Here is a 72,089-nt window from a genome sequence, read left to right as displayed (position 1 = left end):
CACTAACCATCACCCAACCCCTCACCCTATTCCTAAACCTAACCCTCACATTCACGCTAAATCTCACCCCAAAACTTACCATCATCCTAACCCTCACCCTAACCCAAACCCTAAGCCTAACTCTAAGTCTCACCCTCACGCTAAAGCTAACTCTCACCCAAACATCCCCCTAACGCTAACCCTAACACTAAGCCTAACCCTGACCGTCACCCTAACCCTAATCATAACATTAACCCTAAACCTCAAACTAAACCTAAACCTAACCCTAACCCTCAACCAAATCATCACCCTAACCATAACCCTTACCCTCATCCTAACACTAACCCTAACCATAACCCTCACCCACACCTTAAACCTAACCCTAAACCTAACCCAATCACTCACCCTAACCTTCACCCTATGCCTAAACCTAACACTTACCCTCACACTATCGCTAACCGTAACCCTAACATTCAACCTCACACTAACCCTCACCGTCACCCTAACACTCACCCTAACCCTAACCATCACCAACATCCTAACCCTCACCCTCACACAAACCCCACCCTAACCCTAACCCTCACACTAACCTTAACCCTCACCCTAACCCTAACCCTTACCCTCACCGTAAACCTAATATTAACCCTAACCCTAAAACTCACACTAAAAGCAATCCTCACATTCACCCTAACCCTACCCCTCAGCCTAACCCTCAACCTAAGATTAACCCTCACCTTAAACCTAACCATAACCCTAACCCTCACCCTCATTCTAAACCTCACCCTAACCCTTACCCTCAACCTAACCCTAAATCGAACCCTAACCCTAACCCCAACAATAACCCTAACACTCACCCCAACGCTAACCCTTACTCTCACCATAACCCTAACAATAAACCTAACCCTAAACCTCGCACTAATCCTAACCCTCACCCTAACCCTAACCCTAACACTAACCCTAACCCTCACCATAACCCTAACACTAAACCTCAACCAACCCCACACCTTAAACCTAACCCTAACCCACACCCTCACCTTAACCCTCACCCTAAACCTTACCCTCACACTAACCCTCAGCCTAACTTTAACCTAAACTCTAAACCTAAGCCTCACCCTCAACCTAACCCTAACCCTAACCCTAAACCTCACGCTCATTCTAACCCTCACACTAACAATCAACCTCACCTTAAACCTAACCCTAACCCTCATCCTCACCCTAAACCTCACCCTCTCCATTACACACAAACTCACCCTAACCCTAACCCTAACCCTAACCCTCACCCTAACCCTAACTCTAACCCCCAACCTCACCCTAACCCTTAACCTAACCCTAAACCTAACCCTCAACCTAACACTAACGCTAACACTAACCCTCACCCTACCCCTTAAACCCACCCTAAACCTAACCCTCTCACTAAACCTAACCCAACCCCACACCCTAACCCTCACCCTAACCCAAACGCTAACCCTAACAATCACACTCACCCTAACTCTTATGCTAACCTTTAACCTCACCCTAAACGTAACCCTAACCCTAACCCTCACCCTAACCCTAACCCAACCCCAAACCATAACCCTCACCCGATCCCTAACCCTAAACCTAACCCTCAACCTAACCCTAAACGTAACCCTATCACTCACCCTCACCCAAACCCTCACTGTCACCCTAACACTCACCCTAACCCTAAGCCTCACCCACACACTAACCCTCACCCTCACCAGAATCCTCAATCTCATGCAAACCCTCATCCTCACGCTATACATCAACCTAACCCTAACCCTCACCCTAAACCTAAACCTAACCCTCACCTTAACCCTAAAACTCACCCTAACCCTCAGCCTCACCCTAATCCTCACCCTAAACCTGACCCTCACGTTAAACTTCGCCCTAACTTTAATCCTAACCATAATACTCACCCTAACAATAACCCAAAACCTCACCCTGACCCTCACTCTAAAACTTACCCTAACCCTAAGCCTCACCCTAAATTTAACCCTAACCCTAACCCTCACCAAACCCTTCACCAGAATCCTAACCCTAACCCTGAGCCTAATCCTCACCATCACCCTAACCCTCACCATAACATTAACCCTAACCCTAAACATAATCCCTCACCCTAAACATCACCCTCACCCTAATCCTCATGCTAACCCAAACCTTAACCATTACCGAACCGAAACCCTCACAGTAATTCTCACCATAAACCTAACCCTACCCCTCAGCCTAACCTCAACCTAACCCTAAACCTCACCCTCACCCTATTCCTAACCCTAACCCCAACCCTTACACTAAACCTCATCTTCACCCGAAACCTCACCCTAAACGTTACACTCACCCTAACCCTAACATTAACCCTAACCGTAACACTCACACTAACCCTAACCGTTAACCTAACCCTAACCCTAACACAAATCCTAACCATCACCCTAACATTAAACCTAAACCTAACCCTCACTGTACACCTCACCCTAAACCTAACGCTAACCTTCACCCTCACCCTAAACCTCACCCTAAATCTTACCCTCACCCTAACCCTCATCCTAACCCTTACCCTAACCCTTACCCTAACCCTCACACTAACCCTAACCCTGACCCTAACCCTAAAAATAACTCTAACCCTAACACTCACACTAAACCTAACAACCACCATAACCCTAACACTAATAATAAGCCTAACCCTCACAATAACCCTAAATCTAACCCTCACCCTAACCCTCACAATAAACGTTACCCTAACACTCACCCTAAGCCTCACCCTAACCATAAGCCTCACCCTAACCCTAACCCTAACCCTCACCCAACTCTTCACCCTAACCCTAACACTAACACTAAGTGTAACCCTGACCGTCACCCTAACCCTCAACCTAACTCTAACCCTAACATTAACCCTAACCCTCAACCTAACCCTCACCCTAAACCTAATCCTAACCCTAACCCTAACCCTTACCCTCAGCCTAACCCTCATCTTAACCCTAATGCTAACCCTAAATGTCACCCTCACACTCACCTCAACCTAACCCTCAGAGTAAACCTTACCCTCACGTAACACTCACCCTAAACCTAAGCCTAACGCTAACACTTACCCTAAACCTCACCCTAACCCTAACACTCACCCACACCCTCACCATAACCATTACCCTCACCCTCACCCTCACCCCTACCCTAACCCTAACACTCACTCACACCCTCACCCTAACCCTCACCATAACCATTAGCCTCACCATCACCCTAACCCTAACCCTAACCCTAACTCTCACCCTAAAACTAACCCTAACCCTCACACTCACACTCACCCTAACCCTCACTCTAACCCTTACCCTCACCTAACCCTCACCGTAAACCTAAGCCTAACACTAACCCTAACCCTCACCGTCACCCTAACACTCACCCTAACACTAACACTGACATTAACCCTAACCCTCAACCTAAACCTCACCCTAAACCTAATCCTAAACCTAACCCTCACCCTAAACGTCACCATAAACCTAACCCTAACCCTCACCCTAACCCTAAACTTAACAGTAAGTGTAACCCTGACCATCACCCTAACCCTCAACCTAACTCTAACCCTAACATTAAACCTAACCCTCAACCTAACCCTCACCCTAAACCTAATCCTAACCCCAACCCTCAACCTAAACATCACCCTCACCCTAATCGTCACCCTAACCCTAACCCTAACCCTAACACTGACATTAACCCTAACCCTCAACCTAACCCTCACCCTAAACCTAATCCTAACCCTAACCCACACCCTAACCCTAACCCTAACACTAAGTGTAACCCTGACCATCACCCTAACCCTCAACCTAACTCTAACCCTAACATTAACCCTAACCCTCAACCTAACCCTCACGCTAAACCTAATCCTAAACCTAACCTTCAACCTAACCGTCACCTTCACCCTAACACTAACCATCACCCTCACCTTAACCCTCACCCTAATCATTACCCTCACCCTCACCCTAACACTAACCCTAATCCTAACCCTAATCCACACGCTCACCCTCACCCTAACCCGAACCCTAACCCTTACCCTCACCTTAAACCTCATCCTAACCCTAATGTTAACCCTAACCCTCATCCTAACCCTAACCCTCACCCTAACATTAACCCTAACCCTCACCCTACCACTCACAATAAACCTATCCCTCACCCTAAACCTAATCCTAACCCTCAGCCTAACCCTCACCCTGACCATAACCCTAACCCTAATCCTCACCCTATCCCTAACCCTCACCCTAAATCTCCCCCTAAACCTAACCCTAACCCTAAACTTCACCCTCCCACTCAGCCTAAACCTAACCCTAAACCTAATCCTAACCCTAACCGTCAGTCTAACACTTAACCTCACTTAACACTCACCCTAAACCTTAGCCTAACCCTAACCCTTACCCTAACCCTCAGCCTAACCCTAACACTCACCCACACCCTCACCCTAACCCTCACCATAACCATCAGCCCCACCCTCACCCTAACCCTAACCCTAACCCTAACTCTCACCCTAACCCTAACCCTAACCCTCACACTCACACTCACCCTAACCCTCACTCTAACCCTTACCCTCACCTAACCCTCACCCTAAAGTAAGCCTAACCCTAACCGTCACCGTCACCCTAAACCTCACTCTAACCCTAAAACTGACATTAACCCTAACCCTCAACCTAACCCTCACCCTAAACCTAACCCTAACCCTTATCCTCACCCTATCCCTAACCCTCACCCTAAATCTCCCCCTAAACCTAACCCTAACCCTAAACTTCACCCTCCCACTCAGCCTAACCCTAACCCTAACCCTAATCCTAACCCTAACCATCAGTCTAACACTTACCCTCACTTAACACTCACCCTAAACCTAAGCCTAACCCTAACCCTTACCCTAACCCTCAGCCTAACCCTAACACTCATCCACACCCTCACCCTAACCCTCACCATAACCATCAGCCTCACCCTCACCCTAACCCTAACCCTAACCGTAACTCTCACCCTAACCCTATTCCTAACCCTCACACTCACACTCACCCTAACCCTCACTCTAACCCTTACCCTCACCTAACCCTCACCCTAAAGTAAGCCTAACCCTAACCGTCACCGTCACCCTAAACCTCACCCTAACCCTAAAACTGACATTAACCCTAACCCTCAACCTAACCCTCACCCTAAACCTAACCCTAACCATAAGCCTCACCCTAATCCTCACCATAACCCTAACCCTAACCCTCACACTCACCCTCACCCTTAACATAACCCTAAACAACCCTCACCCTTAACCTCACCCTAATACTTACTCTAACCCTAACCCTCACCCTTACACTAACCCTCATCCTAAACCTTGACCTCAACCTAACCCTAACCCTAACCCTCACACTAACCCTAACCCTCACCTTAAAACCCAAAACCTCACCCTAACTATCACACTATCCCTAAACCTAACCCTAACCGCACCCTAACCCTAACTGTAACCATAACACGCACACTCACCCTAACCCTCACCATCACCCTAACACTCACCCTAACCCTAACTCTCACACAAACCCTCACCCTCACCCTATACATCAACCTAAGCCTAACCCTCACCCTAAACCTAACCCTCATACTCATCTTCATATTAACCCTAAACCTTACCCCAACCCTCAGCCTAACCCTCAACCTAACCCTCAACCTCAACCTAACCCAATAACCAACAAAAAACCTACCTCTTACCCTAAACCTCAACCTCACAAGAACCCGAACCCTAACCCTTACCCGCACCCTAACCCTAACATTAATCCAAACCCTAACCCTCACACAAACCCTAACCCTCACCCTAACCTTAACCCTAATCCTAAACCCTCACCAAACCCCTCAACCGAACACTAACCCTAAACCTCACACTAAAACTTAAACTCACCCTGACCGTGAAACTAACCCTAACCCTAACCCTCACCCTAAACCTAAGCCTAATGCTAACGCTTACCATAACCCTCACCCTAACCCTAACACTCACCCACAACCTCACCCTAACCCTCACCATAAGCACTACCCTCACCTCAACCTCACCCTCACACTTGCTCTAACACTCACCCACACCCTCATCATAACCCTCACCATAACCATTACCCTCACCCTCACCCTAACCTTAACCCTAACCCTAACTTTCACTCTAACCCTAACCCTAACCCTCACACTCACACTCACACTAACCCTCACTCTAACCCTTACCCTCACCTAACCCTCAACCTAAACCTAAGCCTAAACCTAACCCTAACCCTAACCCTCACCGTCACCCTAACCACACCCTAACACTTACACTGACATTAACCCTAAACCTCAACCTAACCCACACCCTAAACCTAACCCACACACTAACCCTCACCCTCACCAGAATCCTCACCCTCACCATAACCCTAACACTAACCCTCATCCAACCCTTCACCCTAATTCAAAACCTAACCCTCGCTCTCACACTAATCCTCACCCTAAACTTTACCCTCAGCCTAACCCTCACTCTAACCCTAACCTCACACTCCCACTCACGCTAACCCTCCCTCTAACACTTACCCTCACCTAACCCTCACCCTAAACCTAACCCTAATCCTAACCCTAACCCTCACCCTCACCTTCACCCTAACACTAACCTTAACCAACCCTAACCCTCACCCTAATCCTATCCCTAACCCTAAACTTTACTCTAACCCTCATTCTCACACTAACCCAAAATTTTCCACCTAACACTCACCCTATCCCTAAACCTAACCCAAACACTCACCCGATCTCTAACCATAATCCTAAACCTCACGCTCACCCTAACCCCCACCATCACCCTAAACATCACCCTAAACATAACCCTCAACCTCACCATAAAACTCACCCTCAACCAAACCCTCACCCTGACCCGAAACATCAACCTAAACAAAACCCTCACCGTAACCCTAACACTAACCCTCACCGTACAACTAACCCTCACCTCACCCTCACCCTCTTCCTAAGCCTAACGCTCACCGTAACCCTAACCCTAACCCTAACCCTCACCCTCATCCTAACCATAACCCTAACACTCAACCTCACACTAACCCTCACCCTAACCCTAAACCTAACACTCAACCTCACCCTCACCCTCACCCTAACCCTAACCCTACTCTCACCGTCACCCTAACACTTACCATCACCCTAACCCTGAACATAACCCTAAACCTCACCCTAAACATAAACTTCACCCTCACCCTCAACCTCACCCTAAGCCTAACCCTCACCGTAAACCTAACCGTAACCCTAAAATTCACCCTAACCCTAACCCTAACCCTAACACTCAACCTAATCCTACCCTCACCCTAACCCTAACCCTAACCCTCAACCTCACCATCAGAATCACCCTAAACCTAACACTCACCTTAACTCTCATCCTCACCCTAACCCTATCCCTCACCCTCACCCTCACCCTAACCCAAAACCTAACCTTTAACCTCACCCTAAGCCTAACCTTAAGTCTAACCCTAAACCTCACCCTCACCCTAAGCATAACCCTGAATCTCTCTCTCACCCTTACCCTCAGCTTAACACAAACCCTAACACTAAACCTCACCCTCAGCCTCACCCTAAACCTAACCCTAAACCTAAGCCTCACCCGAACTCTCCTCATAACCCTAACCCTAAAACTAACCCTCACCCTCACCCTAACCCTCTCTCTAACCCTAACCCTAAATCTCAGCCTCACCCTAACCCTAACCCTCACCCTAACAATTACACTAAACCTCACACTGACCCTATGACTCACCCTCAATGTAACCATCACCCTAAACCTCACCCTCATCCTAAACCTCACGCTAAAACTTAACCTCACCGAAACCCTAACCTTAACCCTAACCTTAACCCTCACACTAATCCTAACCCTCACCCTCACCCTAACCCTAACCCCCACCCTATCCCTCAACCTAACCCTCAACCTAAACCTAACCCTAACCCTAACCCCCACCAGAACACTAGCACTAACCCTCAATCTCACCCTCATCCTCACCCTAACCCTAACCATACTCCTCACCCTAACCCTAATCCTAACCCTAACACTCACCCTAACACTAACCCAAACCCTAAACCTCACCCTCAACCTAACCCAAACCCTAACCCTAATCCTAAACCTAAACTTCACCCTCACCCTAATTCTAACCTTAATCCTAAACCTAAACCTCACCCTAACCCTAACACTCACCCTAAACTTCACCCTCACCATAATCCTCACCCTAACCCTAACACTAATGCTTAGTCTAACCCTCACCAGCACCCTCAGTCTAACCCTAACCCTAACCCTAATCCTAACCCTAAACCTCACCCTCAACTTCACCGTAACTCTAAACCTAACCCAAACCTAACCCTCACCCTAATCCTATCCCTAACCCTACATTTTACCCTAACCCTCATTCTCACCTGAAACCTAAACCTAAACCTAACCCTCACCCTAACCCTCACCCTAACACTAAGGCTAACCCTATAGCTCACCCTCACCCTAAACCTCACCCTAGACCTTATCCTCACCCTAACCCTGACCCTAACCCTAACCCTAACCTTTACACTAATGCTACCCCTAACCCTAACCCTAACTCTAAATTTCACCCTAACCCTTACCCTAACCCTAAACATAACCCAAACCCTCACCCTAACTCTAACCCTATCCCTAACCCTCACCGTCACCCTAACCCTCACCCTATGCCTCACCCTAACCCTAAACCTAACCCTCACCCTCACCCCAATACTTAACCTAACGCTCTGCCTCACCCTCAACCTCAGCCTTACACCAACAACAACCCTAGCCCTCACCCCCACCATCACCCTCACCCTAACCCTAAAAATCACCCTAACCCTCACCCTCACCCTCACCCTAACCCTAACCCTAAACCTAAAACTCACACCATGCCTAACCCTAAACCTAGTCCTCACCCTAACAATAATGTTAACCCGAACCCTAACCCTCACACTAACCCTAAACCTCACCCTAACCCTAACCCTCACCCTCTCCCTATCCCTAAACCTAAACCTAAAACTCACACCAGCCCTAACCCTAACACTTACCCACACCCTAACTTTACTCTAACCCTAACCCTAACCCTCACACTGAAGCTAATCATCACCCTAACCTTAACCCTAAGCCTAACCTTAACACTAACCCCCACCCTCAACCTTACCCTCAGCCTAACCCTAACCCTAATCCTAATCCTAACCCTAACCCTCACCCTCATGCTCACCCTAAACCTAACCCTAACACTATCCCTCACATAACTCTAAAGATAACAATAACCCTACCCCTAACCCTAATCCTAAATCTCACTCAAACCCTAACCATAACCCTCACACGAACCTTAACCCTAAAACTAAACCTCTCCCTAATCCAACCCTAATCTTCACCCTCACCCTAACCCTAACCCAAACCCTCACACTAAACCTATCCCTCACCCTAACCCTAATCCTCACCCTAAAACTTACCCTCACCCTTACCCTTACCCTCACACTAACCCTAACCCTCAACCTAACCCTAAACCCAACCCTCAACATCAACCTCACCCTCAGCCTAAGCCTAACCCTCACTTTAATCCTAACCCTAACCCTCACCCTCACCCTCACCCTAACCCTCAACCTCACACTCACCCTCACCATAACACTAACCCTACCCCTACCCCTCACCCTAACCCTAACGCTCACCCTAAAAACCCTAACCCTCACCCTCACCCTCACCCTCAACCTAAAACTAATCTTAACCATAACCCTCACCCTAACCCTCACCGTAACCCTAATAATAACGCTAACACTCACCCTCACCCTAACCCTCACCCGAACCCTTAACCTCACCCTAACCCTAAGCCTAACCATAACCCTTACACTAAACCTACCCCTCACCCTAACACAAAATCGAACCCTACCCCTAACCCTCACACTAAACCTCAACCTCAGGCTAACCCTAACCCTACCCCTGAGCCTAACACTCACACTAACCCTAACCCTAATCCTACACCTCACCCTATCCCTAATGCTAACCCAAAAACTCACCCTCACCCTAACCCTCAACCGAACACTTACCCTTACCCTAACCCTAACCCTAAACCTCACACTGAACCTAACCCTCACCCTAACCATAATTCTACCACTCAGCCTAACCCTCACCCTCACCCTAACCCTAACTCTAATCCTCACCCTATCCCTAACTCTAACCCTGACTCTAACCCTCACCCTAACCCTTACCTGACCCTATCCCTCACCCTAACCCTAACCCTAACCCTAACTCACACCCTCAACCTAACGCTACCCCTCACGCTAACCCTCAACCTATTCCTAAACCTAACCCTAACCCTAACCCTAACCCTCACCCTAACCCTAAACCTAACCCTAACCCTCACCCTAACCCTAACCCTAACCCTAAACTTAACCCTCACCCTCACCCTCACCCTAATCCTCACCCTCAAGCTAATCCTCTGGCTAACCCTAAACCTAACCCTTACTTAACTGAAACCCTCACACTCACCCTCACCCTGACCCTAACCCTGACCCGAACCCTACCCCTCAGCCTAACCCTCACCCTAATCCTAACCCTCAACCTCAACCTGACCTTAAACCTTAGCCTAAAACTCATCCTTACCCTAAACCTCACCCTAACCCTTACCCTCACCCTAACCCTTACCCTAACACTAAACCTTACCCTAACACTAAACCTACCCCTCACCCAAAGCCTAACGCTAACCCTAACCCTCACCCTAACCCTAACCCTAACCCTCATCCTCACCCTAACCCTTACCCTCACCCAAACCATCACCCTCACGCTAATCCTCACTCTCACCCAAAACATCTCGCTAAAGCTAACCCTCACCCTAACCCTAACCCTCCCTCTAACCCTCAAACTCAACCTAATCCTCCCCATAACCATAACCCTAACCCTTATCTATCCCAAACCCTCACCCTCACCCTAACCCTCCCACTCAACATAGCCCTCACCCTAACCCTAACCCTAACCCTAACCCTAACGCTGACCCTCATACTCAACCTCACTCTCAGCCTACACCTAACCCTAAACTTGAACCTAAACCTAAACTTCACTGTCACCCTCACCTTCACCCTAACCCTAACCATAACCCTAACCCTCACCCTAACCCTAACCAGCACCCTAAACCTAATCCTAACCCTAACCCTAACCCTAACCCTCACCCTACCCCTCAACCTAACCTTAAGCCTAACCCTAATCTTCACCCTAAAATTAACCTCACCCCGACACTTACCCTAATCCTAACCGTAACCCTAAACCTAACCCTCACACTAACCCTAAGCCTCACCCTAAACCTAACCTTACCACTAACCCTACCCCTCATACTAAACCTTACCTTAACCCTAATACTCACCCTAACCCTCAACCTAACCATAACCCTCACACTCAAAGTAACCCTCACCGTCATGGTAACCCTCACCCTAACCTTAACCCTCACCCTCAGCCTAACCATCACCCTCACCCTAGCCCTCACCCTTATCCTAACCATTACTCTAACCCTAAATCTCACCCTAACCCTCACCCTCAACCTAAACCTTACCCTCACCCTAACCCTAACCCTAACCCTAACTTTTAACATCACCCTAACAATCACCCTAACCCTAACCCTTACCTTCATCCTAACCCTCCACCTAACCCTTACCCTCTAGCTAACCCTAACCCTAACCCTAACCCTCACCCTCACCCTAAACCTTACCGTCACCCTAACCCTAACCCTACCCTTCACCTTAACACTCATCCTATCCCTACTGCTCAGCCTAACACTCACCCTAACCCTATTCTTCACCCTCAAACTCACCCTAAACCTTACCCTAAACCTTACCCTAACCCTCACCCTAAAACTTATCCTCACTATAACCCTTACCCTCACACTAACCCTAAACCTAAACCTCACCGTACACCTCACTCAAACCCTAAACCTAAACCTAACCTGCACCCTAACCTTCACCCACACCCTTACCCTCAACCTCACCCACATCTTAATTCGAACCCAGAAGCTAACACTAACCCTGATGCTCACCCTCACCCTTACTGTAACTCTCAACCTAATCCTAACCCTCACCCTAAACATAACCTTGACCCTCACCCTCACCCTAACTCTAAACCTCACCCTAAACCTCAACCTAACCCTAAGTCTAACCCTAACCTTCAACCTCACCCGAACCCTAACCTTAACCCTCAACATAACCCTAAAGCCAACCCTCACCCACAACCTAACCCTCGCCCTCACCATCACCCTAAAGATCACCCTAACTCTAACCCTCACTCTAATCCTAAACCTAAACCTCACCCTAACCCTAAACCTCACACTAAACTTCAGCCTCACCCTAATCCTCACCCTGACCCTAACCCTAACTCTCATCCTAACCCTCACCCTCAGCCTAACCCTAACCCTAAACCTAAATCTAACCCTAACCCTCACCCTCACCCTCACCCTAACCCTAACCCTAACTGTTACCCTAACCCTCACCCTCACCCTCACCCTAACACTTACCCTAGCCATAAACTTAACCCTCAAACTAACCCTAACCTTAACCCTCACCCTGACGCTCATCCTGAACCTAACATTAACCCTAATATTCACCCTAACCGTTACCCTAACCATAACCCTCACCCTCACCCTAACCCTCACCCTCAGGGTAAACCTCACCCTAACCCTCACACTCACCCTAACCCTCACCCTCACCCTAGCCCTCACCCTAAACCTAACCCTAACCCTAACTCTAAAACTCACCCTAACCCTCACCCTTAAACTAACACTTACCCTCATCCTAAACCTCAACCTAACCCTAATCCTAACCCTAACCCTAATCTTAAACATCACCCTAACCCTCACCCTAACCCTAACCCTTACCCTCGTCCTAAACCTGACCCTAACCCTTAACCTCACGCTAACCTTAACCCTAACCCTAACCCTCACCCTCACCCTAACCTTTACCCTCACCCTAACCCTAACCCTAACCCTCACCCTAACTCTCATCCTACACCTACTGCTCAGCCTAACCCTCACCCTAACCCTATTCCTCACCCTCAAACTCACCCTAAACCTTACTCTAACCCTTACCCTAAAACTTATCCTCACCCTAACCTTTACACTCACACTAACCCTAAACCTAAACTTCACACTACACCTCAATCAAACCCTAACCCTAACATTAACACCCACCCTCAACTTCACCCCCACCCTTACCATCAACCTAACCCTCACCCTAACACTAACCCTAACCCTAACACTCACCCTAATCCTCACCATCACCCTTATCCTAACCCTAACATTAAACATATCTCTAACCCTCACCCGAACCCTAACTATAATCCTAACTCTATTCCTCAACCTCACCCTCACATTAATTCGAACCCAGAAGCTAACCCTAACCCTCATATTCACCCTAACCTTAACTCTAACTCTCACACTAAACCTAACCTTCACCCTAAACCTAAACCTAACCCTCACACTCACCCTAACTCTAAACCTCACCCTAACCCTCAACCTAACCCTAACTCTAACCCTAACCCTCAACCTCACCCTAACCCTGTCCCTAACCCTCACCATAACCCTAAACCTAACCCTCACCCACAACCTAACCCTCACCTTCACCCTCACCCTACACATCACCCTAACTCTAACCCTCACCCTAATCCTAAACCTAAACCTCACCCTAACCCTAAACCTCAGACTAACCCTAACCCTCACCCCAAACCTAATCCTCACCATAACCCTAACTCTACCCCTCACCCTAACCCTAACCTAACCCTAACGCTAAGCCTCACCCTAACCCTCACCCTTACCCTCATTCTCACCCTAACCCTCACCCGAACCCTCACATTAACCCTTACCCTCACCCTAACCCTCACACTAACCCTAAACCTGACTCTCACCCTCACCCTCACACTTATCCTAAACCTAACCCTAACCCTCACCCTCACAATCACCCTAAACCTAACCCCAACTCTAACCCTCACCCTCACCCTCACCCTCCCCCTAACACTATCCCTCATACTCACTCTCACCCTAATCCTAACCCTAACCGTAACCCTCACACTAAGCCTAACCCTAACCTTAACCCTAAACCTAACACTCACCCTACCCCTCACCCTAACCCTAACCCTAACCCTAATCTTCACCCTAAACCTTACTCTCAACCCAAACCTTACCCTCACCCTAACAGTAACCCTAAACCTAATACTCACACTAACCCTAACCCTTACCCTAAACTAACCCTTCAACTCACCCTAACCCTCATCCTAACCCTAACCTTAACACTAATACTCACCCTAACCCTAAACCTAACCATAACCCTCAAACTCATCGTCACACTAACCCTAACCCTCACCCTAACCCTAACCCTCACCCTCACGCTAACCTCACCTTCACCCTAGCTATCACCCTAACCCTCACCCTAACCCTAATCCTCACCCTAACCCACATCCTACCCCTTCTGCTCAACCTAACCTTCACCCTTACCCTATTCCTCACCCACAAACTCACCCTAAACCTTACCCTAACCCTAACCCTAACCGTTACACTAAGCCTAACCCTCACTGTCACCCTATCCTAAGCCTAACCCTCTCCCTCACCCTCACCCTCACCCTTACACTAATCGTAACGCTAAACCTAACCCTCACCCGCACCTTCAACCTAACCCTAAACGTCACCCTAATCCTCACCCTCACCCTAACCCTAACCCTAACGTTCACACTATCCATAACCCTAATCCTTATCCTCTCCCTAACCCTAACGCTAAACCAAAGCCTAACCCTCACACGGACCCTAACCCTCACCCTATCCCTAATTCTAACCCTCACCCTAACCCACACCCTAACCCTTACCCACACCCAAACCATAATTCTAACCCTAACCCTCACACTAACCCTAACACTCACACAAACCCTAACCCTCACACTCCCCCTAACCCACACCCTGACCCTTAGCAACATCTTAAACATAACTCTAACCCTAACCTTAACCCTCACACGAACCCTAACCCTCAACCTAATCCTAAACCTAACCCTTACCATCATCCACACACTCAGCCTAACCCTATACCTAACACGAATCCTAACCTTATCTCTCAAACTCACGCTCACCCTAACTCTCAACCTCACACTCACCCTCACTCTAACACTAACCCTAACCCTAACCCTCAACCTAACCCTCACCCTAAACATAACCCCAACCCTCAACCTCACCCTAACTCTAAACCTCACCCTAAACCTCAACATAACCCTAACTCTAACCCTAACCCTCAACCTCACCCTAACCCTATCCCTAACCCTCACCCTACACATCACCCTAACTCTAACCCTCACCCTAATCTTAAACCTAAAACTTACACTAACCCTAAACCTCACCCTAAACTTCACCCTCACCCTAATCCTCACCCTAACACTAACCCTAATCCTAACTCTCATCCTCACACTCACCCTAAGCCTAAACCTAACCCTAACCCAAATTCTTACCCTAACCCTCACCCTCACCCTAACGCTAACCCTAAGAGTTACCCTAACCCTCACCCTCACCCTCACCCTAACCCTTACCCTAACCCTTAACCCTAACCCTCAAACTAACCCAAATCCTAACCCTCACCCTAACACTCATCCTAACCCTAACCTGAAACCTAAACCTAACCCTCACCCTAGATCTCACCCTAACGTTAACCCTAATCCTAAACCTCACCCTCAATCTAACCCTCAGCGTAACAATTACCCTCACCCTCATCCTAACCCTAACCCTCACACTAACCCTAACCTTCACCCTAAACCTAACCCTCACCATAACCCTAACCCTACCCCTCACCCTAACCTTAACCCTAACGCTAACCCTCACCCTCACACTAACCCTCATTCTCAACCTAACCCTCACACTAACCCTAACCCTCACCCACACAGTAACCCTCATCTTCACCCGAAATCTCACTCTCACCCTAATGCTCACCCTCACCCTAAACATCACCCTAACCCTAACTCTCAGCCTAACACGAACCCTAACACTCACTCTAACCCAAAACCTCACCCTAACACTCATTCTCAACCTAAACCACACCCTAAACCTCACCCTAACCCTTACCCTCAACCTAACCCTCACATTAATCCTAAACCTAACTCTCACCCTCACCCTCACCATTACACTAACCCTTACCCTAACCCTAACCCTCACCCTCACAATCACCCTAAAACTAACCTCACTCTAACTCTCACCTCAACCCTCAACCTCACCTTAAACCTATCCCTCACCCTCACCTTCTCCCTAATCCTAACCTTAACCCTAACACTCACCGTAAGCCTAACCCTAACCCTAACCCTCTCCCTCACCCTCACCATCAGCCTAACACTAACCCTAACCCTCTCCCTCACCCTCACCCTCACCCTAACCCTAACCCTCAACCTAACCCTAACCCTAATGCTTTCCCACATCCACATCCTAACCTTTACCATCACCCTAACACTCACCTTCACATTAACCCTCACCCTAAACATCATCCTAACTCTAACCCTCACCCTAACCCTAATTTTAACCCTCACCCTAACCCTAACCCTCACCCTCACCCTAAGCCTAAACCTAATCCTAAGACTAACCGTAAACCTAAGTGTCACTCTCACCCTCATCTGAACCTTAACCCTAACCCTAACGCTCACATAACTCTAAAGCTAACAATAACCCTAACCCTAACACTAACACTAAACCTCACCCTAACCCTAAAACTAACACTCACCCTAAACCTCAACCTAACCCTATCCCTCATCCTAACCCTAACCCTAATCCTCACCCTCAAGCTAACTCGAACCCTAACCCAAACACTCACAGTAAACCTATCCCTCACCCTTACCCTAAGCCTCATCCTAAACCTTACCCTCACCCTCACCCTTACCCTCACACTAAGCCTAACCCTCAACCAAACCCTAAACCTAACCCTCAACATCACCCTCAACATCAGCCTAACCCTAACCCTAACCCTAATCCTAACACTAACCGTAACCCTCACCCTCACCCTAAACCTCAACCACAACCTCACCCTCACCCTAACACTAACTCTAAACCTAACCCTCACCCTAACCCTAACACTCACCCTAAACTTAACTCTAACCCTCACCCTCACCCTCACCCTAAACCTAACCCTAAACCTCACCCTAAAAGTAACCCTAACCCACATCCTCACCCTAACCCTCACCATCACCCTAACCCACACTTTAACCCTAAACCTAAACCTCACCGTAAACCAAACCCTCATCCTAACATTCACGCTCACCCTAATGCTCAACCTAAAACTAACCCTAACCATAACCTAACGCTAACCCTCACCATGACACAAACCCTCACCCTAACCCTCACCGTCACCCTAATCCTCACCCTAAACCTAACCATAATATTTATCTAACCAAAACCCTCACAATAACCCTCATTCTAAACCCCACCCTTACCCTAACCATAACCCTAAACATACCCTTCACCCTAACCCTCACCCTAACACGAACCCTAACGCACACCCTCACTCAAACCCTCACTATCACCCTAACCCTCACCCTATCCCTAAGACTCACCCACACCCTAACCCTAAGACTCATCCACACCCTAACCCTCACCCAAAACCTCACCCTCAGCCTAACCCTAGCCCTCACCCTAACTCTAACCCTAACCTTAACCCTAACACTAAACCTAACCTTCACCCTCACCCTCACCCTCACCTTCCCCTTAACGCTAGACCAACCCTAACCCTAACCCTAACCCTCACCCTCACCCTCACCCTAACCCTCACCCTAACCCTACCCTAAAGCTAACAAGCACCGTAAACCGAGCACTCAACCTAAACCTCACCCTAACCCTAACCCTAACCCTAACACTAACCCTAACCGTCACCCTCACCCTAAAACTCACCCTAACCCTGACCCGCACCCTAATCCTCAATCTAACCCTAACCCTTACCCTAACACTAACTCTACCCTTCACCCTATCCCTCACCCAAACCCTAACGTTAACCCTAACCCTCACCCGAACCCAGAAGCTAACCCCCATCCTCACCCTAACACTTACCCTCACCCTAATCCTCACACTAACCCTAACCCTAACCCTAACCTTAAAAATCACCCTTACCCTCAACCTAACACTATCACTTACCCTCATCTTAACCCTCACCCTAACCCTTACCCTCACACTAACCCTAACCCTAGGCCTCACCTTCAACCTAACCCTTACCCTAACCCTAACCCTAACCCTCACCCTAACTCTACTGCTCAGCCTAACCCTCACCCTAACTCTACTCCTCACCCTCAAACTCACCCTAAACCTTACCCAAAACCTTAACCTAACCCTCACCCTAACCCTCACCCTAACCCTATCCCTAAACCTCAACCTCACCCTAGCCCTCAGCTAACACTAATCCTAACCCTAACCCTCACCTTCACTGTCACTCTAACCCTCACCCTAACCCTAACCCTCAACCACAACCTAAACATCAACCTCACCAGAACACTCACCCTCACCCTAATCATAAACATCACCCTAAACCGAACCCTCACCCTAACTCTAACCCTAACCCTCACCCTAAACATAACCCTCATCATCTTCCTCACCCTCACCCTAACACTAAACCTCACCCTAACCCTCACCCTCACGCTAACACTATCCCTGACCCTCACCCTCACCCTAACCCTAACCCTAACCTTCACTCTATGCCTAAGCCTATGCCTCACTCTAACCCTCACTCTAACATTAACCCTAACCCTCACCCTAACCATAATGCTCACCCTAAAAACCCTAACCCTCATCCTCACCCTCACCCTAAACCTAACCCTAAATTTCACCTTAATCCTCACCCTTACCCTAAACCTATCCCTCAACCTCACCCTAACCCTATCCCTAACACTCACCCTCATCCTCACCCTCACCCTCACCATAAGCCTAACAATAATCCTAATCCTAACCCTCACCCTCAGCCTAATCTTAATCCTAACCCTAAGCCTCACCCTCACACTCACCCTAACTCTAAACCAAACCCAACTCTAACCCTCAACCTTACTCTAACCCTAACCCAAATCTAATCCTCCCTTAACCCTAACCCTAACCCTAAAACATACCCTAACCTTCACGCTCACCAGAAACCTGACCCTAACAATAAGCCTCACACTAACCCTCACCCTAACCGTAACGCTAACTCTAAACCTCATCCTCACCCTAAACCTCATCCTAACCCTTATCCTTACAATAACTCTGACCCTAAACCTAACACTAACCCTCACACTAATCCTAACCCTCACCCTAACCCTAATCCTAAACCTCACCCTAACCCTAACCCTCACCCTCACACTCACACTCTCCCTAAGCCTAACCCTAAACCTAACACTAACCCTAAACCTAAAACTCACACTCACCCTCACCCTTATGATAACCCTAACCCTAACCCTAACCCTCACAATCATAATCACCCTAAACCTAACCCTAACCCTAACCTTCACCCTCTTCCAAACCCTCACCCTCACCCTCACCCTCACCCTAACCTTAAACCTAACCCTAACCCTAACCATAACCATAACCCTCACCCTAACCCTATACCTAACCCTAAACTTAACAATCACTCTCACCTAACCCAAATCCTAACCCTCTCACTCACCCTCACCCTCAGCCTAACACTAACCCAAACCCTAACCCTCAACCTCACACTAACCCTAAACCTCAACCTCACCCTAACCCTCACCGTCACCCTAACCCTCACACTAACGATAACCCTCAACCACACCCTAACCCTTAACTTCATCCGAACCCTCACCCTCACACTAACCCACACCCTCACCCTAAACATAACCCTAACTCTAACCCTCACCCTCACCCTAAACATAACCATCACCCTCACCCTAAGCCTAAACCTAAGCCTAAACCGAAACCTACGAACAACCCTAAACCTAACACTCACCCTCAGCCTCACCCAAAGATTAACCCCAACCCTAACCCTAAGCCTCACCCACACCCTCACCTTCACCCTAACCCTAAACCTCACCCTAATCCTCACCCTCACCCTATCCCTAATCCTAAACCTCACACCACCCCTTACCCTAATCCTTATCCTCACCCTAATCCTCATGCTAACCCTAACCATAACCCTCACACTAACCCTAACCCTCACCCTAAACCAAACCCTCACCCTCACAATAACCCACACCCTAACCCTTACCCACACCCCAACCTAACCCTAACCCTAACCCTCACACTAAACCTAACCATCACCCTAATCCTAACCCTAAGCCTAACCTAAAACCTAACCCCCACCCTCAACCTTACCCTAAGCCTAACCCTCACAATCAACCTCACCCTAAGCCTAACCCTAACCCTCACTCTAATCCTAACACTAACCCTCACCCTCACCCTAACCCTCAACCTCACCCTCACCCTAAACCTAACCCTCACGCTAACCCTAACCCTACCTCTGAGTCTAACACTCAAACTAACCCTAACCCTAATCCTACACCTCACCCTATAACTAACCCTAAACCTAAACCTCAACCACAACCTAGCCCTCAGCTTACACTACCCCTAAACCTAACCCTCACCCTCACCGTCACCCTAACCCTCACACTAAACCTAACCCTCATCCACAACCTAAACCTCACCCTCACCAGAACCCTAATCATAAACATCACCCTAACCGAACCCTCTCCCTAACTCTAACCCTAACCCTCACTCTAAAACTAAACCCTCACCCTCAGCCTCACCCTCAACCTAAGCCTAACCCTAACCCTAACACTAACCCTAACCCTATCCCTGAATGGAACCTTAACCCTAACTCCTAACCTATCCCTAACCCTCACACTAACCCTAACCCTAAACCACAACCTCACCCTAACCCTCACCATCACCCTAACCCTCACCCTAACCCTAATCCTCAACCTCACCGTAAACCGAACCTTAACCCTAACCCTAACCCTCACACTAAACCACACCCTCACCCTAAGAATCACCCTATCCCTCACCGTAACCCTCACCCTAAACCTAACCCTAACATTCACCTTAATCCTCACCCTTACCCTAACCCTATCACTCAACCTCACCCTAACAGTAACCCAAACACTAACCCTCACCCTCACCCTAATCCTAACCCTAAACCTCACCCTCACCCTCAGCCTCAGCTTAACATTAACCCTAATCCTAAACCTCACCCTCACCCTCACCCTAATCCTTATCCTAAACCTAAGCCTCACACTCACCCTCACTAACACAAAGCCAAATCTATCCTACAACCTAACTCTAGCCCCAACCCAAATCTAACACTCCCTTAAGCTATCCCTAACCCTAAACCATACCCTAACCCTCACGCTCACCAGAAACCTAACCCTAACACTAACCCTCACCCTAACTTTCACCCTAAGCGTAAGGCTAACCCTAACCCTCACCCTCACCCTAAACCTCATCTTAATACTTATCCTTACAATAACCCTGACCCTAACCCTAACACTAACCCTCACACTAATCCTAAGCCTCACCCTAACCCTAACCCTAACCTAAACCCTCATGCTCACCCTAAACCTAATCCTAACCCTAACAATCATCCTACCCCTCACCGTCACTCTAACCCTCACCCTAAACCTAACCCTTAGCCTAAATCTAACCCTCAATCACACGCTAATCCTCACCCTCACCCGAACACTCGCCCTCACACAAACGCACTCCCTCACCCTAAACATCACCCTAACCCTAAACCTCACCCTAAACCTAAACCTAAACCTCACCTTAACCCTAACTCTCACCCTCACCCTGACCCTCACCCTAAGCCTAAACCTCACCCTAACTCTAACCCTAACCCTAACCCTCACCCTCACCCTCACAATCACCCTAAACCTAACCCCAACCTTAACCCTCACCTTCAACCTCACCCTCACCCTCACCCTAACACTTTCGCTCACCCTCACCCTCACCCTAACACTAACCCTAACCCTATCCTTCACCCTTACCCTAAGCCTAACCCTAACCCTAATCCTAACACTCACCCTCAACCTAAGCCTAACCCTAACCCTCTCCCTCACCCTCACCCTCAGCCTAAAACTAACCTTCACCATCACCCTAACCCTAACACTAAACCTAACCCTAACCCTCACCCTGATCCTAACCCTAATGCTCAACCTCACACTAACACTCACCGTCACCCTAACCCTCACCCTAAAGCTAACCCTCACCCACACCATAACCCTTACCCTCACTTGAACACTCACCCTCACACTAACCCACACCCTCACCCTAAACATCCCACTAACTCTAACCAACCCCCTAAACCTAACCCTAAAACTATCCCTAACCCTCACCCTCACCCTAAGCATAAACCTGAACCTAAGACTAAACCTAAACCTAACTCTCACCCTCACCCTCACCCGAACCTTAACCCTAACCCTAACATGATCCCTCACCCTCACCCTCACAGTAACCCTAACCCTAACCCAAACTTCACCCTAACCCTAACCCTCACCCTCACCCTAATCCTAAACCTAACCCTCTCCATCACCTTCAGCTTCAGCCTAACACTAACCATAAACCTAACCTTCACCCTCACCCTCACCCTCAACCACCCCCTAAACCTCACCCTCACCCGAATCCTCACCCGAACCTGACTCTAAACATCCCCCTAAACCGAACCCTCAAACTAACCCTAAGACTAACCCTCACTCTAAAACTAATCCTCACCCTCACCCTCACCCTCACCCTCATCCTAAGCCTAACCCTCACCCTAACCCTAACCCTAACTGTAACCCTCACCTTTACCCTATCCCTAATCCTCACAATCAACCTAACCCTAACGCTCAACCTCATCCTAACTCTCAGTCACGCTAAACCTAACCGTCACCCTATCCCTAATCCTAAACCTCACCCTAACCCTAACCCTCACCCTCACACTGACCCTCAACCTAAGCCTTACCCTAAACCTAACACTAACCCTAAACCTAACTCTCACACTCACCCTCACGCTAACCCTAACCCTCTCCCTCACAATCACCCTAAACCTAACTCTAACCCTTACCATCACCCTAACCTTCACCTTCACCCTAAACCTATCTCTCACCCTAACCCTCACCCTAACCCTAAACCTAACCCTAAGCCTAACCATAACAATAACCCTCACCATAAGCCTAACCCCAACCCTAAACTTAACACTCACCCTCACCATAAGCCTAATCATAACCCTCTCCCTCATCCTCACCCTCAGCCTAACACTAAACCTAACCTTAATTCTCACCATCACCCTAACACTAACCCTAACCCTAACCCTAATCCTCAACCTCACCCTAACCATCACCTTCACCCTAACCCTCACCCTATGCTAAATCTCACCCACAACCTAACCCTTAACCTCACCCGAACACTCATCCTCACACTAACCCACACCATCACCCTAAACATAACCCTAAATGTAACCCTCACCTTCACCCTAACCCTAACCCTCACCATAACCCTAACTCTCACCGTCACCCTCACCCTCGCCCTTAGCCTAAACCTAAACCTATGACTAACCCTAAACCTAACTCTCATCCTCACCCTCACCCGAAGGTCAACCATAACCCTAATCCTAACCCTCACCCTCTTCCTCACCCTAACCCTAACCCTAACCCTCTCCCTATCCCTCACCCTCAACCTAACCCTATTCCTTAACCTCACCCTCACCCTAAACCTAAACCTAACCCTAAACCTCAAATTAACCCTCACCCTATGCCTAACCCTAACCCTAAACCTAACATTCACCCTTACCCTACTCTAAATCCTAACCCTTTCCCTCACCCTCACCCTCAGCCTAACACTAACCCTAACCCTAAACCTCACCAGCACCCTCACCCTCACTCTAACCCTAAACCTCAAACTAACCCTCACCCTCACCCTCACCATAATCCTAACCCTAACCCTAACCCTAAACCTCACACCATCCCTAACCCTAATCCTTATCCTCACCTTAACCCTAATGCTAACCCTAACTCTAACCCTCACACTAACCCTAACCCTCACCCTAACCCTAACTCTGACCCTCACCCTAACCCACAACCTAACCCTTACCCACACCCTAACCGGAACTCTAACCCTAACCCAAACCCTCACACTAAAACTACCCATCACCCTAACACTAAGCCTAACCTTAACCCTCTCCGCCACCCTCAACCTTACCAAAACCTAAACCTCACCCTCACCCTCACCCTAACCCTAACCCTCATCCTAAACCTCACTCTAACCCTAAACGTAACCTTAACCCTCAACCTCACCCTCACCCTCACCCTAACCCTTACCCTGACCCTATCCCTCATCCTAATCCTAACCCTAACCCTAACCCACACCCTAACCCTAATATTACCCTCATGCTAATGCTCAAACTATCCCTAACCCTAACCCAAACCCTCACCCTAACCTCACCCTAAAACTAACCCTCACCCTAACCCTCACTCTAACCCTAACCCTAACCTTAACCACTCCCTCCCACTCCTACTCACCCTAACCCTTACCCTGACCCTATCCCTCAACCTAAACCTAAACCTAACCCAAAACCTAACCCTCACCTTCACCCTAACGCTAACCCTCATGCTAAAGCTCAACCTATCCCTAACCCTAACCCTAACCCTCACACTAACCCTATACCTCAACCTAAACCTAACACTCAACCTAATCCTCAACCTCACCCTAATCCTCTGGCTAACCCTAAACCTAACTCTTACTTAACCGAAACCCTCACCATCAGCCTCACACTAACTTTATCCATAACCTTACCCCTCAGCCTAACCCTCAACCTAACCCTAACCCTCACACTCAACCTGACCCAAATCCTTACCGAAACCCTTAGCATAACCCTCACCCTCACACTAACCCTCACCTTAACCCTTATCCTCACCCTAAACCTAATCCTAACCCTAAATCTCACACTAACCCTAACTCTCCCCCAAACCCTACACCTAACACTAAACCTAAACCTCACCCTAAGCCTCACCCTAACCATAACCTTAACCCTAACCTTAACCCTAACCCTCACCCTACCACTCACCCTAACCCTAACCCTAAACCTAACCCACACCCTCACCCTAAACATCAACCTAACCCTTATCCTCACCCTACTCTAAACCTAAACCTAACCCTAACCCTCACCCTAATCCTAACACTCAATCAAACCCTAAGCTTAACACTAACCCTAACCCTCAACCTAAACCTCACCTAACGCTAAACCTAAACCTAACCCTCACAATAACCCTAACCCTAATCCTAACTCTAACCCTCACACTAAACCTAACCTTCACCCGTAACCCAACCCTACCCCTCACCCTAACCTTCACCCTAACCCTACAACTCACTCTATCCCTCAACCTAACCCTAAACCTAATCCTCACCCTAACACTAACACTAAACCTAAACCTCACGCTAACCCTCAACCTCACCCCCACCCTAATCCTCACCCTAAACCTAACCCTAACATTAAACCTAACCCTCACCCTTACCCTATCCTTAAACCTAAACCTAACCCTAACCCTGACCCTAATTCTCACCCTAACCCTAACCTCAACCCTCACCCTCACCCTAAACCTGACCTTCACTCTCACGCTAACCCTAACGCTTACCCTAACCATCACCCTAACCCTCACCATAACACTAATGCTAACCCAAACACTCACCCTCACACTAACCCTCACCCGAAACCTTACCCTTACCATAACCCAAACCCTAACCCTCACACTAAAGCTAAAGCTCACCCAAAACCTAACTCTAAAACTCAGCCTAACCCTCAACCTAACGCTAAACCTGACCCTAATCCTCAACCTATCCCTAACCCTCACCCTCACCATAGACCTCACCCTAATACTAACCCTAACCCTAACCCTATCCCTCACCCTAAACCTAACCCTAAAATTAACACTAACCCTCACCCTTACCGTAACCCTAACCTTAACCCTAAACCTGACCCTAATTCTCACCCTAACCCTAACCTTAACCCTCACCCTCACCCGCACCCTAACCCTCACCCTCACCCTCACGCTAACCCTCACCCTAACCCTTATACCCTCACCCTAACCCAAAACCTAACCCTAACCCTAACCCTGACACTAACCCTAACACTCACCCTAACCCTAAACCTAACACTAAACCTAAACCTAAACCTAACCCGCACCCTAAACCTTACCCTGACCCTATTCCTCACCCTAACCCTAACCCTAAACCTAACCCTAACCCTCACCCTAACCATCACCCTAAAAGTAACCCTAACCCTAACCCACTCCCTACGCTTCACCATAACCCTAACCCTCACCGTAACCCTAACCCTACCCTTCACCCTACCACTAATCCTAACCCTAACCCTAACCCTAACACTCACCGTCACCCTAACCGTAACCCTAACCCCCACCCTAACAATACCCCTCACCTGCACCCTAACTCTAACACTAACCCTAACCCTCACCCTAACTCGAACCCTAAACCAACCTTAATCCTCACCCTCACCTTTAAACTAACCCTAACCCTAACCCTCTCCCTAACCCTTACCCTCATCTGAAACCTTGCCCTAACCATCACCCTAACCCTAACCCTAATCCTAACCCTAACTTTCACCCTAACCCTAATGCAAACCCTAAATCTCACCGTCACCCTAAACATCACCCTAACCCTTATCCTCACTCTAACCATGAAGCTAACCCTAACAAAAAACCCTCACACTAAACCTAACCCTAATACTCACCCTAACCTTAACCCTAACCCAAAACCTCACTCTAACCCTAAACCTAACCCTAACCCAAACCCGCACCCTCACCTGAACCCTCACCCTCACACTCACCCTAAACATCACCCTAAACCGAACTCTCCCCCTAAACCTAACCCTATCCCTCACCCTAACCATAACACTCACACTCACCCTCACCCTCACCCTAAGCCAAACCCTCACCCTAACCATAACCCTAATCCTAACACGCAACTCAACCCTGACCCACGCACTAACCCTAACCCTACCACTTAACCTCACCCTAACAATAACCCTAAGCGTAACCCTAATCCTCACCATAATCCTAATATTATCCCTCACCCTAACTATCACCCTAACACTCACGCTAACCCTAACCCTCACTCTAACCCTAAACCTCATCATAACCCTTACCCTCACACTAACACTAACCCTACCCCTCACACTAACACTCACCCCAACCCTTACCCTAACCCTCACCCTAACCCTAAAACTAACCCTAAACCTCTCCCTCACCCTAGCCCTCAGCATAAACCTAAACCTAACCCTAACACTCACCCTAACCCTAAGCTTCAACCTAACCCTCACACTCACCCTCACCGTCACCCTTACCCTCAGCCTAACCCTAACCCTAACATTAACCCTAACCCTCACCTTACCCTCACCCTTAACATTACGCTAAACCTAAACCTAACCCTAACCCTGACCCAAACCGTCACACTAACCCTAAACCTAACCCTCACCCTCACCCCCACCCTAAACCTTACCTTTACCCTCACCCTCACCCTAACCCTAACGCAAACCCTAACCATCACCCTAACCCTCAACCTAACCCTAATGCAAACCCTAACACTCACCCCACCATAACCCTCACCCGATCCCTTATGCTTATGCTAACCCTAACCCTAATCCTCATACTAAACGTAACCCTCACTCAATCCCTAAACCTACCGCTCAGCCTAACCCTCACCCTAAACCTAACCCTAACCTTAATCCTCACCCTATCCTTATCCCTAATCCTAACCCTCACCCTCACCCTAGACCACACCCTAACCCTAAACCTAACCCTCACCCTAGACTTCACCCTCACCCTAAACTTCACCCTCACACTAAACCTATCCCTAACCGTCACCCTAAACCTCACCCTAAACCTAACCCTAACCCTTACCCTCACCTGAACCCTAACCCTCAACCTAACCCTAACCCTCCCACTACACTTAACCCTCATCCTTACCCTAAATCTACCCCTCAGCCTAACCCTCACCCTAACCCAAACCGATATCCTAATCCTCAACCTATACCTAAACCTAACCCTTACCCTCAACTTAACCCTAACCCTCACCCTAATCCTAACCCTCACCCTCCCCTAACCCTAAACCTCATCCTCACCCTAACCCTCACCCTAATCCTAACCCTAACCCTCACCCTAAACGTAACCCTAACATTAACCCTCTCCCTAAGCCTCACCATAACCCTAACCCTAACCCTGAGCCTCACCCTCACCCTCACCCTAACCCTAACCCTCACACTAAACCTAACCCTCACCCTTACCCTAACCTTCACACTAACCCTAACCCTAAGCCTAACCCTCACCCTCACCGTAATCCTCACCATAAACCTTACCCTCACCCTCACCCTTAACCTCATACTAACCCTAATCCTCAACCTAACCCTAACCTTAACCCTCACCATCACCCTAACACTCAACCTCACCCTCATCTTCACACTAACGCTAACGGAAACCCTAAGCCTCACCCTAACCCTAATGCTCGTCCGAACCTTAAACCTAAACCTCAAACTCACCCTCACCCTAACCCTAACCCTAACGCTAACCCTCACCCTGACCCTAACGCTAACCCTAACACTAACCCTTACACTGAACCCAACCCTACCCTTAGCCTAAACGTGACCTTAACCCTAAGCTATCCCTAATCCTCTCCCTATCCATAACCCTAAACCGAACCCTCAACATCAAATTAGCCCTCACCTTAATGCAAACCCTAAACCTAACACTCACCCTAACCCTAACTCTCACCCGAAACCTAACCCTCACCATGAACCTAACCCTTACCCTAACCCTAAACCTAACCCTCACCCTAACCGTAACCCTAAACCTCACCCTTTGCCTCACCCTTAGACTAACCTAACCCTAACCCTAACCCTCACGCTTACCCTCACCCTAATCCTTACCCTCACAATATCCCTCACCCTAACCGTAAACCTAACCCTCACCCTCACACTAACCCTCACTCTAACCCTTACCTCCACCCTAAGCCTAACCCTAACCCTAACCCTCACCCTAACCATAAACCTACCCCTCACACTAACCTTCATCCTCACCCTAACCCTAACACTCACCCTAACCCTAACCCTAATCCTACCCCTACCCCTCACACTAACCCAAACCCTCACCCTCACACTCACCCGCAGCCTAAACGGAACCCTCAACCTAACCCTAACCCTAATCCTAACACTCAGCCTAACAATCACCCTAACACTCATCCCAATCCTAACCCTCAACCTCTCGCTAACCCTCACCCTAACCCAAATCTAACCCTCACACTAAACCTAAATTTCACCCTAACCTTAATCCTAACCCTCAACCTAAGCCTCAACTTAACCCTAACCCTAAACCTCACCCTAAACCTAACCCTAGTCTAACCTTCACCCTCACCCTAGACCTCACCCTAAACCTAATCCTAATCCTAAATTTCACCCTAACCCTAACCTTCACCCTAAACCTAACCCTGAACCTCCCACTCACGCTCACTCTAACCCTCACCCTAATCCTAACACTAACCCTAATACTCACCGTATCTCTAACCCTAACCCTCACACTCACCCTAGACCTCACTTTAACCCTTACCCTAAACCTAACCCTTTCCCTGACACTAACCCTCACCCTAACCCGAAACCTCCCACTAAACCTAACCCTTACCCTTACCCTAAACCTACACCTCAACCTAACCCTTACCCTAACCTAAAACCAAAACCTAATCCTCACATTTTCCCTAAATTTAACCCTTACCTTCAACTTAACCCTATACCTAAACCTAACCTTAAACCTCAACCTCAATCTAGCCCTCACCCTAACTCTCACCCTGACCCTAACGCTCACCCTAACCCTAACTCTCACCCTAACCCTAACACTAACCCTCACCCTAACCCTCAACCTAACTGCAACCATAAACCTAACCCTCAGCCTACGCCTCAACATTACCCTAACCCTAACCTTAACACTCACCCTCACCCTAACCCTCACCCTAAACCTTACCCTGACCATATCTCCCACCCCAAACCTAACCCTAAACCTAACCCTCACGCTAACCCTCACCCTAACCCTAAACCTCACCATAACCCTCACCCTAACCCTAACCCTCACCCTCACACTAACCCTAACCCTAACCCTAACACTCACACTAACACTAAACCTCACCCTAACCCTAAAACTACACCTCACCCTAAGCCTCATCCTAATCCTAACCCTAACCCTTACCCTAACCCTAACCTTAACCCTAACCCTAAACCACACCCTAACCCTATACTTCACCCAAACTCTCACCCTAACCGAACACACACCCTCACCTTAAACATGACCCTAACCTTAACTCTGAGACTAATCCTAACCCTAACCCTCACCCTAACCCAAACCCTCATCCTAACCTTCACCGTCACCCTAATCCTCACCCTAAACATAACACTAACCCTTCCCTATCACAAACCCTCACCCTCTCCCTCAACATGACCCTCACCCTAACCCTAACCCTCACCCTCACACTAACCCTAAGCCTAACCCTAACCCTAACCCTAACCCTAACCCTAACACTCACACTAACACTAAACCTCACCCTAACCCTAAAACTACCCCTCACCCTAAGCCTCGTCCTAACCCTAACCCTCACCGTCAACCTAGCCCTCACACTAACCCTAACCCCAACCTTAACCCTAACCCTAAACCTAACCTTCAAATTCAGCCTCAAACCCAAGCTCACCCTAAACCTAATCCTAACCCTAATCCTAAGCCTAAACCTCACCCTCACAATCAACCTAATCCTAACCCTAAACCTCAACCTATCCCTAACCCTGACCCTCACCCTAAAACTCACCCTAACTCTAACATTAAACCTCACGCTCACCCTCAGCCTAACCCTAACCCTAATCCTAATCCTAAACCTAACCCTCACACTCACCCTCACCATATACCTAACCCTTACCTAACCTTCCCGCTCCCCCTCCCCCTCCAACTCACCCTCACCCTAACCCCATCAATAACACTAACCCTAACCCTAACATTAACCCTAAACCTCACCCTAATCCTTATCCTCACCCTCACCCTCACCCAAACCCTTAGACTCACCCTAACCCTAACCAAAACCCAAACCTCAAACTAACCCTAACCCTCACCCTAACCGTAACCCTACCCCTCACCCTAAGCCTCATCCTAACCCTAACCCTGACCCTCAACCTAACCCTCACCCTAACCCTCAACCTGTCGCTAACCCTCCCCATCACCCTAACCCTAAACCCACCCACACCCTAATCCTCAACTTCACCTGAACGCTTACCCTAACCTAACCCTCACCCTCAACCTAAACATCACAGTAACCCTATCTCTGAGCCTAACGCTAATCCTAACCCTCACCCTAAATCAAACCCTCACCCTAAACCAAACCCTCACCCTAACCGTCACTGTCACCCTAATACTCAGACAAAACATAACTCTAACCCTTCCTTAACCCAAAACCTCACCCTCTCCCTTACCCTCAACTTAACCCTTACCCTCAATCTAGCCCTCACCCTAACCCTCACCCTAACCTTACCTCTAAACCGAAACCTAACCCTTACCCTCACCCTCACTCTAACCCTAACCCTCACCTTAACCCTAACCCTAACCCTAAACCTAATACAAATCCTAACCCTAACCCTCACTCTCACCCTCACCCTAAAACTAACCCTAACCCTAAAACTCACCCTCACCCTCACCCTCACCTTCACCCTAACCCTAACAATAACCCTAAACCTAAACCTAACTCTAACCCTAACCCTCACCCTAACACTAACCCTAACCCTAACCCTCAAACTGAACCTAAACCTAAACCTCAGCCTAACCCTCACCCTCACCCTAAACCTAACCCTAATCCTTTCCCTATCCCTAACCCTAACCGTAACCCTCAACCTCAATCTAGACCTCACCCTATACCTAACCCTAAACCTAACCCTCACCATAACCCTAACCCGCACCCTAACCCTAACCCTCATCCTGACCCTAACCCTCACCCTAAACCTAACCCTCAACCTAACCCTAAACCTAACCGTAATCCCAACCCTAAACCTCCCCTAACCCTCACCATTACCCTAACCCTCACCCTAAACCTTACCCTGACACTATCCCTCACCCTAACCCTAACCCTAACCCTAACCCTCACGCTAACCCTCAAACTAACCATACACCTCACCATAACCCTCATGCTAATCCTAACCCTCATCCTAACACTAGCCCTTACCCTAACCCTTAACCTCACCCTAACACTAACTCTAACCCTAACCCTCAAACTAACCCTAACCCTCACCCTAACCCTAAATCTACCCCTAAACCTAAGCCTCATCCTAACCCTATCCCTAAACCTCACCCTAACGCTAAACCTAACCGTAACCGTAACCCAAACCCTAAGCCTCACCCTCAATATAAATATAAACCTAACCCTAAGTCTGAGCCTAACCCTAAACCTAACCCTCACCCTAATCCGAAACCTCACCCTAGCCCTTACCCTCACACTAACCCTCACCCTAACACTAACTCTAAACCCCAACCCTCACCTCAACCCTCACCCTAACCCCAACCCTAACCCTAATCCTAACACTAAACCTCACCCTCACCCTAACCCTAACTCTAACCCTAACCCTCACACTAAACCTATCCCTCACGCAAACCATAACCCTACCCCTCAGCCTAACCCTCACCCTCAACCTAACCCAAACCCTAAACCTCACCCTATGCATAACCCTAAACCTTACCCTCACCCCCACACTAGCCCTCACCCTTACACTAACACTAACCCTAACCCTCACCCTAACCATCACCCTCACCGTAACAGTAACCCTCACACTCAACCTAACCCTCAGCCTAAACCTAACTCTAACATTAATCCTAACCCTAAACATCACCTTCACCCTAACATTAACACTAAACCTAACCATAACCCTAACAGTCAACCTAACGGTAACGCTAACCCTAACCCTCACCCTCACCCTAAACCTCATCAAAACCCTTACCAGAACCCTAACCCGAACCCTAAACCTAACCCCAACCCTCACACTAATCCTAAACCTCACCATAACCCTAATCCTAACCCTCACCCTAACCCTCACCTTAACACTAACACTAACCTTAACCCTAAACCTCACCCTCAGCCTAAATCTCACTGTCACCCTAACCCTCACCCTAATCTTAACTCTCACCCACACCCTAACTCTCACCCTCCCTCCAACCCTCACCCTCACCCTAACACTCACCCTCACCCTAAACATCATCCTAACAATAAGCCTCACCCAAACCTAGACCTAACCCTCACCCTCAGCCTAACCTTAACCCTAACCCTAACATTAACCCTCACACTAACCCTAACCCTAACCCTAACATTAACCCTAACCCTCACCCTAACACTAACCCTAATCCTAACCCTCAACTTCATGCTAACCCTCACCCTAACCCTAAACCTAACCCTCACACTAACCCTCACCCTAACATTCACTCTAACTCTAAGCCTCACTCTCACCCTAACCCTCACCCTAACCCTTATGGTCACCCTAACCCCAACCCTAACCCTAACTCTACCCTCACACTAAACCTAACCTTCACCCGAACCCTGACCCTAACCCTCAACCTAACCCTCACCCTAACCCTAACACTAAACTTCATGCTAACCCTCACCCTAACCCTAAACCTAACCCTCATACTAACCCTTACCCTAACACTCGCTCTAACCTTAACCCTCACTCTCACCCTAACCCTCACCCTAACCCTTACCCTCAACCTAACCCTCACCCTAACCCTAACCCTAAGCTTCTCCCTAAAACAAACACTAACACTAACCCTCACCCTCAACCGAGCCCGAGCCCTAAACCTAATCCTAACCCTAACCCTCACTCTAGCCCTAAACTTCACCTTAATCCTCATCCTCACCCCCAACCTAACCCTCACCCTAAACCTAACCCTAACATTAACCCTCACCCTCACCCTAACTCTCACCCTTAACCTAACCCTAAACCTAAACCTAACCCTAACACTGACCCTAATACTCACTCTAACCCTAACTTTAACTCTCACCCTCAACCTCAACCTAAACCTCCCCCTCCCCCTCACGCTAATCCTAACGCTAAACCTAACCATCACCCTAACCCTCACCCTAAACCTAATGATAACCCAAACACTCACCCTCAACCTGACCCTCACCCGAACCCTTACCCTCACCCTACCCCTAACCCTAACCCTCACACTAAACCTAACACTCGCCCTAAAACTAACTCTACCACTCAACCTAACCCACACCCTAACCCTAACCCTAATCATCACCCTATCCCTAACCCTAACCCTAGCCCTAACCCTCACCCTAACCCTTACCCTGAACATATCCCTCACCATAACCATAACCCTAACCCTAACCCTCACGCTAACCCACACCCTAACCCTAAACCTCACCATAACCCGCACCCTAATCCTAACCCTCATCCTAACAAAAACTCACCCTAACCCTTAACCTCACCTTAACCATAACCATAAAACTAACTCTACCCTAAAACTAAACCTGACCTTCACCCCAACCCTACTCCTAACCCTCAACTTAACCCTCAACCTAACCCTAACTCTAAACTTCATGCTAACCCTCACCCTAACCCTAAACCTAACCTTCAAACTAATCCTCACCCTAACACTCACTCTAACCCTAACCCTCACTCTCACCCTAACCCTCACCAAAACCCTTAACTCACCCTAACCTTAACCCTAACTCTAACTCTAACCCTCATACTAATCCTAACCTTCACCCGAACCCTAACCCTAAACCTCAACCTAACCCTCACCCTAACCCTAACCCAAACACTAACCCTAACCCTCACCCTCAAACTAGCCCTCACCCTAAACCTAATCCTAACCCTAACCCTCACCCTAACCTTAAACTTCACCCTAAACCTCATCCTCACCCCCACCCTAACCCTCACCCTAAACCTAACCCAAACCTTAACCTTCACCCTCACCCTAACTCTCACCCTTAAACTAACCCTTCACCTAAACCTAACCCTAACCCTGACCCTAATTCTCACCCTAACCCAAACCTTAACATTACCCTCACTCTCACCCTAACCCTCACCCTCACACACCCGGAAACCCAACACTAGACCTAACCGTCATCCTAACCCTCACCCTAACCCTAATGCTAATCCAAACACTCACATTCAACCTAACTCTCACCTGAAGCCTTACCCTCACCCTAACCCTAACCCTAACCCTCACAGTAAACCTAACCCTCACCCTAAAACTATCTCTACCACTCACCCTAACCCACACTCTAACCCTAACCCTAATCCTCACCCTATACCTAACCCTAACTCTAACCCTCCTCCTCACCCTAGACCTCACCCTAACCCTAACCCAAAATATCACCCTAACCCTAACCCTCACCCTAACCCTAACCCTCATGCTCACCCTAACACTCACCCTAACCCTAACCCTAACCCTCACCCTAACCCTCATCCTAACGCTAACCCTAACCCTCACCCTAAACCTCACTCTAACCCTAACCCTAACCTTAACCCTCACCCTCAGACTCACCCTCACACTAACCCTCAACCTGACCCTATCCCTCACACTAACCCGAACCCTAACATTAACCCTAACCCTCACCCTAACACTAACCCTAATCCTCACCCTCAACTTCACGCTAACCCTCACCCTAGCCCTAAACCTAACCCTCACACTAACCCTCACCCTAACACTCACTCTAACCCTAACCCTCACTCTCACCCTAACCCTCACCCCAACCCTTACCCTCAACCTAACCCTAACCCTAACTCTAACTCTAAACCTCACACTAAACCTAAACTTCCCCCGAAACCTAACCCTACCCCTCAACCTACCCCTCACCCTAACCCTAACCCTAAGCCTCTCCCTAACCCAAACACTAATCCTAACCCTCACCCTCAACCGAGCCCTCACCCTAAACCTAATCCTAACCCTAACCCTCACTCTAGCCCTAAACTTCACCCTAACCCTCATCCTCACCCCCACCCTAACCCTCACCCTAAACCTAACCCTAACATTAACCCTCAGCCTTACCCTAACTCTCACCCTTAAACTAACCCTAAACCTAACCCTAACCCTCACACTGACCCTAATACTCACCCTAACCCTAACTATAACTCTCACCCTCAACCTCACTCTAACCTCACCCTCATCCTAACCCTCACCCTAACCCTTACACTCACCGTAACCCTAACCTTAATCCTAACCCTAACCCTCAACCTAACCCTAACCCTAACCCTCAGACTAAACCTAAATCTCATGCTAACCCTAACCCTATCCCTCAGCCTAACCCTCACCCTCACCCGAACCCTAATCCTAAACCTCAACCTATACATAAACTTGACCCTTACCCTCACCCTCACACTAGCCCTCACCGTGACACTAACAGTTACCCTAACCCTCACCCTTAACCTCACTCTCACCCTAACAGTAACCCTCACCCTCACCTTCACCCTCAGCCTAAACCTAACCCTAACACTAATCCTGACCCTTAACCTCACCCTCAGCCTCACCCTAACTCCAAACCTAACCATAAACCTAACCCTCACCCTAACGCTAATGCTAACCCTAACCCACACTCTTATGCTAAATGTCACCAAAACCCATACCCTCACCCAAACCCGAAACCTAACCCAAACCCAAACCCTCACACTAATCCAATCCCTAATCCTAACCCTAATCCTAACCCTCACATTAACCCTCAACCTAACACTAACCCTAACCCTAACCCTCACCCTAACCCTAACCCTAATCCTCAACCTCAGCCTAACCCTCACTGTCACCATAACATTCAACCTAATCTTAACCCTCAGCCACACCCTGACTCTCAACCTCATCCCAACCCTCACCCTCACCCTAACCCTAACCCTCACCCTAAATATCAACCTAATCATAAGCCACACCCTAACCCTAAACCTAACCCTCACACTAACCCTAACCCTCACCCTAACCCTCACCCCCACCCTAATCCTCTCCATATACCTAACCCTAACCCTAACCCTCACCCTCACCCTCATCCTCACCCTAAGCCTCACGTTCACCCTAGCCCTCTCGTAACCCTAACTCTAACCCTATGCCTAACCCTCATCCTCACACTCCGCCTAATAATAACCCTAATGCAAATCCTACCCCTAACCCACCCCCTCACCCTTACCCTAACCCTAACCTTAAACCTCACCCTAAACCTAACCCTATTATTAACCCCAACCCTCACCCTAACCCTCACCCAACACTAACCCTAACCCCAATCCTCACACTAATCTTAACCCTCACCCTAACCCTAAACCTAACTCTCACACTAACTCTCACCTGAACACTGATTCTAACCCTAAGCCTCACTCTCACCCTAACCCTTGCCCTAACCCTTAAGGTCAGAATAACCCTAACTCTAACCCTAAATCAAACCCTCACACTAAACCTAAACTTCACCCGAACCCTAACCCTACCCCGAACCCTAACCCTCAACCTAGCCCCATCCTTGAACCTCACCTTAACCCTAACACTAACCCTAACCCTCACCCTCGACCTAGCCCTCACCCTAAACCTAATCCTAACCCTAAAACTCATGCTAACCCTCACCCTAACCCTAAACCTAACCCTAACCCTCACCCAAACCCTCACCATACCCCTAATACTAATCCTATCACTCACCATCACCATAACCCTCATCTGAACCCTTACCCTCACCCTAACCCTAACCCTAACCCTAAACCTCACACTAAACCTAATCCTCACCCTAACACTAATCTTAACCCTAACCCTCTCACTAAACCTAACCCTCATGCTAACCCTAACCCTACACCTGAGCCTAACCCTCACACTAAGCGTAACCCTAATGCTAAATCTCACCCTATCCCTAACCCTAACCCTAACCCTCAACCTCACCCTAGCCCTCATCTAACACTAACCCTAATACAAACCCTCACCCTCACCCTAACACTCAACCTAACTCTAACCGTAAACCCCACCCTCCTACTAACCCTCACTCTAAACAAAACCCTAACTCTCACCCTAATCCTACGCATCATCATAAGAATAACCCTTATCCTAACCCTCAACCTCACCCTAACCCTCACCCTAACCTTTGCCCTCACATTAACCTAAACCAAAATTTCACCTTAATCCTCACCCTAACCCTAAACCTTTCCCTCACCCTCACCCTAACGCTAAACCTTAGCCTAATCCTAACCCTCACCCTATGATTAACCCTAACCCTAAACCTAACCCTCACCATCACCCTAATCCTAACCCTAAAGCTCACCCTGACCCTCAACCTCAACCTAACACTAACCCTAACCATAACTCTCACCCTCACCCTCACACTCAACCTAAGCTAACCCTAACCCTCAGCCTAACTCTAAAGCTAACAATAACCCTATCCCTAATCCTAAACCTAAACCTCAACGTAAAAATAACTCTAACCCTAACCTTCACCCTAACCCCAAACCAAACCCTAACACTCACCCTAACCCTAACCCTAATCCTCAACCTCACCATAAACCTAACCCTAACACTAACCCTCACACTAAACCCATCCCTCACTCTTACACTAACCCTCACTGTAACCCTAACCCTCACTCTCACCCTCACCCTAATCCTCACCCTAAACCTTACGCTTACCCTCACCCTTACCCACAGACTAACCCTAAACATCAACCTAACCCTAACCCTAACCCTCACCATCACCCTCACCCTAAACCTAATCCTAAACTTAACCCTAACCCAGACCCTCACCCTAACCCTAACCCTCACCCTAACCCTAACCTTCACCCTAACACTTACCCTCACTTACCCTCATCCTAAACCTAACCCTAACCCTCACACTAACCCTAACCCTCACCCTAACCCTAACCCTCATCCTAACCCTAACCCTCATCCTAACCCTAACCCTAAACCTCACCCTAACCCTAAAACTAAGCGTTACCCTAACCCTCAACCTAACCCTCACACTAACCCTAACTCTAACCATAACCATAACCCAAACCCTAGACCTCACCCTAACCCTAACTCTTATCCGCAGCCTCACTAACATCCTAAAGCTCACCTTCACCCGAACTCTCACCCTCACCCTAAAACTCACCCTTACCCTAAACCTGACCCTAACGCTAACCCTCAGCCTAATCCTAACCCTAACACTCACCCTGACCAAAAGCCTCAACCTACCCGTTACTGTCACCCAAATTCTCACCCTAAACCTAAACTAACCCAAACCCTCACCCTCACCCTAAACTTCACCCTCACCTTAGCCCTCACCCTAACCCTAACCCTAACCTTAACACTTAAACTAAACCTAATCCTCACCCTCACCCTCACCCAAACCCTCACCCTAACCCTAAACCTAACACTAACCCTCACCCTAACACTCACCCTTACACTTACCCTCACATTCACACTCACCCTCACCCTAACCCTAACCCTAACCCTCACCCTAACCCTCTCCGTACCCCTCACCCTAATCCTAACACTCACCCTCACACTCAACCTCACCCTCACACTAACCCTACCCCTCAGCCTCACCCTCACCCTCACCCTAACCCTCACCCTAACACTAATGCTAAAACTAATCCTCACCCTAAACCTAACCCTAAACCTAACCCTCACCCTCACCCTCAGCTAACCCTCACCCTAACTCTAACCCTAACGCTCACCCTAAACTTAACACTAATGCTCATCCTAAATCTAACCCTAACCCTAACCCTAACCCTCACCCTAACCCTAACCCTCACCCTACCCCAAACCCTAACCCTCACCCTCACCCTAACAATCAACCTAACCCTAAACTTCACCCCAACCCTAAACCTAACCCTAACTCTAACCCAAACCATCACCCTCACCTTAAACCTCACCCTAAACCATACCCTCACTCTAACCCTAAACCTAAACCTAACTGTCCCACTAATCCTAACCCTCACCCAAACTGTAACCCTAACCCTCACCGTCACCCTAACCCTCACGATCAACCTAACACTCACCCTAACCCTAACAATCACCCACACCCTAACCCTAAACATCATCCACACCCTAACCCTCACCCAAACCTTCACCCGAACCCGAACCTCAACCCTCACCCTGACCCTCACCCTGACACAAACCCTCACCGTAACCCTCACTGTAACCCTAATCCTCACCCTAAAAATAACCATAACATTTAACTAAACCAAACCCTCACCCTCACCCTCACCGGAAACCCCAGCCTCAACCTATCCATAACCCTAACAATACCCCTCACACTAACCCACACCCTCACCCTAACTCTAACCCACACCCTCACCCTAACCCTCACCATCACCCTAACCCTCCCCCTAACACTGTCTCACCCACACCCTAACCCTCACCCAAAACCTCACCCTCACCCTAACCCTAGCCCTCACCCTAACTCGAACCCCAACCTCAACCCTAATATTAAACCCAACCCTAACCCTAACCCTCACCCTCACCCTAAACCTAACCCTCAACTAACCCTCACTATAAAGCTAACCCGCACCTTAAACCTAGCCCTCACCCGCACCCAAACCATAACCCTATCCCTCACCCAACCCCTCACCCTAAACCTAACCCTTACCCTAAACCTCACCCTCTCCCTAACCCTCACCCGAACACTTACCCTCACCCTAACCCTCATAAGACCCCTAACCCTTACCCTAACACTAACCCTCCCCCTCCCCCTCCCACTCACCCAAACCCTAATGCTAACCCTAACCGTCATCCTAACCTTAAGCCTAACCCTCAACATCATCGTAACCATTACCCTCACCCAAACACTCACACTCACGCTAACCCTCACCCTCACCCAAAACCTCACACTAACCGAACCCTCACCCTAACCCTAAACCTAACCCTACCCCTAACACTAATCCTAAGCCTAACCCTCACACAAAACCTAAACCTAAACCTCACCCTCACACTCACACTAACCCGTACCCTAACCCTAACCCTCACCCTATCCCTAACCCTAACCCTAACCCTCACCCTAACCCTAGCCCTAGGCCGAACACTGACCCTAACCCTAACCATCACCTTAACCCTCACCTCACCCTAAACGTAACCTTCACCCTAACCCTAACCGTAACCCTCAACCTCACCCTCACCCTCACCCTCAGCCTAAACTTAACCCTAACACTAATCCTAACCCTAAACCCCACCCACAACGTCAAACTAACTCTAACCTTAACCCCAAATCTAAACCTCACCCTAATCCTAACGCTAACCGTAACCCTCACCCTCACCCTAAACCTCACCAGAACCCTTACCCTCACCCTAACCGAAACCTAAACCTAAGCCTAACCCTCACACTAATCGTAACCCTCACCCTAACCCTAATCCTACACCTCACCCAAACCCTCACCCTAATACTGACTCTAACCCTAACCATCACCCTAACACTAACCCTAATCCTCAACCTCACCCCAACCCTCATTGTCACCCTAACCCTCACCCTATTCCTAACTCTCACTCACACACTAACTCTCATCCTCACATTAATCCACAACCTCACCCTAAATATCACCCTAACCCTAACCCTAAACCTAACCCTAACCTAACCCTAAACCTCACCCTCACCCTCACACTCAGCCTCAGCCTAACCCAAATCCTAACCCTAACCCTCAGCCTCAACGTAACCCTAACTCTAACCCTATCCCTAACCCTAACCCTCACCCTCACCCTAAACTTCACCCTAAATATTACCCTCACCCTAACACCAATGCTAACCCTAACCCTCACACTAAACCTAACCCTAATCCTCACCCTCAACATGAACCTAACACTAACCCTAACCCTCACATTAAAACTAACCCTAACCTAACTGTAAACCTCACCCTACAGCTCACTCTAACCCTAACCCTAACCCTAAATCTCACCCTCACCCTAACACTCACCCTAACCATTACCCTCGACCTAACCATCACCGTCAACCTAACCCTCACCATAAACCTAACCCAAACCCGAATCCTCACCCTCACCCTAAACATAACCCTAACCCTAACCCACATCCTAATCCTCACCCTACCCTAAGCCTAACCCTAACCCTGTCGCTTACCCTAACCCTAACACTCAACCTAACTGTAACCTAACATGAATCCTAACCCTCACACTAACCCTCACACTAAAACTAAACCTAACCCTAACAGTAACCATCACCCTACCCTCACTCTAACCTTAACCCTAACCCTAAATCTCACCCTCACCCTAACACTCACCCTAACAGTTACCCTCGCCCTATCACCCTCACCCTAACATTCACCCTATACCTAACACACACCCTAACCCTCGCCCTCACCCTAAACATAACCCTAACACTAACCCTCACCCTAACACTCAACTTTCCCTAACTCTAACCCAAAACTTCACACTCACCCTAAACCTCACCCTAACCTTTACCCTCACCCTAACCCTAACACTAACCCTCACACTAATCCTAACCCTCACCCTAACCCTAATCATACCCTTCACCCTAACCCTCACCCTAACACGAACACTAACCTAATCCTCACCCTTACCATAACCCTAACACAACCACTCACTCTATCCCTCACATTCACCCTAAACCTCAACCTAACCCTAACCCTCACCCACATCCTAACCCTCAGCTTTACCATAAACCTAAACCTCACCCTAACCGTAAATCCAAACCTAACCCTCACCCTAACCCTTACCCTCAAACTAAACATAAACCTTAACCTAACCCTAACCCTAACCCTCACCATCACACTTACCCTAAGCCTAAGCCTAAGCCTAACCCTAACCCTCACCATCACACATAGCCTAAGCCTAACCCTAACTCTAACCCTAACCCTCACCCTAACCCTAACCCTCACCCTAAACCTAACCCTCACCGTAACCCTTACCCTCACACTAACCCTCACCCTAACCTAACCTTAACCCTCACCTTAAACCTCACCCTTAACCTAACCCTAACCCTAACCTTCATCCTCACGCTTAATCTTAACACTCAGCCTAACCGTAACCCTAACCCTAACACTAACTGAAACCCTCACGCTAAACCTAACCCTCACCCTAACCCTAAACCTAACCCAAACCCTCACACTACATGTAACCCTCACAATAACACAATAAACCTAATCCTACCCCTCAGCCTAACCCTCACCCTAACCCTAGACCTCACCCTAACTCTAACCCTAACCTTAACCCTAACCCTAACCCTCACCCTCACCCTTACCCTAACCCTCACCCTAACACTAACACGCACATTAAACCTAGCCCTCACCCACACTCAAAACCTAACCCTAACCCTCACCCTAACCCTCACACTAACCCTAAAACTAACCCTAACCCTCACCCTCTCCCTAAACCTTACCCTAAACCTTACTCTCACCCTAACCCTCACACTAACCCTAACCCTTACCCTAACACTAACCCTACACCTGCCCTTCACCCTCACCCAAACTCTAACGCTAACCCTAACCCTCATCCTAAACCTAAGCCTAACCCTCATCCTCACCCTAACCCTTACCCTCACCCAAACCCTCACACTCACGCTAACCCTCACCCTCAACCAAAACATCATGCTAACCCTAACCCTAACCGTAACCCTAACCCTCACCCTAACCCTAACCCTCCCTCTAACCCTCAAACTCAACCTAATCCTCACCCTAACCATAACCCTAACCCTGACCTAACCCCAACCCCCATCCTCACCCTAACCCAAACCCTCAACATACCCCTCACCCTAACCCTAAACCTAACCCTCTCCCTCACCCTCATACTCACCCTCACCCTAAGCCTACCCCTAACCCTAAACCTAATCCTAACCCTAAAGTTCATGCTCACCCTCACACTCACCCTAACCCTAACCCTAACCATAACCATAACCATAACCATAACCCTAACCCTCACCCTCAGGGTAACACTCACCCTAACCCTTAACTTTACCATAATCCTCACCCTCACCGTCACACTCACACCTCACCCTAACCCTAACCCTCACCACACTTTAACCCGAACCCTCACCAAAACCCTCACCCTCACCCTAACTGTCAACGTCACCCTAAACATCACCCTAACACTAAAACTCAACCTAACCCTAACCCTAACCTTTACCCTAACCATAATCCTCACCCTCACCCTAACCCTAAGCCTAACCCTAACCCTAACTCAAATCCTAAGCCTAACCTTCACCCTAAACCTAACCCTAAACCTCACCCTCACACTCACCCTAACCCTAACCCTAACCCTCACCTTAACCCTAACACTCAGCCTCACCCTAACTCTCAACCTCACCGTAAACATTACCCTAACCCTAACCCTTATCCTCACACTAACCCTAACCCTAAACCTAACCCTCATCCTAACCCTCACCCTAAACCTAACCCTAACCCTACCCCTCACCTTACCCTACCCCTAACCCTAACCCTAACTCTAAAACTCACCCTCACCCTAAACCTCACCCTCACCCTAACCCTCACCCTCAAACTAACCAGCATCCTAAACCTAAACCTAAACCACACCCTCATCCTAACCCTCACCCTAAACCTTACCCTCCCTGCATCCAAAACCTTAACCCTAACCCTAACCCTCACCCTAACCCTAACCTTAACCCTTACCCTAACCATAACCCTAAACCTCACCCTATCCATATCCCTAACTCTTAACCTCACCCTCACACTAGCCCTCAACCTAACCCAAACACTAACCCTAACCCTCACCCTAACTGCCACCCTCACCCTAACAGTAACCCTCACCCTCAGCCTAAACCTAACCCTAACCCTAATCCTAACCCTAAACCTCCCCCTCACCCTCAACCTAACTCTAAACCTAACCCTAACCATAACCCTTACTCTCTAACGCGAACACTAACCCTAACCCTCAACCTCACCCTAAAACTCACCAAAACCCTTACCCTCACCCTAACCGAAACCTAAACCTAACCCCAACCCTCACACTAATCCTAACCCTCACCCTAAACCTAATCATAACCCTCAACCTAACCCTCACCCTAACACTAAACCTAACCCTAACCCTAACCCTAATCCTTACCCTCAGCCTAACCCTCATAGTCACCATTACCCTCACCCTAATCTTAACCCTCACCCACAACCTAACTCTCACCCTCACCCCAAACCTCACCCTCTCCCTAAACCTCACCCTCACCCTAAACATCATCATAACCATAAGCTTCACGGTAACCCTAAACCTAACCCTCACTCTAACCCTGTCCCTCACCCTTACCCTCACCCCCACCCTAATCCTCTCCATAACCCCAACCTTAACCCTTACCGTAAACCTAAAGCTCACCCTCACCCTCATCCTCACCCTAAGCCTCACGCTCACCCTAGCCCTCACCTAACCGTAATTCTAACCCTAACCCTAAGCCTCACCCTCACAATCAGCCTAATCATAACCCTAACCCAAATCATAACCCTAACCCTCACCATCACCCTAACCCTAACCCTAACCTTAACTCTCACTGTAACCTTAACCCTAACATTAACCCTAAACCTCACCCTAACCCTCACCCAACACTAACCCTAACCCTAACCCTCAGCCTCAAACTTACCCTCACCCTAACAATAAACCTAACCCTCACCCTAAGCCTCACCCTAACCCTAACCCTCACTCTCACCCTCACCCTCACCCTAACCCTTACCGTCACAGTAACACTAACCCTATCCCTAACTCTAACCATTACACTAAACCTAACCTTCACACGACCCAAAACCTACCCCTCAACCTAACCCTCAACCTAGCCCTAATCTTAACCCTCACCCAAACCCTAACACTAACACTAACCCTCACCCTCAACCTAACACTCACCCTAAACCTAATCCTAACACTAAACCTCACCCTGACCCTAATCCTCACCCTAACCCTAAAACTAACCCTCACCCTCACCCTAACCCTCAGCCCCAACCTACTCCTCTCCATAACCCTAACCCTAAACCTTACCCTAACCCTCACCCTCATCCTCATCCTCACCCTAAGCCTCACGCTCACCCTAGCCCTCACCTAACCGTAACTCTAACCCTAACCCTAAGCCTCACACTCACAATCAGCCTAATCATAACCCTAACGCAAATCCTAACTCTAACACTCACCCTCACCTTAAATCTGACCCTAAGCTTAACACTCTCCTTAACCTTAACCCTAACATTAACCACAAACCTCACCCTAACCCTCACCCAACACTAACCCTAACCCTAACCCTCAGCCTCAAGATAACCCACACCCTAACAATAAACCTAACCCTCACACTAACCCTCACCCTAACCCTCACCCTAACCCTAACCCTCACTCTCACCCTCAACCTCAACCTAACCCTTACCGTCACAATAACCCTAACCCTAACCCTAAGTCTAACCATTACATTAAACCTAACCTTCACACGAACCCAAACCCTACCACTCACCCTAACCCTCAACCTAGCCATAACCCTAACCCTCACCCTAACCCTAACACTAAAACTAACCCTCACCCTCAACCTAGCCCTCACCCTAAACCTAATCCTAACCCTAACCATCACCATAAGCGTAACCTTCACCCTTACCCTCAACCTCAACCTCACCCTTACCCCCACCCTAATCCTCACCCTAAACCTAACCCTAACTTAACCCTTACCATAACCCTAAACCTAACCCTAACCCTAACCCTGACACTAATTCTCACCCTAACCCTAAACTTAACCCTCACCCTCACCCTCACCCTTAACCTCACCCTAAACCTCACCCTCACCCTCTCGCTAACCCTAAACCTAACCCTAACGATCACCCTAAGCCTCACCCTAACCCTAATGCTAAACCAAACACTCACCCTCACCCTAACCCTCAACCGAAACCTTACCCTTACCATAACCCTAAACCTAACCCTCACACTAAACCTAAAGCTCACCCTAACCCTAACTCTACCATTCAGGCTAACCCTGAACCTAAACCTAAACCTAACACTAGTCCGCTACCTAACCCTAACCCTAACCCTTACCCTCTCCCTCACCCTAGACCTCACCCTAAAACTAACCCTAACCCTCACCCTATACCTAACCCTCACCCTAACCCTAATCCTCACCCTCACCCTAAACCTCATCCTAACCCTTACCCTAAGCCTCAACCTAAACCTAACCCTCACCCTAAACCTAATATTCACCCTAAACCTCACTCTAACCCTAACCCTAACCTTAACCCTCTCCCTCACCCTCACCCTCACCCTAAACCTTGCCCTGACCCTCACCCTAACCCTAATGCTCACCCTAACCCTAGCCCTCACCCTAACCCTCATCCTCACTCTAACCCTCACTCTAACCCTAACCCTAAACTTAACCCTCCCCCTCCCCCTCCCCCTCCCCCTCCCCCTTACCCTTACCATATCCCTCACCCTAACCCTAGACCTAACCCTAAACCTAACCCTTACCCTAACCCTAATGCTACCCCTCAGGCTAAACTTCAACCTATCCCTAAACGTAACCCTAACACTCACCCTAACCCTAACCCTAACCCTCAACCTAAACCTAACTTTCAACCTAATCCTCACCCTCAACCTAATCTTCTGGCTCACCCTAAACCTAACCCTTAGTTAACCAAAACCCTCACCCTCAGCCTCACCCTAACTCTAACCCTAACCCTACCCCTCAGAGTAACCCTCAACATAAAACTAACCCTCACCCACAACCTGACCCAAATCCTTACCCTAACCCTTAGCCTAACCCTTACCCTCACCCTAACACTCACCTTAACCCTTAACCTCAACCTAAACCAAAACCTAACTCTCACACTAACCCTAACACTCACCCTAAAACTAACACTAACACTAACACTAAACCTAAACCTCACCCTAAACCTCACCATAACCATAACCCTAACCCTAACCCTCACCCTACCACTCACCATAACCCTAACCCTAAACCTAACACTCACCCTCACCCTAAACCTCACCCTAACACTTATACTCTCCCTACTCTAACCCTAAACGTAACACTAACCCACACCCTAACCCTAACACTCACCCAAACCCTAAGCTTAACACTAACACTAACCCTCACCCTAACCCTCACTCCAACCCTAACCCTAACCTTAAACCTCTCCCTCACCCTCACTCTCACCCTAACCCTTACCATGACCCTATCCCTCACCCTAACCGTAAACCTAACCTAACCCTAACCCTCACCCTAACACTAACGCTATCCCTCACGCTAAACCTAAACCTACCCATAACCCTAACCCTAAACCTCACCCTAACCTTAACCATAACCCTCAACCTAAACCTAACTCTCAACCTAATCCATACCCTCAGCCTAATCCTCTGGCTAACCCTAAACCTAACCCTTACTTAACTGAAACCTTCAATCTCAGCCTCAACCTAACTCTAAACCTAACCCTACCACTCAGCCTAACCCTCAACCTAACCCTAACCCTCACCCTCAACCTGACCCAAATCCTTACCCTAACCCTTAGCCTAACCCTCAACCTCACCCTAACCCTCAACCTAACCCTTACCCTGACCCTAAACCAAAACTTAAACCTAACCCTAACTCACACACTAACCCGAACACTCACCCTAACACTAACCCTAACACTAAACCTAAACCTCACCCTAACCATAACCCTAACCCTAACCCTAAACCTCACCCTACCACGCACCCTAACCCTAACCCTAAACCTAACCCTCAACTTCACGGTAACGCTTACCCTCACACTAACTCTCACACTAACCCTAACCTTAACCCTCACCTTAACCCTCACTCTTAACCTAACCCTAACACTAACCCTCAGCCTCACGCTCCCCTTAACCGTCAGCCTAAACCTAACCCTAACGCTAACACTAACAGAAACCCTCACACTAAACCTAACCCTCAGCCAAACCCTAAACCTAACCCTAACCCTCACACTAAATGTAACCCTCACAATGATCCTAATCCTACCCCTCAGGCTAATCCTCACCCTAACCCTAACTGTAACCTTAAGCCTCACCCTATCCGTAACCCTAACCCTAACCCTCACCCTCACCCTAGCACTCACCCTAACACTGAACCTAACCCTAACGCTCACCCTAACCCTCACCTCACCCTAAACGTAACCCTCAACCTCACGCTAACTGTAAGCCTCACCCTAACCCTAACCCTCACCCTAAACCAAACCCTAAACCTCACCCTCAATCTAACACACACTGTCACCCTAACCCTCATCCTAATCTTTACTCTCACCCACCCACACCCTAACTCTCACCCTCAACCCAACCCTCACCCTCACCCTAACACTCACCCTCACCCTCAGCCTGACCCTAACAATCACCCTAACCCTAACACTCACACTAACCCTAACCCTAACAGTAACCCTTACCCTAACCCTAAACCTAACCCTAGCCCTACCCCTCACCTTACCCTCCCTCTCCCCCTAACCCTCACCCTAACCCTCACCCTCAAACTACCTAGCATCCTAACCCTAACCCTCACCCTAACCCTTACCCTCCTCGTATCCAAAAACTTAACCCTAACCCTAACCCTCACCCTAACCCTAACCTTAACCTTTACCCTAACCCTAACCCTAAACCTCACCCTATCCATAACCCTAACTCTTACCCTCACACTAGCCCTCACCCTAACACTAACACTAACCCTAACCCTCACCCTAACCGACACCCTCACCCTAACAGTAACCCTCACCCTCACCCTAAACCTAACCCTAACACTAATCCTAACCATAAACCTCACCCTGACCCTCAATCTAACTCTAAACCTTACCCTAAACCTAAAACTCACAATAACGTGAATGCTAACCCTAACACTCAACCTCAACCTAAAGCTCATGAAAACCTTTACCCTCACCCTAGCCCGAAACCTAACCCTAACCCCAACCCTCACACTAATCCTAACCCTCACCCTAACCCTAATCCTAACCATCACCCTAACTCTCACCCTAACCCTCACCCTAACCCTAACCCTAATACTCACCCTCAGCCAAACCCTCATAGTCACCATAAAACTCACCATAATAATAAACCTCACCCACACCCTAACTCTCACCCTCACCGCAAACCTCACCCTCACCCTTAACCTCACCCTCACCCTAAACATCATCCTAACCATAAGCCTCACCCGAATCCTAAACCTAACCCTCACTCTAACCCTAACCCTCACCCTAACCCTCACCCCCACTGTATTCCTCTACATAAACCTAACCCTCACCCTCACCCTCACCCTCACCCTCATCCTCACCCTAAGCCTCACACTCACCCTAGCCCTCACCTAACCGTAACTCTAACCCTAACCCTAAGCCTCACCCTCACACTCAGCCTAATCATAACCCTAATGCAAATCCTAACCCTAACCCTCACCCTCACCCTAACCCTAACCCTAACCTTTACCCTCACCGTAACCTTAACCCTAACATTAACCACAAACCTCACCCTAACCCTCACCCAACACTAACCCTAACCCTAACCCTCAGCCTCAAGCTAACCCACACCCTAACAATAAACCTAACCCTCACACTAACACTCACCCTAAAACTCACCCTAACCCTAAACCTCAGTCTCACCCTAACCCTCACCCTAACCCTTACCGTCGCAATAACCCTAACCTTAACCCGAACTCTAACCATTACACTAAACCTAAACTTCACACGAACCCAATCCCTACCCCTCACCCTATCCCTCACCCTCACCCTAACCCTAAACCTTAGATTAACACTAACCAAAACCCTCAGCCTAAGTCTAACCCTAACCCTAACCCTAATTTTCACCGTCACCCTATTCCTAAACCTAACCCTCACCCTCACCCTTACCCTCAACCTAACACTAACCGTAACTCTAACCCTCACCCTCAACCTCACCCTCACCCTAACCCTAATCCTAACCCCAATCCTCACACTAACTCCAACCCTAACCCAAACCTAACCCTCCACTAAGCCGAACCCTAACCCTAAAATTTACCCTAATCCTCACCCTCACCAGAAATCAAACCCTAAACTTAACCCCCTCCCTAACCCTAACCCTAACCCTAACCCTCACCCTAACCCTAACACTAACCCTAAACCTCACACTCACCCTAAACCTCACCCTAACCGTTATACTCACACTAACCGTGAACCTAATTCTAAACTTACCCCTCACACTAATCCTAACCCTAACCCTAACCCTAACCCTAAATTTCACCCTGACCCTCACCCTTACCCTAAGCCTAACCCAAACCCTCACCCTAACCTTAACCCTAATGCTAACCCTCACCCTCACCCTAACCCTCACTGTCACCCTAACCCTCACCCTAATCCTAACACTCAACCACACCCTAAACCTCACCCTCACCTGAACCCTCACCCGAACCTTAAACCTTAACATCACCCTAAAACGAACCCTCAACCTAACCCTAACAATAACCCTCACCCTCACCCTCACCGTTATCCTTAGCCTAACCTTCACCATAACCCTAATCGTAACCCTCACCCTTACCCTAACCCTAACCCTAACACTCAACCTAACCCTAACGCTCACCCTCACCCTAACCATAACGCTCAACCTCACTCTAACCCTCACCGTCACCCTAACCCTCACCCTAACCATAACCCTAAACCTCACCCTAACCCTAACCCTCACCCTCACCCTCAACCTCACCCTAAGACTAACCCTAAACCAAACACTAACCCTAAACCTAAATCCCACACTCACCCTCACCCTTACATTAACCCTCACCCTAACCCTAACCCTTACCCTCACAATCACCCTAAACCTAATCCTAACCCTAACCCTCACCCTAACCTACTCCCTCACCCTAACCCTATCCCTCACCCTCACCCTCAAGCTAACCTAAACCTAACCGTCACCCTCATCCTAAGTCTAACCCTCACCCACACCCTGCCCTTACCCTCACCGGAACAATCACCCTCACACTAACCCACACCCTCACTCTAAACAAAACCCTAACTCTCACCCTCACCCTCACCCTAACCTTCAAACTTACCATTACCCACACCCTAAACATGACTCTAACCCTACCCTAACGCTCACACTAAACCTAACCATCACCCTAACCCTAACACTAAGCCTAAACTTAACCCTCACCCCCAACTTCAACCTTATCCTCAGCCTAACCCTAACCCTAAACCTAATTCTAACCCTAACCCTCACCCTCATGCTCACCCTAAACCTAACCCTGACCCTCACATAACTCTAAAGCTGACAATAACCCTAACCCTAACCCTAATGCTGAACCTCATCCTAACCCTAACCCTAACCCTAAGCCTCACCCTAAACTTAACCTTAACCCTAAACCTCTCCCTAACCCTAACCCTAATCCTCAACCTCACTCTAACCCTAACCCTAAGCCTAACCCTCACAGTAAACCTATCCCTCATCCTCACCCTAATCCTCACCCTAAATCTTACCCTCACCCTCACCCTTACCCTCACACTAACCCTAATCCTCAACCTAACCCTAAACCTAACCCTCACCATCAACCTCACCCTCAGGCTAACCCTAACACTCACTCTAATCCTAACCCTCACCCTCACCCTAACCCTCAACCTCACCCGAAACCGAACCCGAACCCTTAACCTCACCCTAACCCTAACCCTAACAGTAAACCTAACCCTCACCCTGACACAAACCCTAACCCTAACCCTAACCCTCACACTAAACCTAAACCTCAAGCTAACTCTAACCCTACCCCTGAGCCTAATACTCACACTAACCCTAACCCTAATCGTACACCTCACCCTATCCCTAACCCTAACCCTAAACATCAACCTCACCATAGCCCTCAGCTAACACTAACCCTAACCCTACCCTCAACTTCACCATCACCCTAACCCTCAACCTAAACCTAACCCTCAACCACACGTAACCCTCACCCTCACCAGAACCCTCACCCTCACCCTAATCATAAACAACACTCTAAACCGAACACTCACCCTAACTCTAACCCTAATACTCAACCTAAACCTAACTCTCACCCTCCCCCTCCCCCTCCCCCTAAGCCTAACCGTCATCCTAACGCTAAACCTATCCCTAACCCTCACCCTAACCTTAACCCTCACCCTCACCCTAACCCTAAGCCTCACCCACACCCTAACCGTCACACTCACCCAAACACTCACTCTCACACTAACCCACACCTTCACCCAAAACATCACCCTAACTCTAACCCTCACCCTCACCCTAACCCTAACCATCACCTTAACGCTAACCCTATCCCTCACCCTCACCCTCACCCTAACCCTAAGCCTAGCCCTCACCCTAAGCCTAACCGTATCCCTCACCCTAACCCTCACCCTAAACCTAACGCTAACTTTCACCTTCATCCTCACCCTTACCCTAACCCTAACCCTCACCCAAACCGTCATCCTCATGCTAACCCTCACCCTCACCCAAAACATCACGCTAACCGTAGCCCTCACCCTAACCCTAACCCTAAACCTCACCCTAACCCTAACTCTCAAACTCAACCTAATCCTCACCCTAAACATAACACTAACCCATACCTAACTCAAAACCTCACCCTCAGCCTAACCCTCACACTCAACATAGCCCTCACACTCACCCTAACCTGAACCCTAACCCTAACCTTCACCCTCACCCTCACACTCACCCTAACCTTCACTTTAACCCTTACCCTCACCCTAACCCTCACAGTAACCCTAACCCTAAACCTCAACCTAACCCTCATTCTAACCCTAACCCTAACACTAAACATCAACCTAACCCACACACTCAACCTAACCCTAACCCTCACCCTCATCCTAACCCTCACATTAAACCTTAACCTCACCTTAACTCTAACCCTAACCCTCACACTACCACTCATCCTGACTCTAATACTCACCCTAACCCTAACCCTAAACATTAGCCTCACTCTCACCCTAACCCTCACGGTTACCCTAACCCTCACCCTAAACCTAATGCTCACCCACACCCTAACCCTCAACCTCACCCTCATCCTCACCCTAAACCTCACCCTCAACCTAGCCCTCACCATAACCGTAACACTAACCCTAAACCTTACCTAACTGAAAGCATCACCCTCACCCTCACCCTAACCCTCACCCTCACCATAATACTTACCCTCACCGTAACCCTCACGCTAACCCTAAGCCTCACCCTCACCCTCACTCTCACGGTCACCCTCACTCTCACCCTAACACTCACCCTCACCCTAACCCTTACCTTCACCCTAACCCGAACCCTCACCCGAACCCTTACCTCACGGTAACACTCACTCTGACCCAAAACATCACCCTAACCCTAACAATCACCCTACCACTATCCCTAAACCTCACCCTAACCCTAACCATCCCTCTAACCCTCAAACTCACCCTAATCCTCACCATAGCCATAACCCTAACCCTTACCTAAGCGAAACCCTCACCCTCACCCTAACACTAACCCTCATCCTAACCCTAACTTTAACCATAACATGCACCCTAACCCTAACCCTAAATCTCACCATCACCCAAACCCTAAACTGTACCCTAAACCTTATCCTCCCCCTACCCTAAGCCTAACCCTAACCCTAACACTAACACTCGCCCAAACCCTAAGCCTAACACTAACCCTAACCCTCACCCTCTCCTTCAGCCTCACCCTAATCCTAAACCTACCACTCACCCTAACCCTCATCCTAACCCTAACCCTAAGCCTAATACTAACTTTAACACTAACCCTAACCCTTACCCTCACCCTGACCCTCACCCCTCAGTCTAACGCTAACCATCACCCTAACCTTTACCCTCACCCTACCCTAACCCTAACCCTCACCCTAAACCTAAAACTCACCCTAACCCTATCCCTTACACTAACCCTAAAACTAACCTCAGCCTAACCCTAAACCTCAACCTCACCCTAACACTCACCCTAACCCTTAGCCTAAAACTAACCCTGAACCTCACCCTAAGCCTAACACTAAACCTCACACTCACCCTTACCCTCACCCTAACCCTAAGCCTAACCTTCACCATAACCCTCAACCTAACCCTAATCCTAAGCCTAACCCTCACCATAATCCTAACCCTAACCCTCAATCTCACCTTCATCCTCACACTAAACCTTACCCTTCCCCTCACCCTAACCCTCATCCTAACCCTAACTATAACCCAAACACTCACGCTAACACTAACGCTAATCCTAACCCTCACCCTCAAACTCAACCTCAGCATAACCCTAACCCTAACCCTAACCCTCACCCTAACCCTAACCCTCATCCTAACCCTTACCCTCACACTAACTCTCACACTAACCCTAACCTTAACCCTCACCTTAACCCTCACCCTTAACCTAACCCTAACCCTATCCCTCACCCTCACACTCCCCTTAACCGTCAGCCTAAACCTAACCCTAACCCTAACACTAACCGATACCCTCACACTAAACCTAACCCTCACCCTAAACCTAAACTTAACCCTAACCCTCATACTAAATGTAACCTTCACAATAACCCTAATCTTACCCCTCAGCCTAACCCTCACCCTAACCCTAACACTCACCTTCACACTAGCCCTCACCCTAACACTGACCCTAACCCTAACCCTCACCCTAACCTTCACCTCACCCTAAACGTAACCCTTACCATCACCCTCACCCTCAAACTCAGCCTAAACCTAACCATAACACTAATCCGAACCCTAACCCTCACCCTAAACCTCAGGCTAACTCTAACCTTAACTCTAAACTTAAACCTCACCCTAAACCTAATGCTAACACTAACCCTCACCCTCACCCTAAACCTAACCCAAACCCTTACGCTCACCCTAACCTGAACCTAAAGCTAAGCCTAACCCTAACACTAATCCTAATCCTCACCCTAACCCTAATCTTACACCTCACCCTAACCCTCACCCTAACACTAACCCTAACCCTATCCATCACCCTAACACTAACCCTAATCCTCACCCTCACCCCAACCCTCATTGTCGCCCTATCCCTCACCCTAATCTTAACCCTCACCCATACACTAACTCTCATCCTCACCCAAACGCTCACCCTCACCCTAATCCTCACCCTCACCCTAAACATCATCCTAACCATAACCCTCACCCTAACCCTAAACCTATCCATCACCTTCACCCTAACCCTCATCCTAACCCTAACCCTAACCCCAACCCTCACCCTCAACCTCACCCACACCCTCAGCCTAACCATAACCCTAACCCTAATCCTACCCTAACCCTAACCCTAACCCTAACCCTCACCCAAACCCTAACCCTAACATTAACCATAACACTCACCCTAACCCTAAACCTCACCCTCAGGTTAACCCTCACCCTAATCCTTACACTCACCTAACCCTACCCCTCACAGTAAACATAACCTCACACTAACCCTAACTATACCCCTCAACCTAACCCTCATCATAAACCTAACCCTAACCCCAACCCTCACCCTAAACCTAACCCTAACCCTAACCCTCAACCTAACCCTCACCGTCACCCTCATACTCAGCCTAACCCTAATCCTAACCCTAACCCTCAGCCTCAACCTAACCCTAACTCTAACCCTAACCCTAACCCTAACCCTCACCCTCACCCTAAACCTCATCCTAAACATTACCCTCACCCTTACCTTAACCCTTACTGTAACCATAACCCTAAACCTAACCCTCACCCTCACCCTATTCCTCACCGTAAACATTACCCTCACCCTCACCTTTACCCTCAAACTAACCTTAAACCTCAACCTATCCCTAACCCTAATCCTCACCATCACCCTCACCCTAAGCCTAACCCTAACCCTAATCCTAACCCTAACACTAACCCTCACCCTCACCCTAACCCTCACCATAATCCTTCCCCTCACCATAACCCTTCCCCTCATGCTAACCCTCACCCTAACCTAACCTTAACCTTCACCTTAACCTTCACACTTTACCTAACCCTAACCCTAACGCTCACCCTCACTCTCACCTTAACCGTCAGCCTAAACCTAACCCTAACCCTAACAGTAACCGATAACCTCACACTAAACCTCACCCTCACCCTAAACCTACACCTAAACCTAACCTCACCCTAAACGTAACCCTCACCCTCACCCTAATCGTAATCCTCACCCTCACTCTCACCCTCAAGCTAACTCTAACCTTAACCCTAAACATAAACCTCACCTTAATCCTAATGCTAACACTAACCTTCACCCTCACCCTAAACCTCACCCAAAACATTACCCTCACCCTAACCCTCACCCTAACCCTAAACCTAACATTAACAATAACACTCACCCTAACCCTCACCTTAACACTAAACCTAACCCAAACCCACACACTCACGCTAACCCCCACCCCAACCCTTTCCCTCACCCCAACCCTAACCGTAAACCTTACCCTAAACATACCCCTCACCCTACCCCTCACCCTAACCCTAATCCTAACGCTAACCCTCACCTCACCCTAATATTCACCCTAACACTTACCCTCACCCTAACCCTCACCCTCATTCTAACCCTAACCCTAAACCTAACCCTCACCCTTACCCTCACCCTAACGCTATCCCTTACCCTCCCCCTCCCCCAACCCTCTCCCTAACCCTAACCCTAACCCTCACCCTCACCCTAACCCTAACCCTCAGCCTCACCCTCACCCTAACCCTAACCCTACGCCTCACCCTACCCCTCATCCTAAACCTAACCCTAACCCTAACACTCATCATAACCCTAAAGCTAACCCTAACCCTCACCCTCACCCTCAGCCTAAGCCTAACCCTCACCCTACCCTTTACCTTCACCCTACACTAACCTTCACCCTAAACCTAACACTCACTCTAACTGTAAAACTAACACTAACCCTATCCCTCACCCTAATCCTCACCCTAAAACTAACCCTAACCTTAACTGTAAACATCACCCTACCCCTCACACTAACCCTAACCCTAACCCTAAATTTCACCCTCACCCTAACACTCACCCTGACCGTTACCCTCGCCCTATCCCTCACCCTCACCTTAACCCTCACCATAAAACTAACCCAAACCCTAAATCTCACCCTCACCCTAACCATAACCCTAACCCTAACCCTCATCCTAACCCTCAACCTAATCCTAACACTAAACCCAAACCTCATCCTCACCCTCACCCTAACCATAACCCTAACCCTAACCCTCATCCTAACCTTCACCCTACCCTAACCCTAACCCTAACCCTAACCCTAATCCTCACCCTAAACCTAACACTCACCCTAACTGTAAACCTAACACTAACCCTAACCCTCAACCTAACCCTCACCCTGAAACTAACCCTAACCCTAACTGTAACCATCCCCCTACCGCTCAGCCTAAACCTAACCCTAACCCTCACCCTCACCCTAACCATAACCCTAACCCTAACCCTCATCCTTACCCTAAACTTAACCCTAAAGCTAACCCCAAACCTCACCCTGACCCTAAACCTCACCCTAACCCTAACCCTAACCCTCACACTAATCCTAAACCTCACCCTAACCCTAACCATACCCCTCACCCTAACACCCACACTAACACGAACACTAACCCTAAACCTCACCCTAACCATAACCCTAACACAACCACTCACCCTAACCCTCACAGTCGCCCTAAACCTCACCTTAACCCTAACCCTCACCCACATCCTAACCCTTACCTTAACCCTAAAAGTAAATCTCACGCTGACCGTAAACCTAAACCTAACCCTCACCCTAACCCTAACCCTAATCCTCACCCTCACGCTAACTCTAAACTTAACCCTAACATTCACAATAAACCCATCTCTCAACCTTACCCTAACCCTCACCCTCACCCTAAACCTAACACTAACCCCCACCCTCACCCTCAAACTTACCCTCACACTAAGCCTAACCCTCAACCTAACCCGTAACCTAAACCTCACCATCAACCTCACCCTCAGCCTAAACCTAACCCTAACCCTAATCCTAACCCTAACCCTCACCCTCACCCTCACCCTAACCCTCAACCTCACCCTCACCCTCACCCTAACATTAACCCTAACCCGAACCCTCACCCTCACCCTAACCCTCAACCTAAACTTAACACTAACCCTCACCCTCACCCTCACCGTAAACCTAACCCTAACCCTAACTCTATCCGTAACCCTCACCCCCACACTCAAACATACCTTCAGCCTAACCCTAACCCTAACATTAATCCTAACCCTAACCCTCACTCTGAGGCTCACCCTAACCCTAACCCTAACCCTAACCCTCATCCTAAAACTAAAGCAAACAATAACCCTATCCCTAAACTTAATCCTAAACCTCAACCTAACCCTAAACCTAACCTTAACCGTCAACCTAACCCCAATGCTAACCCTTACCCTCATGCTTACCCAAACCCTAATCCTCACCCTCAACATAAACATAACCCTAACCCTAACCCTCACTCTAAACCTAACCCTCACCCTTACCATAACCCTTACCGTAACCCTAACCCTAACCCTCACCCTCACCCTCACCCTAATCCTCACCATAAACCTTACCCTCACCCTCACCTTTACCCTCAAACTAACCCTAAACCACAACCCAACCCTAACCCTAACCCTCACCATCACCCTCATCCTAAGCCTAACCCGAACCCTAACCCTAACCCTCAACCTAACCCTAATCCTCATCCTAACGCTAACCCTAACCGTAACCCTTACCGTCACACTAACCCTCACCCTAACCCTAAACTTAACCCTCACCTTAACCTCACCCTTAACCTAACCATATCCCTAAACCTCACCTTCATGCTCCCCTTAACCGTCAGCCTAAACCTAACCCTAACCCTAACACTAACCGAAACCCTCACACTAAACCTAACCCTCACCCTAAACCTAAACCTAACCCTAACCCTCACACTAAAAGTAAACCTCACAATAACCCTAATCTTCCCCCTTAGCGTAACCCTCTCCCTAACCCTAACCGTAAACTTAAGCCTCACCCTCACCCTCACCCTAACCCTCACCCTCACCCTAGCTCGCACCCTAACACTGACCCTAAACATAATACTCACCCTAAACCTCACCTCACCCTAAACGTAACTCTCACCCTCAACCTCATCCTCAGCCTAAACATAACCCTAACACTAATCTTAAACCTAACCTTAACCCTCACCCTAAGCCTCACCCTAACCCTAATCCTCATCCTAATCCTAACCCTAAGCCTAATACTAACAACACTAACCCTAACCCTTACCCTCACCCTCACGCTCAACACTCAGCCTAACGCTAAACAAACTCTAACCCTTACACTCACCCTACCATAATGCTAGCCCTCACCCTATCTCTAACACTCACCCTAACCGTAACCCTTACACTAACCCTAAACGTAACCTCACCCTAACCCTAAACCTCAGCCTCACCCTAACACTCACCCTTACCCTTAGCCCAACACTAAACCTCAACTTCACCCTAACCCTAACCCTAACACTTACACTAAACCTCACACTCACCCTAACCCTCACCCTAACCCTAAGCCTAACCCTCACCATAAACCTCAACCTAAACCTAATCCTAACTCTAACCCTCACCATAATCCTAACCCTAACCCTCAATCTCACCTTCATCCTCACACTAACCCTAAACTTTCTCCTCATCCTAACCCTCATCCTAACCCTAACCCTAACCCTAACACTCACGCTAACACTAACCCTAATCCTAAACCTCACCCTCAACCTCACCCTCAGCCTAACCCTAAACCTAACACTAATCCTAACCCTAAACCTCACCCTCACCCTAATTCTAACCCTAAACCTAAAACCTAAACCTCACCCTAACCCTAACACTCAGCCTAAACTTCACCCTCACCCTAATCCTCACCCTAACCCTACCACTAACCCTTACCCTAACCCTCACCCTCACCCTCATTCTAACCCTAACCCTATCCCTAATCCTAACCCTAACCCTCACCCTCACCTTCACCCCAACTCCAACCCTAACCCAACCATAAACCTCACCCTAATCCTATCCCTAACCCTAAACTTTACACTAATCCTCATTCTCACCCTAACTCTAACCCTAAACCTCACCCTCATTCTAACCCTCATTCTAAACATTACCCTCACCCTAACCCTAACCTTAACCCTCACCCTAACCCTAACACTAACCCTCACCCAAACCCTAAACCTGAACCTAACCCTAACTCTAACCCTAACCCTAACCATCAATCTCACCCTTATCCTCACCCTAACCCTAAACCTTTCCTTCACCCTAACCCTCATCCTAACCCTAAATCTAACCCTAACACTCACCCTAACACTAACCCTAACCCTTAACCTCACCCTCAGCTGAACCCTAACCCTAACCCTAAAACTAACCCTAAACCTCTCCCTCACCCTAATTCTAACCCTAACACTAAAACCTAAACCTCACCCTAACCCTAACACTCACCCTAAACTTCACCCTCACTCTAATCCTCACCCTAACCCTACCACTAACCCTTACCCTAACCCTCACGCTGACCTTCATTCTAACCATAACACTATCCCTAATCCTAACCCTAACCCTGACCCTCACCTTCACCCTAACTCTAACTCTACCCGACCCTAACCCTCACCCTATTCCTATCCCTAACCCTAAACTTTACCCTAACCCTCATTCTCACCCTAAACCTAACCCTAAACCTCACCATCATCCTAACCCTCACCCTAACCCTTACCCTCACTATAACCCTAACCTTAACCCTAACCCGAACCCGCACACTAATCCTAACCTTCACCCTAACCCTAACCCTAACCCTCACCCTAATCCTCAAACTAAACCTAACCCAAATCCTTACCCTCACCATAACACTCACCCTAAACTTCACCCTCACCCTAATTCTCACCCTAACCCTACTACTAAACCTTACCCTAACCCTCACCCTCACCCTCACTCTAACCCTTACCCTAACCCTAATCCGAACCCTAACCCTCACCGTCACCTTCACCCTAACTCTAACCCTAACCCAAGGCTAACCCTCACCCTAATCCTATCCCTAACCCTAAACTTTACATTAAACCTCATTCTCACCCGAATCCTAACCCTAATCCTAACCCTCACCGTAATCCTCACCCTAACCCTCACCCGAACACTAACGCTAACCCTAAACCTCCCCCTCCCCCTAAACCCACCCTAACCCTTATCCTCACCCTAAACCTAACTCTAAACTTCACACTAATCCTAACCCTAACCCTAACCCTAAATTTCTCCCTAACCCTCACCCTAACCCTAAACCTAACCTAGACCCTCACACTAACTCTAACCCTAACCCTAACCCTCATGCTCACACTAACACTCACCGTCACCCTAACCCTCACCCTAACCTTAACCCTCAACCACAACCTGAAACTCACCCTCACCTGAACCCTCACCCGAAACCGAAACATCAAACTAAACCGAACCCTCTCCCGATCCCTTACCCTAACCCTCACGGTAAATCTAACCCTCACCCTCACCGCAACCCCCACCCTCACCCTAACCCTAAACATCAACCTAAACCAAATACTCATCCTAACCCTAACCGTAAACCTCACCCTAAAACTAACAGTCCCCCCCGCCCTTGCCCTCACCCTACGCCTAACCCTCAACCTAACCCTAACCCTAACACTCAACCTAACCCTAACCCTAACCCTCACACTCAACCTAACCCTAACACTCATCCAAACCCTAAGCCTAGTGCTAACCATAAACCTTTCCCTAAACCACACACAAACCCCAAGCCTAACACCAAACCTAACCTTCACCCTAAACCTAACCCTAACCCTAACCCTCACCCTACCTCTCACCCTAACCCTAACACTGAACCTAACCTTCACCCTCACCCTAAGACTCACCCTAACCCTTAAGCTCACACTAACCCTCACCCTCACCCTCTCACTAACCTTAAACCTCACCCTAATCCTCACCATAACCCTAACCCTAACCCTAATCCTCACCCTCACCCTAACACTCCCCCTAACCCTAACCCTCACCCTCAGCCTAACTCTAACCCTCACCCTCAACTTCAACCTCACCCTAATCCTAACCCTACCACTCACCCTAACACTCATCCTAACCCTAACCCTAATCCTAACACTAACTGTAACACTAATTCTAACACTTACTCTCACCCTCACCCTCACCCCTCAGCCTACCCCAACTCTCACCCTAAACCTTACCCTCACACTACGCTAACCCTAAACCTAACCCTCACACTAACCCTAACACTCAACCTAACCCTAACACATACACAAACCCTAACCCTAACCTTGCCCTCACCCTAACCCTAACCCTAACCCTAACCCTAATCATCACCCTACCCTCAACCTAACCCTAACAATAACTCTAAACCTCACCCTCACCCTAACACTCACCCTAACCCTAAGCCTAAACCTAAACCTCAACCTCACCCTAACCCTAACCCTAACCCTCACCATAAACCTCACCCTAAAACTCACACTCACCCTAACCTTCACACTCACCGTAACCCTAACCTTAACCCTAACCCTATCCCTCACACTAACCCTGACCCTCACCCTAATCCTAACCCTAACCCACACCCTAACCCTCAACCTAAACCTAATCCTCACCCTAAACTTCACCATAATCCTAAAGCTAAACCTCAATCTCACCCTCATCCTCACTCTAACCATCAACATACCGCTCACCCTAACCCTCATCCTAACCCTAACCCTAACCCTAACACTCACCCTAACACTAACCCTAACCCTAAACCTCACCCTCAACCTCAACCTCAGCCAAACTCTAAACCTAACCATAATCCTAACCCTAAACCTCACCCTCACCCTAATTCTAACCCTAACCCTAAAACTTAAAACTCACCCTAACCCTAACACTCACCCTAAACTTCACCCTCATCCTAATCCTCACCCTAACCCTACCACTATCCCTAACCCTTACCCTCACCTTCACCCTAACAGTAACCCTACCCAACCCAACCCCTCACCTTAATCCTATCCCTAACCCTAACTTTACCCTAACCCTCATTCTCACCCTAAACCTAACCCTAAACCTCACCATCATCCTAACCCTCACCCTAACCTTACCCTCACCGTAACCCTAACCTTAACCCTAACCCTAAACCTCACACTAATCCTAACCCTCAACCTAAACCTAATCCAAACCCTAACCCTCACCGTAACCCTACCACTAACTGTCAATCTCACCCTTATCTTCACCCTCAACCTAACCCTACCCCTCACCCTAACCCTCAACCTAACCCTAACCCTAACCCTAACACTCACCCTAACACTAACCCTAACCCTAAAACTCACCCTCAACCTCACCCTCAGGATAACCCTCAGCCTAACCCTAATCCTAACCCTAAACCTAACCCTCACCCTAATTCTAACCCTGACCCTAAACCTAAATCTCAACCTAACCCTAACACTCACCCTAAACTTCACCCTCACCCTAACTCTCACCCTAATCCTAACACTAACCCTTAGCCTAACCCTTACCCTCACACGCATTCTAACCCTAACCCTAATCCTAAACCTAACCCTCACCTTAACCTTCACCAAAACTCTAACTCTAACCCAAACCTAACCCTGACCCTAATCCTATCCCTAACCTAAATTTTACCCTAAACCTCATTCTCACTGGAAACCTAACACTAACCCTAACCCTCACCCTAACCCACACCCTCACCCTAAACCTCACCCTAATCCTGACCCTAACGCTAACCCTAATCTTCACACTAATCCTAACCCTAATCCTAACCCTAACCCGAAATTTCACCCTAACCCTCACCCTAACCCTAAACCTCACCCAGACACTCACCCTAATTCTAACCCTAACTCTAACCCACACGCTCACACTAACCCTCACCGTCACCCTAAACCTCACCCTAACACTAACCCTCAACCACACCCTAAAACTCACTTTCACCCGAATCCTCACCCTCACCCAAAACATCACCCTAAACCGAACCCTCTCCCTAACCATAACCCTAACCCTCACCTTAAATCTAACCCTCACCTCACACACACCCTCACCCTAAGCCTAACATTCACCTTAACCCTAACCCAAAACCTAACCCTCACCCTAACCCTAACTGTAACCCTAACACTCAACCTCACCCTAACCCTCAGGCTAACCCTAACCCTCACCCTCACCCTAAGCCTAACCTTAAACCTAACACTAACCCTAAACATAACTCTCACCCTCACCCTCATTCTAAGCCTAACCTTAAACCTAACACTAACCCTAAACCTAACTCTCACCATCACCCTCACCCTAATGTTATCCTTAACCCTAACCCTAACCCTCACCCTCATGATTTCCCTAAACCTAATCCTAACACTAATTCTGACCCTAACCCTCACCCTCACCCTAAACCTATCCCTCACCGTCACCCTCACCCTAACACTAACTGTAACAATAATGCTAACCCTCCTCCTCACCCTAAGCCTAACCCTAACCCTCTCCCTTACCCTCATGCTCAGCCTAACACTAAAACTACACCTAACCCTCACCCTCACCCTCACACTCACCCTAACCCTAACGCTCACCCTAAACTTAACCCTGACCCTCAACCTCACCCTAACACTCACCATCACCCTAACCCTCACCCTAAACCTAAACCTCACCCTCACCCGAACACTCACCCTTACACTAACCAACAGCCACACCCTAAATATCACCCTAAATCTAACCCTCAACCTCACCCTAACCCTAACCCTCACCCTAACATTAATCCTCACCCTCACCCTCACCTTCTCCCTAAGCCTAACCCTAAACCAATCACTAACCCTAAACCTAACTCTCACCCTCAAGCTGACCCTAACGTTAACCCTAACCCTAACCCTCACCCTCACTCTCACCCTAACCCTAACCCTAACCCTTAAACTAACCCTAACCCTCACCCTAAGCTTAACCGTAACCCTAAACCTAACACTCACCCTAACCCTAACCCTCACCCTATCCCTCACCCTCACCCTGTCCCTAACCCAAACCCTAACCCAATCATAAACCAATCCTCAACCTAAACCTCACCCTAACAGTAAACCTAACCCTAACCCGCACCCTACACCTCACCCTTACCCTAACCCTAAACCTAACCCTAACCCTCACCCTCACCCTAACCCTCAACTTAACCCTATCCCTCACCTAACCCTTATCCTCAAACTAACCCTGACCCTAACTCTAACCCTCTCTCACACTAATCCTAACCCTAACCCTAAATTACACCCTAAACCTCACCCTCACCCTAACCCAAACCCTAAAACTAACCCTAACCCCAATCCTTACCCTCACCCTCACCCTAACCCTCACTGTCACCCTAAACCTCACCCTAACCCTTACCCTCAACTACAACCTAAACCTCACCCTCACCGCATCCCCCACCCTCACCCTAACCCTAAACATCAACCTAAACCGAACACTCATCCTAACCCTAACCGTAAACCTCACCCTAAAACTAACAGTCACCCTCGCCCTTGCCCTCACCCTACGCCTAACCCTCAACCTAACCCTAACCCTAACACTCAACCTAACCCTAACCCTAACCCTCACACTCAACCTAACCCGAACACTCACCCTAAACCTAACCCGAACCCTCAACTTCACCCTTACCCTCACCGTCACCCTAACCCTCATCCTAACCCTAACCCTCACCACACACTAACCCTCAACCTCACCCGAACAGTCACCCTAACACTAACCCACACCCTCACCCTAAACCTAACCCTCAGCCTAACCGTATCCCTAACACTCACCCTAACCCTCACCTTCACCTTAAACGTATCCCTCAACCTCACCCTCACCTTAAACCCTAACCTTAATTCTAACATTAACCCTCACCCTAAGCCTCACCCTAACCCTAACCCTAACCCTCACCCTCACCCTAACCCTCACCCTAACTCTAACCCTAACTTTCACCTTAATCCTAAACCTTACCCTAACCCTAGCCCTCACCCTCACCCTAACCCTAACCCTAATCCTAACACTAACCCTAACCCTCAACCTAAGCCTAAGCCTAACCCTAACCCTAATTTTCAACCTCACCATATTCCTAACCCTAATCCTCACCCTCACCCTCACCCTCACCCTCACCCTCAGCCTTACACTAACCGTAACTCTTACCTTCACCCTCAACCTCACCCTCATCCTAACTCTAATCCTAACCCCAACCCTCACACTAACTCTAACCCTAACCCGAACCTAACCCTCCACTAAGCATAACCCTAACCCTAAAGCTTACCCTAATCCTCACCCTCACCACAAACCTAACCATAACCCTAACCCTCACCCTCACCCTCACCCTAAGCCTCACCCTAACCCTAACACTAACCCTAACCCTCATGTTCACCCTAAACCTCACCCTAACCCTTGTACTCACTCTAATCCTGACCCTAACCCTAACCTTAACGCTCACACTAATCCTAACCTTAACCATAACCCTAACCCTAAATTTCACCCTCACACTCACCCTAACCCTAACTCTAACCCAAACCCTCACCCTAACCTTAACCCTAATGCTAACCCTCACCCTCACCCTAAACCTCACCATCACCCTAACCCTCACCCTAACCCTAACACTCAACCACACCCTAAACCTCACCCTCACCCGAACCCTCACCCGAAACCTAAACATCACCCTAAACAGAACGCTCAACCTAAACCTAACACCAAACCTCACTCTAAATCTAACCCTCACCCTCAACCTCACCGTCATCCTAAGCCTAACCCTCACCATAACAGTAACCGTAACCCTCACCCTCACCCTAACCCTAATCCTAACCCTCACACTCAACCTAACCCTAACCCTCACCCTCACCCTAACCCTAACACTCAACCTCAAGATAACCCTCACTGTCACAATAACCCTCACCCTAACCCTAACCCTAAACCTGACCCTAAACCTAACCCTCACCCTCACCCTCACCTTCACCCTAAGCCTAACCCTAAACCTAACACTAACCCTAAACCTAAATCTCACACTCACCCTCGCCCTTACACTAAGCCTAACCCTAACCCTATCCCTCACCCTCACCCTCACCCTAACCTAAACCTAACCCTCACCCTCACCCTAATGCTAACCCTCACCCACACCCTAACCCTTACCCTCACACGAACACTCACCTTCACAATAACCCACAACCTCACCCTAAACATAACCCTAATTCTAACCCTCACCTTCACCTTTACCCTAAGCCTAAACCTAACCATACTACTAACCCTAAACCTAACTCTCACCCTCACCCTCACCCGAAGGTTAACCCTAATCCTACACCTAACCCTCACCCTATTCCTCACCCTAACCCTAATTTTAACCCTCACCCTATCCATCAACCTCACCCTAACACTATTCCTCACCCTCACCCTAACCCTAAACTTAAACCTAACCATCAACCTATGCCTAACCCTAAACCTAAACCTAATCCTCACCCTCACCCTAATCCTAAACCTAACTCTCTCTCACCCTCACCTTCAGCCTAACACTTACCCTAACACTAAACCTCACCTGCACCCTCACCCTCTTCCTAACACTAAACCTCACCCTAACCCTAATCCTAACCCTAAAATTCACCCTAACACCAATCCTAACACGAATCCTCACCCTAACTCTAACCCTAATCCTCACCCTAACCTTACCCGTAACCGTAACCCTAACCCTAACCCTCACCCTTACACTCATACTAACCCTAACCCTAACCCTAACCATCACCCTCACCCTAACTCTATCCCTAACACAAACCTTCACCCGCACCCTCACCCTCACCCTCAGTCTAACCCTAAACATAACACTAATCCTAACCCTAACCCTCACCCTCACCATCACCCTTACTCTAACCCTTACCCAACCCTAACCCTCACCCAATCTCTAACCCTCACCAAACCCTAACTCTCACCCTCACACGAACACTCACCCTCACCCTAAAGCTCACCCTCACCTTAAACATCACCATAAACCTAACCCTCACCCTAACCCTAACCCTAAATCTGACACTATCGCTCACCCTCACCCTCACCCTCACCCTAAGCTTAACCCTAAAACTAACACTAATCCTCAACCTAAATCTCACCCGAACCCTCTCCCTAACGCTATCCCTAACCCTAACACTAACCCTGACCCTCAGCCTAGCCCTCACTCTAACCCTAACCCTAACCCTAAACCTCAACCTAATCCTTATCCTCACCCTAACCCTAACCCTCACCCTAACCCTAACACTCAAACTAACCCTTACCCTCACCCTAACACTAACCCTAAATCTGACAATAACCCTCACCCTCACCCTCAGCCTCACCCTAATGCTAAGCCTAAACCTAAACCTAACACTAATCCTAAAACTAAATCTCACACTCACCTTCTCCCTAACGCTAACCCTGACCCTAACACTAACCCTGACCCTCACCCGAGCCCTCACACTAACCCTAACCCTAACCCTAAACCTCAACCTAACCCTTACCCTCACCCTAACCCTAACCCTCACCCTAACCCTAACCCTAACCCTAACCCTAACCCTCACCCTCACACTAACCCTAACCCTCACCCTAACCCTAACCCTAAAACTCACCCTAACCCTAACCCTAAACCCACCCTAACCCTAATCCTCACACTAACCCTAAACCTCACCCTAGCCCTAACCCTAACCCTAACCCTCACCCTCACTCTCAACCTAAACCTAACCCTAATCTTAATCATAACCCTAACCCCCACACTCACCCTCACCCTAAACCTAACCCTAACCCTAAAACTCACCCTCACCCTCACACTCACTGACAGACTCACCCTCAGCCTAACCCTAACCTAAAAATAACCCCAACCCTGACCCTAACACTAACCCTAACTCTCTCCCTAACCTAACGATAAACCTCACCGTCATCCTAACCCTAACATAATCCTAACCTTACCCTAAACCTAACCCTAACACTAACCCTCACCGTAACCCTCACCCAAAATGTAATGCTAGCCCTAACCCCCATTCTCACTCTAACCCTAACCTTAACAATAACCCTAAACCTCACCCTCACCCTAACCCTAACCCTAAAATTTACCCTAAACCTAAACCTCACCCTAACTCTAACCCTAACCCTAACCCTAATCCTCACCCTAACCCTATCCCTAACCCTAACCCACACTCTCACCCTCACCTTAAACCTAACACTAACCCTAAACCTACCCCTTCCCCTCCCCTATCCTCCTTCTCACCCTCACCCTAACCCTAACAATAACACTAACCTTAAGCCTAACCCTAACCTTCACGCTAACCCTAACCCTAAAACTAACCCTATCCCTAAACCGCCCCCTCCCCCTCCCTGTCTCCCTCAGGCTAACCCTAACCCTAATCCTAATCCTAACCCTAAACCTCACCCTCACCCTCACCCTAATCCTTACAATAACCATTACACTAACCCTAAACCTTACCCTAACCCTCACCCTAACACTAACACTAACCCTAACCTCAACCCTAAACCTAATCCTAAAACTCAGCCTAACCTTAATCCTCACCCTAACCCTAATCCTCACCCTAACCATAACCCTCAGCCTGACCCTGACTCTTACCCTAATCCTAACACTAAACCTAAGACTCACCCTCACTCTAAACCTCACCCTTACCCTTACTTTCAGCCTAACCCTCACACTAACCCTTACCCTCACCATAACCCTAACCAAAAACCTAACCCTGACCCTCACACTAACCCTAAACAACACCCTAACCCTAACCCTACCCCTCACCCTAACCTCACCCTCAACCTCACCCTCACACTCACCCTAAGACTAACCCTAAAACTAACACTAATCCTAAACGTAAATCTTACCCTCACCCTCTTCCTAACGCTAACCCTAACCATAACCCTCACCCTCACCCTAGCCCTCACCCTAACCCTAACCCTAACACTAACCCTCATTCTAACCCTAACCCTCACCCTAACCCTAACCCTCACCCTAACTCTAAGCCTCACCCTAACTCTAACTCTCACCCTAACCCATACCCTCACCCTCACACTCACCTTAACTCTAACCCTCACACTAATCTTAAACCTCACCCTAACCCTAAACCTAAACCTCACCCTAACCCTCATCCTAACCCTAACACTCACCCTAATCCTCACACTAACCCTAAACCACTCCCTAACCCTAAACCTAACCCTAACCCTCACCCTCACCCTCAACCTCACCCTTAGGCTAAACTAAACCCTAGTCTTAAACCTAACCCTAACTCCCACACTCACCCTCACCCTAAACCTAAGCCGAACCCTAAAACTCTTCCTCACCCTCAGTGTCAGCCTCACCCTCAGCCTAACCCTAACCCTAACAATAACCCTAAGCCTGACCCTAAACCTTACCCTAACTCTCACCCTAACGCTAACCCTAACCATCACCCTCACCCTACCCCTAACATAACAATAACCTTAAACCTAAACCTAAACCTCACCCTAACACACAGGCTAACCCTAACCCTCTCACTCACCCTAACCCTAACCCTCATCGTAACCCTCACCCAAAACGTAATGCTAACCATAACCCTTACTGTCACCGTAAACCTAACCTTAACAATAACCCTAACCCTCAAACTAACCCTACACCTCAAGCCTAACCCTCACCCTAACCCTAACCCTAACCCTAAGTCTCACACTATCCCTAACCCTAACCCTCAGCCTCAACCTAGCCCTCACCCTAAATATAACCCTAACCCTAACCCTCACCCAAAATCTCACCCGAACCCTAACCATCACCCTCACCCTAAACATCATTCTAACCCTAACCCTCACCCTAACCCTATCCCTAACACTTACCTTAAACCTAACCCTCACCCTAACTCTAACCCTAACCCTATCCCGAACCCGAACCCTAATCTTAACCCTCACACTAACTCTAACCCTCACCCTCAACATAACCCTAACCCTAACCCTAAACCTAACCCTCCCCTCAGTCTCACCCTCACCCTAACCCTAACAATAACACTAACCCTAACCCTATCCCTAACCCTAACCCTAAACCTAATCCTAAACCTAACCCTATCCCTAAACCGCCCCCTCCCCCTCAGCCTAACCCTAACCGTAATCCTAACACTAAACCTAATTCTCACTTACACCTTCACCATAAACCTAACCCTAACCCTAAACCTCACCCTCACCCTCAACCTCACCCTATTCCCTAACAATAACCCTTAACCTAACACTAAACCTTACCTTAACCCTCACCCAAACACTAACTCTAACCCTAAACTCAACCCTAAACCTAAACCTAACCCTTATCCTAACCCTAACCCTCACCCTAACACTAACTCTCAGACTGACCCTGACACTCACCCTGAACCTAACCCTAAACCAAATACTCACCCTC

Source organism: Dipodomys merriami, unplaced genomic scaffold (assembly GCF_024711535.1).
Source record: "Dipodomys merriami isolate MVZ:Mamm:240054 unplaced genomic scaffold, mDipMer1.0.p SCAF_46, whole genome shotgun sequence".
NCBI lineage: Eukaryota > Metazoa > Chordata > Mammalia > Rodentia > Heteromyidae > Dipodomys > Dipodomys merriami.
Note: the sequence above shows the minus strand (reverse complement) of the source record.